The 72089-nt window shown below is 39.3% G+C and overlaps 1 protein-coding gene across 4 annotated transcripts; it reads left to right on the forward strand.

Annotated features, from left to right (window-relative positions):
* Nucleotides 1–2168: 2168 nt before the first annotated feature.
* On the forward strand, nucleotides 2169–48782 carry axin1 (axin 1). 4 transcript variants are annotated; one of them, XM_052139835.1, is made up of 11 exons: nucleotides 2169–2329; nucleotides 6220–7176; nucleotides 30097–30237; nucleotides 33320–33416; nucleotides 36514–36651; nucleotides 40523–41070; nucleotides 41394–41564; nucleotides 42682–42930; nucleotides 43241–43342; nucleotides 44598–44747; nucleotides 45950–48782. In XM_052139835.1, exons 2-11 carry the CDS (start codon nucleotides 6299–6301, stop codon nucleotides 46074–46076), a joined length of 2601 nt encoding a protein of 866 aa, XP_051995795.1. In that variant the 5' UTR covers nucleotides 2169–2329; nucleotides 6220–6298; the 3' UTR covers nucleotides 46077–48782. The 4 variants fall into 4 exon arrangements, with proteins under 4 accessions (XP_051995795.1, XP_051995797.1, XP_051995798.1 ...); XM_052139837.1 differs by having other exon boundaries at nucleotides 41397–41564; XM_052139836.1 differs by lacking the exon at nucleotides 2169–2329 and adding an exon at nucleotides 3414–3514.
* The last annotated feature ends 23307 nt before the right edge of the window (nucleotides 48783–72089 follow it).

A 72089-nucleotide genomic window follows, 5' to 3' on the forward strand; every position in this document is an offset into this window, starting at 1 on the left:
AATCATTAGGAATGCTCTTTTGCTGTGTGAAAAATACATAATGTACATCACACAAAAATAAAATTTGCCAAGATATTTTTGATGTCTCAAATTCAAAGATGAAGTCAGATTGAAAGCTTGACTACACCCGTCTTGATTTCCCCATGAACAATTTGTAATATGTCATTAAATTCATGGTTCCCCTCAAACTGCTCTTTCATTTTCAGATGAGCTTATCAAATAAAGCCATAAAAAGGAGGAACGGGACTCCACATTCCAAAGGCCTTTGATCTTTTCACAATGAATCCATGAGATTACATGCCTGATTATATCCAGGTGTTGAGTCATAACTTCAGAAGTTCAGAGCATACAAATTAATCAACAACTTTTAGGCCTGCTAATTTTTTCAAAGGCAGGTCCACTATATGGCCTGCACTAAGCCATAAGACATGAGTGCCCTTGCACAACTTTCTCATAAATCCAGAAATACCTTCTGCATATCATCTGCAAAGGCTTTTGACTGTCTAACACATATGGCTATCTGCGTGCAGTCAGATGACTTATTTCTTACTCTTAACACGAGTTTAGATTTTTGTCTTTGGTGAAGAAAAGAGATGAAGAAATGGGTGAGATTTGCATGCTTTGCAAGACTTCAGAAACTATATAAGTTTAAAAGGATAAAAGGATTCAAAAGGTGAATAACTCCTTCTGCCTGCTTTTTCATGATTGAAAGAAAAGAACTAAGTGTAAATCTCCTGCTTTCTTTTATAAGTTGCTTTCATTTTCTGTCAGATGGAGAGAAATGATACCTTGATTCCAATTTCTTCTCTCATTGGGAGAGTTGTAAAGGGTTTTTTTATTGTTAAGATTGTCATGTTTTTCTGTGTTAAAGGGATAATTCACCCAAAAATGAAAATTCTCTCATCATTTACTTACCCTCATGCCATCCCAGATATTAATGGCTTTGTTTCTTCTGCTGAACACAAACAAAATTTTTTAGAAGAATATTTCAGCTCTGTAGGTCAATACAATGCAAGTGAATGGTGACCAGAACTTTGAAGGTCCAAAAAAATCACAAAAAGGCAGCATAAAAGTAATCCATACGACTCAAATGGATTAATCAATGTCTTCTGAAGCGATCCATTCGAATTTGGGAGAGAACAAATCAAAATCTAACTATAAATATCAACATTTCAGTCTCTAGGCACTATCATGATTTCAAGCTCGATTAAACTTCTTATTGCTTAATGCATGCGTGGAGCACTAGATGGTGCTAGGAAGTGTAATTAAGCTTGAAATCATGATCGCAGAGGAGAGTGCTGATGTCAAGATTTATATTAAACAAGTTATATTTTGGTCTGTTCTCACCAAAAACCTATTGGATTGCTTTAGAAGACATGGATTAAACCACTAGAGTCTTACGGATTACTTTTATGCTGCCTTTATGTGTTTTTTGGACCTTCAAAGTTCTGGCCACCATTCACTTGCTTTATTTGAACCTACAGAGCTGAAGTATTTTTCTAAAAATCTTTGTGTTCAGCAGATGAAAGAAAATCATCTGGGATGGCACAAGGGTGAGTAAATGATGAGAGAGTTTCCATTTTCGGGTGAACTAACCCTTTAAATTAAAGCATGGGCTAAACAGTGTTGTAGAGGATATTGCATTGTTTTTTTTATGTTTAAGTAAAATTGTAACAATCATTTTGCATGTTAAAGTCAATTGCACCTACAGGTTTAATATACCACTTTGCACCTTAAGCTTAAAGTATACTTCGGGTTTTACTTTCCTTACACATTGCACATTCTGAAAAACTCAAGATGGAACTCGATAGCGTACAATTAAAACCAGATTGCATGACAATTAAGGCTGGCACAGCATAGGTATGATACAACAGATGGAAAAATGTGATCATTTCTTCAAGGTTATAGTCCTGCACAAACCAAAATACATGCAGCTGTGCACAGATGTAGCCTCCTCTGATTAAGTCATACATAATTAAGCATACAGACTGGCACATCAGCAGGCAGATTATAACATAGCTTTATTGCTAAAATAGAAGTGGATTGAAGGCACTGTTCGCACCCCCAGGGTTTCCTCGCCTTTATTTTTTTCTCCAGGCGGCAGTGTGATTTCTGGCCGTGTGCGGCGCTGCACATCTCCTGTTCCTCTCTCACTCACTCACTCGCACACGGGCACAGGAGTGTGTGAGACAGCCATGGAGAGGTGGAGAACCGACTGTTTTCTTTGTTATTTTTAAACTCCGAGATCCGCATCGATGACACGATTCACATCTAGCCGCGTACAACGCTATTCCCGATGCGCTCGAAAACGGAAAGTAGGTTCTCACAGGTACAGTACGGAGCACTTTTTTCCTCCTGGCTTGGGTGTAATGGGGGTTTGCTTTGCGGTAGCTGAGAGAGGGAGAGAGATGAAATGTGCCGTAGCTTTTTTCGTTTCCCGTGTTTGAATCCTATTCGAGGTCGCGGATGCGCTGATAAATCTCTCGCACTCGGTTTTCGATGTCGGATTATCTGCGCGCGAGGTCAGGCGCGTGAGCATTGATCGGGATGCGCGTGTTGGAGTGTGAAAATCAGTGTTGCAAAGTTGCATACTAGTCGCTGGGCTGCGGAAGGGCCTGGCTTATGTGTGTGTATGTATGGAGTTTGTTTCTTACCTTCCCCTCCCCCATCCGCTGCTGAGGCCGAGACATGAATGCGATGAATGTGGGGCTCACTTCAAAGCAGATCGCGAGGGCAGCGAAAGGGGTGTTGTAATGTCGTCAGGGAAGGAAAAAACGCACCGAGAGCGAACGCGACCTGTTTGTAGAGTTCTGTTTTTTCATGCTCTAGTAGTGCATAAGTACGATGATCGGATATATTGGTGTTTATAGTGGTTAAAGATGGCTAAACGTGCTATGACAACGTGTTCTCACACTAGTTGAGTCGGATCAGTTCAGTGTATCAGCAGGGCAAGCTAACTAGCTATGTCGGCTAATGCACTTGAAGATGGTGGAAGTCTTTTTCTCTCCATATATTTCACTTATTGGGGAAGGTTTTGCACCGCACGTACTTCCTTCTCTCGCTCGTTGTTGTCTTTGCATTAGATGTGTATTGTCTTTTAAACTCGTCCTTGCTTGTTTTGATTCGTATCTAGTTAGAAGCCTCTGACTAGCCGCAGAAGTTTACTGATGTAACGGTTAGCAAACCTTTGCTTTAAAAAAAAAAGAAAAAAGGCGTAGTTGTGGTGAATAATGGCGATAAATCAACTTGGAATGTGCATAGAGGTAATGTTTATAATTTTGTGTCGTGTGTATTTTTGTGCTGGGTTAGCCAGCTAACTATTGTAGCTTCCTTTGAAGTTCAGAGCGTGTTACGTTATTGTTTGGCTCAGACAAGGATAGCGCATTGTTTCTTTTACCCCTTAGCTCGATTATCAAGAACATCAGACGAAATGTAGTTGGCAGACACTCACAGGTTTAAGGTCTGAACTTGAAAGTGTTCAGATTTATGGTTGGTGTCATAAAGCTTGTCACAGGTGAGTTAAAGTGTGTTTGTGCCATGATAGGATGCCATTTTTGCCCTCTTTTCATGATAGATACTTCAGTCATCTGTAATATTTGATGGGAATGTTGAGCTTTGCAATGCTAAAACTACACGTGTAACACTTGAAAATATTTTAAAAAGCGAACTGAGATCCTAATCACCATTTTAGCCATTATTAGACATTATCAGTGTAACTGACTCTTGAGTAGCTCTTGACAATATTACAATTCCTTTACTTTTCTAATCTTTTAATATAATAAGAAATGCCTAGAATTTATGGCTGGAATACAATTCTTTCTTTTTAAAACTTATGGACTCTAGGCTGAAAGTGATAGAGAAACAATAAAAATTTTGCTTGATATTTATAATCTTGCAGATGGTAACTGGTCACAGATTTACACTTCTTTTGAATTTATCACATTAGGGCAAGCTCAGGGTGACTAGTGGCATTTCTGTTCAAAATCTTATGATGGCAGTTTAATCATAGTATGTACTGGGAATACATTTAGATCAGTTAAAGACTCCATTTACTCATGTATTAATGCTGCCATCATGTGCTATCAGAATTATCCTACTTCCACCTTCTGAAGTGATTCACGAGTATATCACGTTCAGATGCTTTGTTGTCAGAAAGGGCAGGAGACGTAGACGATGCCAGGTTCACTCATACATATTTCTTTAAGGTGCACTCTGTGTTTTTTTTTTCCCTTATTAAAAGTGATTTTGTACTAAATAAATCAATTGCAATTTTGAAACATATGTATAAAATAATGAGCACTCAAATGAGATGAATATTCCAGTCATATCAGTAACCTTATAAAAGCTGTTTTATTCTACATGGAGAAGGTCCGCACATGGGGGCTGCCATGTTACAATCACATGACCAGCAGATTACTACTCGCTTTATCTCAGTAACCGTCCTGTTATTGGACATTTTCAATAGAGGATTAAGTTAGTCATGACTAACTGTGAATAGTAAATTTCTACAAGGGCATCTGAAACTAAAAGCTATTGATTTTAAATTATGCTACAACCATGTCACTAAGTCCAAGATGACATGAATTAAAAAGTTACTGAGTGCACCTTTTAAGGAACTTTATTTAGATAGCATAATGCATATTACTTGCTTGCTGACTATAATGGAATTTTGGTCTATTTTCATGGTGTAAAAATATACATGCATCAAATGGTTGCTGATAAAGATAAATTAATATGACCGAAACAGCAAGTTCTAACAATTAGCTGTATTTAGAACAATTAATAACCTTTTATTCACTACAGAAACTGTACTCTCCTCCGCCATGTAGCAAGTTTACGTCTCCTCCCATCTTGGAAATTGGAGTATCGAAATTATCTCAGTTTCCCCAGTCGTAATTGCGAATTGAGGGGTCGTTCATGTACAACTGCTGAACGGGAAACTCGTAATTCCAATAGCACGTGAAGGCAGTATAAGATGCATCTCAGGTGATACGTTCACCTGTGGTCAGGCGAGACGCATCCCTGTTTACACTTGGTCATTTGAATGTGTCTACTCTGACCACTTGTTTTCGGATTTCAAGGGGCGGGTCTCCGATTTCATACATACAAGACATACATCATTTTGTTATTGCATGATAATAAGCTGTGAATAAGTCAAAATTTGATCTTGGCACAAACACAACATTTAAAGGAAAAATCATCCATTATTTCAAAGAAGTACATATGTTAGCGGCGCTTCAGATGTGTGTACTTCTCATCAGTTTTACTGCATGTTGATATAAGACATACTTAAGACAATCCGTGAAGTTCTATTGCTTGTGTATGCATCCAATTTCTCAAATGTTCCTATCTGACATTTTTTCCTTTTTAAAGAGTGCATAACATGCAAAGTTAAAACACTTGTAATACCAGGTGGAAACAAGGTCATAGTGTCTTTGTAGCTATGCAGATTAAATTTCTTAAATGTGTTGTCTTATTCATAACTTTACTCTCTTTTTATTATGTTTAATCATGTGTTTTTTTTAAATAGGCATGGTCATGTAGACATTTAAAATGTGTAATTCCCAAGTTCAGTTTTGGATGGCTTTTCATCTTAAACCATGAGTTGTCGCCTCTGCTTAGGGCTGCACAATTACGACAAAAATAATAACTGATGATTATTTCACTTGATATTGTAATTGCGATTATTCATTTAGATGAAAATATGTGTTGTGGGGCAACTGCATGCCATATTCTTTATGTAGGCTACACATTTAAAACTAGCTGAGAATTGTTCCTGAAATGCTTTGTTGCATAAAAAACAAGTGTTTTTAAATTTTGTTTACATTTTGAATAAATTATACTCAAAGTGTGCAACACAACAATACTAGAACACTAGGTTGTCATTTTTTATATAATAATTGACTAAACAGATTTACAGATTTTCTGACAATTGCTTTCATGCACTCAACAGACCAAACATGTTTCTAAATACAAAATCTTGACACTTCAGGAATAGATCTCAATTTGAAAGGTGTAATTAACACTTCGCGATTGTCTCGATTAATTGTGCAGTCCTACCTCTGCCTATCAATTATCTGTTTCTTGGAATTAGCATTACTATTTTACACAATGTTCAGATGGTTTTGGAAATGTTTTCTGCAAAGAATGACCCACTCCTTTGATAGTGCCAAGCCTTTATATATGTTTATTTTCTTCTCTTATCTACCTTTCTTACAGGAGGGATTCTTTTGCTGTGGCATTAATAGAAGTGTGGATATAAACTTTCTGCCTTGTGGGCTGTACTGGGACGGGGTGCATGGACGCTGTGATCATGAGTGTAAAAGAGAAGGGATGCTATCTGACACACCTGGGTGGCAACTTCACTGAGGATGCCCCCAGACCTCCAGTCCCTGGAGAAGAGGGCGATCTGGTGTCCAGTGATGGACGGCATTATGGCCACAGTTTTTACTCCTCCAAGAACGAGGCCTCCATAGCTACGCCCAGAAGACCTGACCTGGATTTGGGCTATGAGCCTGAGGGTAGTGCTTCCCCAACGCCACCCTACCTGAAGTGGGCAGAGTCTTTACACTCTCTCCTTGATGATCAAGATGGCATTCTCTTGTTCAGGACTTTCCTCAAACAGGAGGACTGTGCCGACTTGCTGGACTTCTGGTTTGCCTGCAGTGGCTTCCGGAAGCAGGAGACCAACGAAGGCACTGAGAAGATGCTGAAACTAGCAAAAGCCATTTACAAAAAGTATATCTTGGATAACAATGGAATTGTCTCCAGACAGATCAAACCAGCCACAAAAAGCTTCATCAAGGACTGTGTGATGAAGCTTCATATTGACCCTGCCATGTTTGACCAAGCTCAAACTGAGATTCAGACTATGATGGAGGAGAACACCTACCCTTTGTTTTTGAAATCTGACATATATTTGGAATACACCAGGACAGGTGGGGAGAGTCCCAAACTGTTCAGTGACCAGAGCTCAATGTCAGGGAATGGCAAGATCTTGCCAGGGTACTTACCAACTCTGAATGAAGACGAGGAGTGGAGGTGTGACCAGGAACAGGAGCAGCACCCAGAAAGTGACCCCACCCATAGCAACAGGCTGACCCAGAAGCTGCTCATGGAAACTGTGCCTCAGCGGGTGGCCAGCAGTAAAAGATATCAGGACAACCGTGAGTACAGGTAAATCCCTGCAGCTTTGAAAAACCTCTCTCCCCTTCCCCTCTCCCTCCTTCTTTTTCCCCCTCTCCTGGTGCAATGGCAGTCAGAAGAAAGGAGAATCTGAGTTAAGCACAGCCTTCCACAGGAGATGAGAGGAATGCAGTAAAGGCAGAAAACTCTTGAGTACCTGTGACTGTGGTAGCAAGACAGCTAGTGGGTTGCAGCGGTGCCTTAACCTACTGCGAGTTGGTGCAAGTGGGTACCCTTTGTGTTCTCCATGCAGGTGTCTTTTAAATGGCAGGCCTTTGCAGTAGAATAAAGGTTTCTTCAGGAAAACCACAACATGAATTCTCTTTATAATGTGCACAAAGGAGAAACTGGATTGAATATTTGCAAGAAACTATGCACACTGAAAAAATGTAAGTAAAGATTTTACAGATGCATTCAGATACACTTTGTTTTCATAGATCTATATCTCTGTCTCATACCACCCATAGTTTGCCTGAAGAACGAGCATATTGGAATATTTATTTAAAGGGTTGTACTTTGTAATGAATTTTTGTGCTCAGATTATCCTAAGGCATTCCTTGCCACCAGTTGTGATGGCCCTTTGTGCTCTTTTAGTGCAGAGATTGCTTGTTCGCATTGTGCACCATACCAACATCATTTAATCTGCATAGACAGATTTTTAATCCATGCTGTGAAATTTACAGCAAATCACTTGATGCATCAGAGCCTCAAGTTCCTCCATATGAGCAAAATGGGATTTATAGATGTGACTGCTAAATACTTTAATCCTTGTCCTGCTGGAATAGAAAGCTGTGCATGTGGGCTTTTGAACAGTCTCTGCAGAAGATTACAAAGCTTTCCACTTGTGATTTAAAAGCAAATATCGACAGGTGCATTCACAATGACTTTTTAAAGCAATAAGCCACTTGATGCTGTGTGTCACAGAGATTTTAGCACAGGTAAAGGGCGTTCTTGGTACGAAACATCAACCATAGTAAAGTGTGGTACAATCAGTGTAACGCATAACCTAGTTGCCGATCATTATAGCAATAGCAACCAATTGTTATATTAAATCTTAATAAGCTATTTTTCCAGGAATGAACATTAGCTAATGACCACACCCACACAGAATTGTTGTGTACAGAAATTGCAGTATTGGAATGCCAGTTGTTCATAAAATTCTTCACATATGTGACCCCTAGCATGTTTGTTCGTTAAATATTTTGGGTACTTTGAAAATTCTTTCAGCTCTCACTAGAAGTGTAATATTATCAGCCCAATTTACACACTTTTACATGTTTAAATCTATTCCGCAGAATTTCACAGATTTTGCCCAATTAACAGCACAGAAAATGCTGAAAAATTGGAAGAGTCCGTCTGGGCCTGCAAATGACCTATAAGGTCATTAGCTTAACTTTAGGCTGTTTATGGTTGCCAGTAGGGATGTGCTATTGTGGTGTTCTAGTCATCCAACAACTCATTAGTTGGTTTATGGGTTGACTACTTTCATATTTAACGTTATAATATTTAAGTGTTGGTGATTTTAATGGGAGATGCGATTCTCATCTCCCATTTTCCCCCCAATTGAGATACAACTTCTAAGGGAGCGTTTTTGCGTGATTATAGCTTGCTATGCTTAAAAGCAAATAATTGTCGGTACAGTTAAGCCTGTTAATAATATATTTTCTTCTCTTAATGCTTTTGTATAGTCAATTTATGTACCGCTGCTGTTACAGCCATCAAATGCTGCATCAACAACACATCACAAGTAGAGGTTGACCGATATATCGGATTTACATATTAATTGGGACTTGTAGTGTTTATGTATCGGCTATTGGAAAAAAATCAACTCTTAATTGTTTCCAATAGTTATTTTTAGTTTTATTCCTCCATGGCTGGCACTGGAGTGTTCTACAGTCTGAACTCCTTGATTCAACAAAATAACGGCGCACTAGAGGTTAAATAAAAACTATCAGTGACTCCGCATGGAGTTTGTTTTGCAATGTGACTAGGCTATTTATAGAGAGGGACATAGTTAAAAACATTAAAAAGCCAAAGTATACAATACACGTTGTTATAATTGTTGTTATAATTATTGTCATGATGCAATTAATCAGTCATTTAATATAACCGAAGGTGGTTTGATCATTTGTTACAACTTATAGCTGCACTGGAGAATTGCATTGCTGACAAGGTGGAGAGAGAGGATAACTTTAGAGCTAACATTAGCTGTTTGGTTGGTTAGAACAATGTTACAAGTCAAGGATGGAAACCGTTTTCCTTCTTATTATGCTGTTTTGAATAATAATAAAAAAGTCACTTACGAATTTGTGCATATTCATTGAGTTTTTTTCCTGGGTGTCCAATATGTTCCAATCATGTTGTAAACATGGGCTGTCCGAAGAGGTTTTGATTCAAAGCAGATTTATAAGTTAATTATCAGTAGTAAATCAATCATTAATGCCAACCTTGTATGAATATGTTGCTTGCGCTTTTGCTCGTCCATTCGCTTGTTTTAGAAGACTAAGCACCAGCAAATTATATTGTGTGAATGAGATGCGCACAGGAACAATTTTATAGTTTTACATTTTATAGCTTGACTATAAAGTTTCACAAACTTTTCTCCATTCTGACAAAATTAACTACTGTCCAAGCTTCCTAAGTTAATGATGTTGTTGTGTAAAAAAAAAACCAAACAAACAAACATAAGAGCATGGTAAAATATTTAAGTCTGAAATATAAATTTGATATTCATGAGAGGGCACATTATTATATAATACTGTACAATGTGTTCATGTGAGGCTATATAAAAAATATACAATGCCATTCTAAATGTACCTTTTAAAAAGACTTGTTTTGATTTCGATCCCCTTTCCTCTCATTCACGCAGTTGAATTTAGAAGTTAACATACACTTAGGTTGAAGTCATTAAAACAGATTTTGTTTTAACCACTTCACAGATTTAATATTCAAATGGTAGTTTTGGCAAGTCATTTAGGACATCTACTTCGTGCATGACATGAGTAAATTTTCAAAAACCAAATTAGAGACAGATTGTTTCACTTTTAATTGACTTCTCACAATTCCAGTGGGTTAGGAATTTACATACACTAGGTTAACTGTGCCTTTAAGCAGCTTGTAAAATTCCAGAAAATGATGTCAAGTCTAATTTAGCTTCTGGTTAATTTGGAGGTGTACCTGTGGATGTATTTTAAATCTTACCTTCAAACTCTGTGCCTCTGCTTGACATCATGGTAAAATCAAAAGTAATCAGTCAAGAGCTCAGAAAAAATATTGTGGACCTCCACAAGTCTGGTTCATCCTTGGGAGCAATTTCCAAACTTCTGAAAGAACCATGTTCATCTGTACAAACCATCGTATGCATGTGTAAACCCCATGGGACCACACAGCCATCATACCGCTCAGGAAGGAGACACATTCTGTCTCCTAGAGTTGAACGTAGATTGGTGCAAAAAGTGCAAATCAATCCCAGAAGAACAGCAAAGGACCTTGTGAAGATGCTGGAGGAAACAGGTAGACAAGTATCTATGTCCACAGTAAAACAAGTCCTACAGTTGAAGTGAGAAGTTAACATACACTTAGGTTGCAGTCATTAAAACTAATTTTTTTTAACAACTCCAGAAATTTTGTAGTAGCAAACTATAGTTGGGCAAGTCTTTTAGGACATCTACTTTGTGCATGACATGAGTAATTTTTCAAAAACAAAATTACAGACAGATTGTTTCACTTTTAATTGACTTTAAAACAATTCCAGTGGGTCAGAAGTTTACATACACTAGGTTAACTGTTCCTTTAAGCAGCTTGTAAAATTCCAGAAAATGACATCAAGCCTTAAGACAATTAGCTTCTGATAGGAGGTTAACCTGTGGAAGTATTTTAAGGCCTATTTTCAAACTCTGTGCCTCTTTGCTTGACATCATGGGAAAATGAAATGAAATCTGCCAAGACCTCAGAAATCCTTTTGAACCACAAGCCTGTTTCATCCATGTTTGTCTGTAAAAACAATAGTATGCAAGTATAAACACAATTGGACCATGCATACTTCATACCGCTCAGGAAAGAGACTCATTCTGTTTCCTTGAAATTAACGTATTTTTGTGTGAAAAGTGCAAATCAATCCCAGAAAAACAGCAAAGGACCTTTTGAAGATGCTGGAGGAAACCGGTAGACTAGAATCTATATCCACCGTAAAACGAGTCCTACGTTGGCATGACCTGAAAGGCTGCTCAGCAAGGAAGAAGTCACTGCTCCAAAACTGCCATAAAAAGCCAGACTATAGTTTGCAAGTGCACATGGGGTCAAAGATCTTACTTTTTGGAGAAATGTCCTCTGGTCTAATGAAACCGAAATTGAACTGTTTAGCCATAATTTCCATCGTTATGTTTGGAGGAAAAAGGGTGAGGCTCAACCATGAAGCAATGGGGTGCTTTGCTGCAGGAAGGACTGGTGCACTTCATAAAATATATGGCATCATGAGGAAGGAAAATTATGTGGATATATTGAAGCAACATCTCAAGACATCAGCCAGGAAGCTAAAGCTTGGTCGCAAATGGACAATGATCCTGAGCATACCTCAAGTTGTTTCAAAATGGCATATGGACAACAAAGTCAAGGTATTGGGAGTGGCCATCACAAAGCCCTGACCTGAAAAAGCATCTGCGAGCAAGGAAGCCTACAAACCTGACTCCCGTTACACCAGTTCTGTCTGGAGAGATGGGCCAAAATTCCAGCAACTTATTGTGAGAAGTTTGTGGAATGCTACCCAAAACATTTGACCCAAGTTAAACAATTTTTAAACTGGATTTAAAAATGCAATGTTACCAAATACTAACAAAGTGAATGTAAACTTCTGACCCACTTGCAATCTGATGAAAGAAATAAAAGCTAAATTAAATAATTCTCTACTATTTTTCTGACATTTCTCATTCTTAATATAAAGTAGTGATCTTAGCTGACTAAAGACAGGGAATGCTTTCTATGATTAAATGTCAGAGAAGTTTAAATGTATTTGGTTAAGGTGTATTTAAACTTCTGAATTCAACTGTATATTTAAAATGACAATACAATAATAGATATTGTCAGTAGTGATGAAGCATGCAGTCATTATTTGGCTTTGTAAGGCAATGTTTTATGTAACTGCTGAACAACAAACACATTTGACCCGTGATATTTTAATTAAAGAGCCCCTATTATGCTTTTTCAGATATTACCATTCATGTAGTGTGCAATATAGCTGTTTGTGAATGTAAAAAGTCTGCAAAGTTTTAAATATCAAATTGTATGACAAATGGAGTTTCTTTTCTCCCAGTAATTCTATACTTTCTGGACAAACCTACATAGGATTGTACAAAATCCTGCCTCTTGTCTTCATTGGCTGCTTGCGAACAACATGTACTTTGATCGACAACATTATTACTTCGCTGATATTCAGATATGGTTATGAACGTTTAGTTTCCGACACGCGCTGTAAGCGGTAGACAAATAGGAGGGGCTTAGAGTGAACTGATCCTTGAACGAATCATTTGTGACAATGTGAAAACAGAGGTTGTGCTGCAATGTATTTTATGAGAAAATTAAAGTGTTTTTAGACCTTTGATGCATGTAAATCTATTGTATTGGGCTCTAAAACAAAAATAGGCACTTTTAATAAAGCATAATAGGGGCACTTTAATATTTTAATATATTTCAGATTAAAAATTCTCTGAAGAAGCTACCAGTGTTAGAGAAATGTATAAAGTATTGCCATTGAAAGTGATGCTTACTAAAGTTCAGCACTATTTACATTGAGTGGAAAGTTTTCATTCACATTATACATTTTAAAAACTATTGGCCGTTTAATCCGCTTTCTGCCTGTTTTTCCACCTTAGTTATCGATATCGGCATAACCCACTATCTGATGACCTCTAATTAAAAGACGATCACTGTCGGACATTTAATACTCTGCTGTAAGTACTGTTCCTGAATTTGTGAGGAGCTTTGGAAAGAGTATTTTGCTGATTCTGTCTGACACTGCATACATAAATAGTTGCAGTTAGAAAGGTTAAAATGCTCGATGTCATGAACTCGATGTGTACCTGCATCATTATCTTGCAGTTCTGCGCTTTTGAATGAGCAGCAAGAATCGCTTCGAGACTCTCAAGCTCTGATTACATTGAAAAGCATAAGAGGTTTTGTGCTTCTTTATTGTAGCCTTTTTTTATTTCTTACTTTGATAGTTTTGTGCAATAAGATGTTATAGTTATGGAGCCTATTTATTCGTTGAAACTTAGCTTCCGTGTATCCCTCGTAAACGGGTCTGATCGGGGTCATGAGACCATAATGGAGCTTAATTATACATTATTATCCTTAACACTGAATAGTCATTAAAACAACCGACTGAATAGTCAATTATGAGAATTGGTAGTTTTGCACATACCTAGTTGTCAAGCAACATAGTAACATGGGGCATTAATTTTAAATGTGGTCAAAGGTGTGTGTTATGGACTGTTAACAAAGGCTTCGAACGCAGCTCATCCAGTCAGAAATTAGAGTTCGAACTGTGTTTTATAATACGAATTTCTGAATTTGTGCAAGGTTTTTTTTTTCTTTTTCTCAAAGCTAAAGCTTAAATTCTAAGCAGGCATGGAGGAGCAGGAGGATTTACACTGCCTGATTTAGCCTCTGTAAAATGCTCAAGCATACATTGCGTTTTGCTGCACTGATGTGCTCAACTGCACTTTGTTCACTGCCTGGCACTCCTCCTGCGAAAAGATTGAAAATTGCGTAGATGTACCCCTAGAAGTTGACCCAGTTTTCTCTCAACTGTCTCAGAAAAACCTTGACATCAGTTGATGATGCAGTAACCCTGTTCTGTCCAAAATCTCATCTCTTTATACGCTCTATCAGGTGAGGTATAAAGATGAGAAACATCCCCAGGAGGTTTACAAAAGGAAATGCTTCTGTCTTTTTGAGATTGTTTTCCAGTATCTTCTCCCTTTGCTCCTTTGACTTGTGTCTTGTCCCGACAGTTGTTTAGCATTTGGAGGGCTTTGCATTTCATTAAAATTTTTTAAAGATGTTAAATGGTACCTCTTAACAAGCCATAACATGACAAAATGAAAGACTTTATGAAAGACTGGCTATTGTTAAACCTCAGAAACACCCTCCAAATTCCACGCAGCTGAACGTATGTTCCATTGCCCCTGGACCTGCTGTGTTTTTAATAAGTGGGAGCAATGTATTTGTGTGGTTGTTTTCATATGATTTTTTCATTAGGCCTACATAAATTGTTTGGCTGGAATCATAAAGACACCACTTTTATTTTTTTAAATAGCCTTTTAGGCCTATGCTTTAGGGTTTCAAGCATTTAAATTTTGCAGAAGTCATATGTCTTTTGGTTTTCTGGAAAATAATAGGAAGTGAGGGAATTCAAAATTTGCTCACAATGGAAAGATACAACCAATTCGTTTTCTAATCGGACTGCAGTGATTTTCTTGAATGTGCATCGTTCACCACGTCTTAGTCCAATAATAAAATCAAATGAACTACATTCACCTAAAGGATTATTAGGAACACCTGTTCAATTTCTCATTAATGCAATTATCTAATCAACCAATCACATGGCAGTTGCTTCAATGCATTTAGGGGTGTGGTCCTGGTCAAGACAATCTCCTGAACTCCAAACTGAATGTCAGAATGGGAAAGAAAGGTGATTTAAGCAATTTTGAGCGTGGCATGGTTGTTGGTGCCAGACGGGCCGGTCTGAGTATTTCACAATCTGCTCAGTTACTGGGATTTTCACGCACAACCATTTCTAGGGTTTACAAAGAATGGTGTGAAAAGGGAAAAACATCCAGTATCGCGGCAGTCCTGTGGGCGAAAATGCCATGTTGATGCTAGAGGTCAGAGGAGAATGGGCCGACTGATTCAAGCTTATAGAAGAGCAACTTTGTCTGAAATAACCACTCGTTACAACCGAGGTATGCAGCAAAGCATTTGTGAAGCCACAACACGCACGACCTTGAGGCGGATGGGCTACAACAGCAGAAGACCCCACCGGGTACCACTCATCTCCACTACAAATAGGAAAGAGGCTACAATTTGCAAGAGCTCACCAAAATTGGACAGTTGAAGACTGGAAAAATGTTGCCTGGTCTGATGAGTCTCGATTTCTGTTGAGACATTCAGATGGTAGAGTCAGAATTTGGCATAAACAGAATGAGAACATGGATCCATCATGCCTTGTTACCACTCTGCAGGCTGGTGGTGGTGTAATGGTGTGGGGGATGTTTTCTTGGCACACTTTAGGCCCCTTAGTGCCAATTGGGCATCGTTTAAATGCCACGGCCTACCTGAGCATTGTTTCTGACCATGTCCATCCCTTTATGGCCACCATGTACCCATCCTCTGATGGCTACTTCCAGCAGGATAATGCACCATGTCACAAAGCTCGAATCATTTCAAATTGGTTTCTTGAACATGACAATGAGTTCACTGTACTAAAATGGCCCCCACAGTCACCAGATCTCAACCCAATAGAGCATCTTTGGGATGTGGTGGAACGGGAGCTTCGTGCCCTGGATGTGCATCCCACAAATCTCCATCAACTGCAAGATGCTATCCTATCAATATGGGCCAACATTGCTAAAGAATGCTTTCAGCACCTTGTTGAATCAATGCCACGTAGAATTAAGGCAGTTCTGAAGGCGAAAGGGGGTCAAACACAGTATGGTATGTGTTGGTGTTAGTATGGTGTTCCTAATAATCCTTTAGGTGAGTGTATATACCAAGAGCAGTGGACAAAATATGAACCATTTTAATCTAATCCTATCACTTTTGTGGAAAGGAATTTGTTCTAGGAGGGATCAATATGAAAAGATATTTAAAAATTTCTGTTGGAACAGGGATTGTGATTTTGATCTTTTGCAGGTTTCCCGCGGGTCCCTGCAAGAGTTATCTAAAGGTCATAAAAAGTCTTAAATATAGAGCTGTTGGAAAAAATCATTTCAGCGACGTGTTGGAATTCATACTCCTTAACCATTCTGATTCTATTCTCAAAAGAATCCGAATCGATTCTGAATTCAGTTTAAATCACGGCAGAGCAGTGGTGCGTGCTAAAGACAAATGTGGAAACAAAGATGCGAGTTAAGTGCATGCACTAAATTCAAGTGCACAAACCTGACCGTTTGCAGACCAACTGTATCAAACACATGACCATGAAACTACAATCCCGAATTTCTTTCACAAACCCACGCACATGGAAGAGTTCATTCTTGATAAGATGCCAACAAACAACATGAAAGATGAGCTTGCACCCATAATTGCACTGATTTTCACACAATGGGGGAAAACGTAGAAGAATATAATGATGAGGCAGCAGTTCCGGAGATTTTGGGGATGTTTTCAACAAATTAATTAAAAAAAAATTTAAGAGATTTTTTTTATAAGGTTTTAAAGAAACTGAAAAACTGAGATACTCTTAAACTATTGAACCATTTATTTTATCTTGTGGATGTTTCATGTTTTGTTCACAGCTCATACTGAATGTAAAAGGCCATTTTATGTGACTCTTTCAGATTTTTAAAACGGCTGTTAAATAAAAATCTGAAACTGAAAAAATAGAGTAAAAATACATTTTGAAGAAACTTGAAAAAGATATTGAAGAACAAGATGCATTGTGATGCACCGAGAATCGTTTTATAATCAAATCGTTACCTTTTGAATCGTAATCGAATCGTGAGGCCAGTGAAGATTCACACCTCTACTTAAATATCTTAATTGGTATAAGAAAAGTGTTAATTATCATTTAAAGAGTCTTTAATTTGGAGACTTACAGACCTGAATTGTGATATGTCCTAATGTGATTATTAAACTTGAAAATGCTATGATTTAATTTAATTAGCGTATCATATGTGTGCACTGCGGGCATCAAAGTGAAACGCACGCGGAGTACTCGAGATTCAGTGTTTCCAGCGGCTTCAGAGCATTTCGCAATCAATGAATATCAGACATTTATGCCAAGCAATCGCTGATGATCTACTCTTGATTATTTATGACTGTTTATATTGTAATACCTTGTAGATGAACGTAAGGGTGCATATTTTATTTCCCTTATCTGTGTGAATGAGCAGCTGGAAGCAGTGAAGCTTTTAGTTTTACATTTCAAAATAAGAGTTCCTGATGTATTTTGGGCTTGTTTATTGTTAAATGTCCTGCGTTATGCACCAAATCTTTTTTTCTATTTAGTTATTATTGGAATTTTGTTTGCACAATAATCTTTTGGGATTGAATTCAATTGGGACTCTTAGCCTCTGTGCCCGATTCTGTTACAGGAACACATTAAATACAGATTTAAAACCTTTAGTCTTAAGTCATTTTATTGTCATTTGCACAGATCACACATGGTAGAAACTGAGCTTTGAAATTGGTAATAGACAAAATAATCTGTTATTGCTTTCCTTTCAACACATTATTATCGTATCCGCAAAATCTAATATCGGTCAACCTCTAATATGTTTTGATATATTGGTACATAAACAAATAATATGATGTATGTATCAGTATATGTGTGGGAAACACGTCTTCAGTATTTTAAACGTACAGATACACTGTTTTGCTGATAATTGTGTTACAAGTTCTTAGACTTTGTTGAATGTGTGCTTGAGCCCGTTTACACAAAATAGTCATTTATACGTTCTTTATTTGGAGATTTTGTGGGTTTGTTCTGTATGGACATACGGTACTAATTTAATTTGTTCACGTTTTTAAAAAAGGCTTACATTTTGATTGTAAAACTATTCAGCAACCCTGTCTTGCACTAAAGCAATACCAAGAATAAAAGATACTCTGTTTCCACCTTAAGATTGAACCAAACAATCTTAAATAAATGTATCAAATAATATTTGTACTTTTCTGGCTTAAGTGTTTTTCAGTATACCTTTTATATTTTGTATTTATGGTCAAAGAGCCATTGGATCCATTTGGCCAAGACATGTTAATAGATTCCCAATGATAATTCTGTTATAATTAGGAGTTTATGGCCGTTATTGCTAATTTTAGTCCTGTAGACAAGTAATGTAATATATATAAAATGGTTTGTTCTTCTAAATACTAATGTAATACAGCAAGAAAAAAAGAAAAACACATTGGAATGTCACAATCACAGTGTATAGGTATATATTTATGCATGCATTTTTACTAATGACATATTATTCATGTTAGGCATGAAACCGCAACTGATAGTGGCTTGTAACCAGGTGAGCATCTGTTTCGAGGGTGGCAGTCACTCAGAAACCAGTATGTACTCATGTGTTTTGGGTGGTACTGTATGTGGCTCTATTAGAGTTAATGTAAATTGTAATCTGAAAGCTAGTCTCTTACCTGTGCTCAAGTACAGAGCTGCCTTTGAAGATTTATTCTGTAGGAGTCTGGAGTCAGTGGTGATCAAATGTAAAATGGGATGACAAAGAGCTCATAATTATTCTGTGTGTGGGGAGGTGCACAAATCTTGGGAGCAGCAATGCAGCCTGTATCTAGGTAATGGTTCTTTTCAAATGCACATTCTGCTTTTGTCCCAGTGGAGTTGCTTTAGATGCTGGGTTTTTAAAGTGGTAATGGGCTGCAAGGGGAGTTGGTTAAATCCTAATGTGCCTATTTTAAATTAAAAAAATGTAACCTAGCAAGGGCTTTCTTTATTTTTGATGGGAGATGTCCCCTAGTTAATGTGGTAGCTCAGTTGGATTGAGGCATGTGTATGTTACTGAGGGAAAAGAAACCGATCGATTCATTTTGAAAAGCAGTAATGATTCAGAGATTCCAAATGCCCCTGCCTGTTTTGGAGCCTTTTGTATTGTAAAGAATCAAATGGAATGGGAAATTCTGGGCATGTGTAGAGAGCTGGTGAGTGTCTCTGAAGGCTCCTGGCTATCTCTAATACTGTGAATATTGACATGGCTGCTGCTTGAATCATTAGAAGACCGTGGATGGGTTGAGAGTGAGTGGTCACTGGAGACTGCCGAGAACCTGAATCTCTCTCTCTTTCTCTGTATTTGCCTCTCAATTTCTTTTAGTCCCTCTGTTTAGACTGGTCACAAAGAGATGTTTCTGTCTCAGTTTCAGTTGGTTCAAACTGTGCCTGGATGGTTCTAAGTGACGCACAATAAATAGTCAGGGTTTCCGCAGGGTCTTAAAAAGTCTAAAAAAAGTCTAACATTTCAAAATCACAATTTAAGGCCTTAAAAAGTCTTAAATTTGCTGAAGTATTGTGTTCTAGGTCTTAAATAATTTTAAACAGGTCTTAATTTTCCTACGTCCATGTAAATCTCATTTAAATGCTCCCGCAGCGCTTTGGAATGTTTTTTTTTTTTATTCCGTGGTGGTGTAGTTTCTTATTTCGCTAGTCCAAATCAGAGCCATATAGAGAGAGAGTTGCGACAACTCCATTGACTCCAATGGAACGTTTTTTTTTTTTACAGCAATGGCGGCTCGTGGAGCCTCTCAATAGTTCCCGGAAGTAGCAGCAAACACATGCCGCGCCGTAGAGATGCAGCAGAACAAACTGTTTGCGACGCACTTTTAAAAGGTGAGACGTTTAAAGAATAATATTATCTTATTCTGTATATTATCAGTACATCTAAATAAAAATAACTTGTAAATTAAAACCTTATAGTTGAGTGTTACTCATTAAATTAGGAGATAAGGGATGTTATCGGATAACTAACAGATTAGGCAAGGATTGGAGCTGGATAAAGTTAGTAACGAACACCCTATTAATTGTAAAATCTGTTCTCTTGATTCAGTTTCATCCATCGTTTTTTAAAAAAAAAGTAATATCGTAATATATTATTACAATATAAAATAACTGTTTTCTATTTTAATGTATTTTAAAATGTAATTTACTCCTGTGATGCCAAGCTGAATTTTCAGCCTCATTACTTTTGAACGGCAGTTTATATACGAGTATGCTTAAGTTGTTTTAAAGCTGAATATATTGTTTATATGAATAAGTATTGTAAGAATTATACATTAGATATATAATATTTAGAATACATAAATAATTATATTACTATATATAGTAAGAATTGTAAACAATAAGATTCATTTCACTAAATTTTACATTTACGTAACTGCTGCTAATAGTTCATAGTTCATTGACCCATTGTGCGGTGCGAGCTGGAAATCACCTGTCACCAGCCTGTCTCTGTACTATCTGAAAAGTCATAAATATGACATTAGTTACCATGAGATTAGTGAAAACAATGAACATGAGGTAACATAAAAAGGCAACAGAAACCCTAGCCTGAAATAAGTTGAGGCAAATAATGGTAAGCGAACACTAATCCTCAAATATTAGCTGATTTGATCTTTAAAAAAACAACATCGCTGTAACAACATACTCATGCTACATACATATGTCGGTGTGTTACATAAATATATAAAATAAATGCATTTATTGACTACTAATTACCAGAAATTGCAGTTCTGTCACTCTACTCTAACAGTTTGAAATGCCCGCCAAAGCACTTCCTGGAACTATCTGAAGTCTACGTGAGTCTTCCGTTGTAGCAACTCTCTCTCTATATGGCTCTGGTCCAAATATAATTCGCTGTATTACGACTACAAAATAGACCAACATGCAACAGCCAATCAGCTTTGATTTTTATTCAGCTATGGGGAAGTGCAAGTTTAGCGATACTTGGCTTGAAAAATCTGAATTTCGTGCTTGGTTAAAGCCAGTTGCAAATAACGCATTTGAAGCCTACTGCTTCTTATGCAAGAAAACTATTAAATTGGGAACGTTGGGTGTACGGGCGCTGGAGTCTCATTCAAAAAGTGAAAAACATCTAACTGCTGTGAAGGGTCTCCAGCAAACGACAGCCATCAGCCAGTTCTTGCAAGTATCTGGCGGCTCCAGCACTACTTCTACACTGCCTAGGCTAGGCCCACACAGTAGCTCTGCATCTCCCGCAATCGACCTCCGTGTTGCTTTTGGATCAGAGCCAACACTAAAAGCGGAGGTGTTCTGGGTTCTCCACACGGTGACAAGACACCAGTCCTACAGTGCGAATGAGGAAATCGGGGAATTGTTTCAAACAATGTTTCCGGACTCTGATATAGCTAAATCCTTCAGATCCGGGAAAGATAAAACGTCCTACATTACGCGCTTTGGAATAGCGGATTTTATAAAAAGAGAACTAATTTCCAAAATCACGGGACCGTTCGTGCTGATGTTCGACGAAAGTCCATATCGCACCACCAAAATGAAACAGCTGGACCTGCACGTTTTTGGGAGGGCGGGCAGGTGCAGTCAAGATACCTGGGATCCCAGTTCATGGGTCATGCAATTGCCGAGGACTTAATGAAACATGTGAAAGTAAGTAAATGTTTTATTTTAGCAAATAAATAAATTTGAGCTAAAATTATTTTAGCTGTTACGACTTTGTTTATAGATTATTATTTTTTTCATTAGCAAAAGGGTGATTAGAGTGGTATTAGGAGAACTCCGGTCAATTTTAACATTGAGCTCATTTTTTTTGTAAATTTGGAGTGCTGTCGGTACAGAGAACAACGACAAAAATCGGTGTTGCCTACACAGTGTTATCCTCTTTTTAAAATTTGCACCCTGTTGACTTAAATGGGGCGCGTTCTTTTGAATTGCTTAGTTACCAATGATCGCGCGCGTGAACTCGACTTATCGACTACTGTGGACTTTGACCGAAAACAGGAAGGCCCTGTCCCAATATGCACACTACGCCTTAAGGTCTTCCTCGAAGTGGACACTTGTTGAAAGTGCACTTAGTGGAGTAAGTGCGCAAGGGCCCGAAGCTGTGAAAAGCCGGATTGGGACAGTTTTGCACATGTCACTATCTACGTCACTTCTGTTGTGATCAGGAGAGCAAACACCGTTCATTTGGCTGATGCGTGTGCTGCTTATAATAGCTGTAACATGACACAATCCTTTGGATGAAAAAATTTATATATTTTTTTATGTTGTGATATAGGTCTTAAATTTCATTCATAATGGTCTTAAAAAGTCTTAAATTTGACTTGTGAAACCTGCAGAAACCCTGAATAGGCTTTTTATCACACTTCTAACCAGAGTGAGAATACTACACAGCTGAAATCTACTGAAAGAAATATTCATATTCAATGAATATTGAATATGCCATATTATTTACTGTACGTGGACTAATAATTTAAGCAGTAATTTAGCAATAATTCAATTTATTCTATACCATAGATATCAATTTGCAATAATTTTAATTTGCCTTAACAAACATTATTACAATATATATATGTATACACACTCACCTAAAGGATTATCAGGAACACCATACTAATACTGTGTTTGACCCCCTTTCGCCTTCAGAACTGCCTTAATTCTACGTGGCATTGATTCAACAAGGTGCTGAAAGCATTCTTTAGAAATGTTGGCCCATATTGATAGGATAGCATCATGCAGTTGATGGAGATTTGTGGGATGCACATCCAGGGCACGAAGCTCCCATTCCACCACATCCCAAAGATGCTCTATTGGGTTGAGATCTGGTGACTGTGGGGGCCATTTTAGTACAGTGAACTCATTGTCATGTTCAAGAAACCAATTTGATATGATTCAAGCTTTGTGACATGGTGCATTATCCTGCTGGAAGTAGCCATCAGAGGATGGGTACATGGTGGCCATAAAGGGATGGACATGGTCAGAAACAATGCTCAGGTAGGCCGTGGCATTTAAACGATGCCCAATTGGCACTAAGGGGCCTAAAGTGTGCCAAGAAAACATCCCCCACACCATTACACCACCACCAGCCTGCACAGTGGTAACAAGGCATGATGGATCCATGTTCTCATTCTGTTTACGCCAAATTCTGACTCTACCATCTGAATGTCTCAACAGAAATCGAGACTCATCAGACCAGGCAACATTTTTCCAGTCTTCAACTGTCCAATTTTGGTGAGCTCTTGCAAATTGTAGCCTCTTTTTCCTATTTGTAGTGGAGATGAGTGGTACCCGGTGGGGTCTTCTGCCCATCCGCCTCAAGGTTGTGCGTGTTGTGGCTTCACAAATGCTTTGCTGCATACCTCGGTTGTAACGAGTGGTTATTTCAGGCAAAGTTGCTCTTCTATCAGCTTGAATCAGTCGGCCCATTCTCCTCTGACCTCTAGAATCAACAAGGCATTTTCGCCCACAGGACTGCCGCATACTGGATGTTTTTCCTTTTCACACCATTCTTTGTAAACCCTAGAAATGGTTGTGCATGAAAATCCCAGTAACTGAGCAGATTGTGAAATACTCAGACCGGCCCGTCTGGCACCAACAACCATGCCACGCTCAAAATTGCTTAAATCACCTTTCTTTCCCATTCTGACATTCAGTTTGGAGTTCAGGAGATTGTCTTGACCAGGACCACACCCCTAAATGCATTGAAGCAACTGCCATGTGATTGGTTGATTAGATAATTGCATTAATGAGAAATTGAACAGGTGTTCCTAATAATCCTTTAGGTGATTGTGTGTATATATATATATATATATATATCACAATGCTTAAAAGATGCTTAAAAGGAACTGCAGCGCAGGTCATATGCACCATTGAAATCTGCTACTCTGAAGAACCACACGGTTGCTTGCTTTGTGACTTCACAGTAATTAAAGTTTTTTTTTATCGACATTAATAATTGTGATTACAACATCAAGAGCAATAATTGACTATTATGATTTTTGCTATAATCGTGCAGCCCTAACAATACATGTACATTTTTGTCATTATCAGACTTTAAATTGCCTGCTTATAGGCAATGCTCTTGTTATTATGCATAGTCCACAGGTTTATTTGTAAGGTGTTGTGGACAGTATTTTTATGGAGTTCTATGGTGTCTGACAGACTTCGGATTGCTTTAATAAATTGTTATAGATTTAAAAAAAACTATTGGATGCTGTGAACTAGGCTACATATTGCGCACTCACAGTAATCTTACATTTACACACTTTTGAAGCACTGCGGTTACATTGAAGCACATCACTGAGCTAGGGATGCGCATAAGCAGTGTTGTGCCCTAGATTGGAGTGTTTCTTATTATATGCAGTGAGGGAAAAAAGTATTTGATCCCCTGCTGATATTGTACTTTGCCCACTGACAAACAAATCATCAGGCTATAATTTTAATGGTAGGTTAATTTGAACTGTGAGAGACAGAATAACAACAAAAAAATCAAAATGCATGTCAAACATTTTATACATTGAATTGCATTTTTATGAGGAAATAAGTATTCAACCCCTCTGCAAAACATGACTTCGTACTTGGTGGCAAAACCCTTGTTGGCAATCACAGAGGTCAGAAATTTCTTGTAGTTGGCCACCAGGTTTGCACGCATCTCAGGAGGGATTTTGTCCCACTCCTCTTTGCAGATCTTCTCGAAGTCATTAACGTTTCGAGGCTGATGTATGGCAACTCGAACCTTCAGCTCCCTCCACAGATTTTCTTTGGGATTAAGGTCTGGAGACTGGCTAGGCCACTCCAGGACCTTAATGTGCTTCTTCTTGAGCCACTCCTTTGTTGCCTTGGCCGTGTGTTTTGGGTCATTGTCATGCTGGAATACCCATTTTCAATGCCTTGGCTGAGGGAAAGAGGTTCTCATCCAAGATTTGCATGCCCCGTCCATCGTCCCTTTAATGCGGTGAAGTTGTCCTGTCCTCTTAGCAGAAAAACACCCCCAAAGCATAATGTTTCCACCTCCATGATTGATGTTGGGGATGGTGTTCTTGGGGTCATAAGCAGCATTCCTCCTCCTCCAAACACGTTGAGTTGAGTTGATGCCAAAGAGCTCGAGTTTGGTCTCATCTGACCACAACACTTTCACCCAGATCTCCTCTGAATCATTCAGATGTTCATTGGCAAACTTCAGACGGGCCTGTACAGGTGCTTTCTTGAGCAGGGGGACCTTGCGGGCGCTGCAGGTTTTCAGTCCTTCACGGCGTAATGTGTTACCAATTGTTTTCTTGGTGACTAAGGTCCCAGCTGCCTTGAGATCATTGACAAGATCCTCCCGTGTAGTTCTGGGCTGATTCCTCACTGTTCTCGTGATCATTGCAACTCCACATGGTGAGATCTTGCATGGAGCACCAGACCAAGGGAGATTGACTGTTCTTTTGTGTTTCTTCCATTTGCCAATAATCCTACCAATTGTTGTCACCTTTTCACCAAGCTGGTTGGCGATGGTCTTGTAGCCCATTCCAGCCTTGTGTAGATCTACAATCTTGTCCCTGACAGACTTGGACAGCTCTTTGGTCTTGGCCATGGTGGAGAGTTTGGAATCTGATTGATTAATTGCTTTTGTGAACAGGTGTATTTTATACAGGTAACAAACTTGAGAGTTGAACTGATAATCCATTGGTGTATTTAAATTTAAAGTGAACATTTTGGTTAGTTTGTCACCATTTCATTTAATTATTTTTATTCATTATTTTATAATATTTAATTTAGAAATGCATTTTATTATAGTAACTCAATATGTGATATAGATTTATTATATGCATGTTCCTTCCTTTTCATTTGGTTGGATGTTGGTAATATTAGTTCCGCTTTCACTTGTTTCGCGGGGAGTGTAATAAATGTGACACGCTCTCGTGAGAAACAAATGACAGGAGAATGAAGAGATGTTTCTGGACTCTACAAGTGTTACTGTTAATGCTGTTTGCTCAGCAATCATAGCAATAAAGATGTTTGAATTATACCCCATCATGTATTATACGTTATTATTATGATACCTGTGCCTTGCGGAGACTGAAATGCTGCTACCGCAGATAATAATAAAAAAACGCTTCACGCAGGACGCGCCAGTTTAGTGTAAATAAAGCATTTAGCGCACGTAAGCAAACGGAACTGAACTCCGATCACTTCTGTTACTCGAGGGAGTTGTGGAGCACAGAACCACTCTGATAACACTGTAACAATGATACAGACTGGACAGAGCAGAGCAAATAAACTTTGAACTTTGAAATGTAATAATCGCACAAGGTCATATCGCGGTTTCGATTTAATTTCGATTAATTGTGCAGCCCTAGTGCTGTGAAAAATGGCGAATAATCGTAAAACCGGTTAACCTCAACTTTGTTTCTCAGACAGTAATCTAACCATCAAAAAACTCACAGCATCCCTACTTGATGATAAAACCTGTTGTTATGAGGTTACTTTAGATTTGGATAATAACTTTTAGGGACCAAGGATATTTGGAATTACACAAATATGCAATTAATTTATGTAGAGCGCTGTAGATTTAGTGCAGTTTGAAAATCGCACTGCCATATAGCGGTTTCGATTTTAAATAAATTGTTAAGCTCTATGTGTAGTGTCCAAAACTCTGCCAAGTGCCAAATGCTGGTTATTTGCCCCATTCAGCCTGGAATATTCCTATTCACCTTATGCACCAGAGAATCTATCTTCTAGTCTAGTGTTTACTATAAAGATAGTGGAGATTTTAAATGAAGAGTACTTCTCTCATAAATCCACAAGTCCTTACCTTCACGCTGTGGACGTACTGATGTGCCTCTCTGCATATGAAACTCCAAGAGACAATACAAAGTCATAAAAATGTATCTGAGTGACACCTTTGGCCATCTCATGTCATTCACCAATCGCGTTATAGTTAAGGTGAGCACATTTTTTGAGTGTTAAACCGGGACTGGGTAAGGGGTGCAACTAAATATACTTAATATATATAACCCAAATATACTTGTGAAAGTGTAAGTTTTATATTGTAATCTGTTAACAAGTACAAATGTAATTTCCTTTAAAGTCATGAACTTTGTGTGAAATAAAATGAACGGTCACTTTTGGGAAATCTCATTTCAACTACATATTTTAACACAAGTTATTAAGTTGAGAATTACATGTATAACATTTAAACGCATGTATCATGAAAAAGTGTAGTGTCATAGCTGTCCGAATGTGATCTGTCTGGTCCAGTTTACCTCCACTCCAATCGGAAAATGAACTTTTACAGCAAAACACCTCACTAGCATTTTTACATTTTTCACCATGAACTCTTGGTGAAAAATTATTTGAGCTCCCACACATAATCCAATTTAATCGAATCTTCTCAGTATCTTAAATGCAAACCAGAGGTTAAGAGACAGAACACAGAATCGTGGAGCACTGAAAAGGGTTGGGGCTTAAGATGTATAACTTGTGTCTTAAGGCTATCAAAGAGATCAGCTAAATTTGAAACATTCACCTGGTTAGATTTTAAGAACAGAGTTTTATACTAGGGATGGGCATTTTGTCTACTCGAGTACTCAGACTAATTACACTTTCTCGTCGAGTACTTGAGGGGCAATGCCATGTGCATAACGGTATATACTGTATAATAACATGTCTGACAAATGTTTTTGGCTGCTGCATTGCATCTTGTTGTTCCAGTATATAGTCTATTAATTATTATTGGCTGTTATAAAATAATCTGTTACAAAATGTACAAAACATTGCATAATCAAAATATAATACATCATATTTTGTCATTATGTGAAGAATGTGCACAACGTGCATCTGTCTGTTCTTCCTTCAGGTTACTGTAATAATCTTAGTAAGTTTTTTTAGTGACTGTCTGAACAGTCGATTTTCAAATCACGGTTGGCTTAAAGAGCAACATGCAGGTTGGCCACCCCTATATAGCATAGTGTATGTTGATGATAAAACAACTAGATTTTCTGAACTGGAGTAATATATATTTAGCCATTAACGATATTTTGAGATAAATTGTGATAAAATAACTTCCGCGTCTATAAAGCACTAACCGGAAGTGACGATGGGCGAGGGAGTCTGGTCAGTTCAAGCTCAGGTTTACAATGGATGCGAATGAAGAAACCGAGTTCTCCGGTGTGGACGAACATGCCTATGATGGCCCACAGGCCTATAATTATGAGCAAATTAAGAGTTAAAATAATTAAAAGTAAGACTTACTCTGCTAAGACCTCGTTTTCGTTGCACAGAATGTCTGCTAACGTTAGCACTTTGTCCTCCAGTCCAACCCGCGCCAAAATCCGGTGTACACTTTGACGGTGGACTTGATTCCATCGAGTGCACCGAGGGAACAGCATCAGTAATCAGCCTCACGTGGTCCTTACTCCGAAATCCCATCCGAGACTCCAACAAATCTCCAGGTCGATAATTCTCCGGAGTGAAATGTGCGCCACAAATGACCGAGTGTGTGGTAACAGACGCGGCAGTGAAGTCTGCTCTCTTCACCTGCACAAAACGCACTCTAGACCGAAAAGCCTTGTTTTTTCTAGAAGGAAAATGATGGACACGATGTCCTGACATGCTGGAATTCGTGCAACCAGCACAAACACAATAATTTACCATTATGGCTTCTCTAAAACTTTCTGTCTCTCACTACTGCTCTAACTACATCAACACCCACAATGAGAGCTAACCGCGAGCTCTTTTGTTTGCCTCGCCCTACGTCATATGACGCATTGATAGCGGGAAAGGCGTATTCCAGAGCCTAGCACATTTTCATCAAAATCTCTACATCAAATGAGATTTCATTAGTAATTTCTACATATGTGTTTTTAAAAGACCTCTGCAGACAATATAAAGTATTAATTCAGTTATAAATTCAACCTGCATGTTGCTCTTTAACATGAGATGCCATAACATACCATTTTTAATATGCTTGTTAAGTTGAAGTTCAGTTTTGAAGCTGCGCTCTGTCTAGCTGTTAAAACACTCGCCTGCTGTATATGCGTTGCTTCATTGCGGTGCATCCACTGCCACATGCCTGGTGTGTGTTCTTCCCAAGTGTTCGCTCCTGTGGGGAAAGTCGCGATGCTCTGTATTGTTGTTGCTTTGTTGATTCATGAAGCGTTCCATTCAACTCGGAGAGTCAGAGTTTCCACCTTTCAACTGGGGGAAAGTGCAATGGAATGACACCATGTTCGACTTCTTGGTTAAACTTGGAAATTTAATTGAGTTGCAGTTGTTACATCACGCAAACATTTGGACACCTAGGGCAGGGAGGTTTACAGTGAGTGACAAACGTTCACTTTTATTAAATAATATCCATTAATGAGTCAAAGTTCTTTCATTAAATGATAATAAAACGTGTTTAACAAATGTTTTGTAGAGACAGGTGTTCAAAACATGGTTAATTACACTCTCTTTTGATTATCGTAACGATAGCATTGTAGCGTCGTATATCAGTTTAGTTGCTATGAGATGTCTCTGACAATCAATGTACCCCTCAAAATCACAAAGCAATCAATCTCAAAATTAAAAATATGCACAATCTTTGATACGTTTGTGTTTAGTTTTCAGGTAATTGTCACTGACTTTTGAATTAAGTGAAAATTCACATCATGCGTGATCATCGTTCATCGTTTTCATGACCGATCATTGCTGCCATGTCCGAGTACTCAGTTACTCATGGTCATCCCTACTTTATACAAGGGATTAATTAGACAATTAACAGTTTCATGCAGCCATTCTCACATTAGAAATTGAAGTCTTCAGCTGTTTGGTATGTTATTTTCTTTGTCTGCATTAACTAACTGCAGATTTTGTTTTCTGAGAATGCAACTGTTGCCTCTGTTCATCCTAAAGGTAATTTTGGAAATGCTTAGTTAATTAATTGAGGAAGCTCTTGATCAGTTGTTTGCCATAATTATTGCTCTCTATTAGTCGTTTGCCATCATTAATGGCACTTGATTTACAGGTTAAGACCTAAAATTCCTTTTGTACCACAGATCAGGTAGAGAACAGAACAATAAATCAAACCTGTTGGAGACTTTGGTCATAACGGTATGGCGTTATCTTCTCTGATACTTATGAATGAATGTAAGCTAATGTAGTATGCACATTTCACTCAAATGTCCAATATTGTTTTCTTAAATCATGTCTATTAACTGAGTCTCCTCTGTCCCATTCTTCATCAACAGACATTCATCATGGAGGGAGCCTGTCAATCCATACTACGTGAACAGCGGCTACGCGCTGGCTCCCGCTACCAGCGCCAACGATAGCGAGCAACAGAGCATGTCCAGTGATGCAGACACTCTCTCCCTCACCGACAGCAGTGTGTAAGTATATATCTATAGAACGAAAAATACACAACTCCTCACAAGAAACCAATCCATCCTCACTACCCAAGCTGGCGGAACATTCCATCTCAGAGCTTACAGCGATTCAATTTCACTACAGTGTCCTCAAGTCAAATTGGCAGGATATTCCTGCTCAAAGAAAAATTGCTGCCAGTTCAGCAGGAGCCTAGATAATCCAGCAATCGAACAGAAGACATGCAGACAAAGTTTAATATTACTTGTCATTGGAGTATCTTAAGCGGAGGCTGGCAGCCATTAGCCGAGGCTGGTCTCAGAACAGTGGCTCTTGCATACAGAATTGGTGCCATTTTCCCCCAGCTCTGCTCTGGGAACAGAAACAAATCTGCTCTCCTCCTCCGAGGACCATCTGGTCATTATCCACACCAATGAAAGCCTCTAAATGTCATTACTTATGCTAATTATAGAGCTTCAAATTGGGAGGTATGAGGTGCTGCAGGCTGTAATTTGAAGGCATTGACTTGTTCCCTTTAAATTAACTTTCCCTGAAAACAAAGGAAATGGCCTTCACATTGTACAGTGCTTGTAGACAAACAGGTTATTGGAAGAAGAGGACATGAAATATTAAAAGCAAACAATGTGTTTTGGCATTAGGTGTAATCAAATTTGTCCACTCACTTCATAGCTACAAAATAACATTTCGCCCTTATGCAATTATTTTGAATGGTTGCTTTGAGGCAGCATGAGAGGACATGTGTGGATGGACAAAATTATTGCAATATGCAATGATTGTCTGGTACTATCAAAGACCATTAGGGCTGGGTAAAAATACTGATTTTCTGATGCATCGTGGTCTTCGTTTGATCAATCTCAATATCGATTCTTAAATCCTAATAGTAATCTTTCTTTCTGTGTGGTAACCCTCCATAGTGCAAGTAAATCACTTGCATGTGCAATCAGATATCACGCTGTGTGACTAAAATGTCTGACTAACCACTGGCTAGTAAATGTTCTGATTTCGCTCACCAGTGATTGAGTAGTATAATAGAGAAGTAATTAGCACATAGGTCTTTTCACTGTGTGTTGAGACTAAAAGTTTGGTTTAACTTGTTCTGTGTGTCCAAAGACATCCTCTTGATATGCACATCACTGAATTATGTCTCTTTTTAATACCCTTTCTGTTCATTTAATCATTTAATTGCCTAGAAGGTTTGGGTTATGTATACTGTATTAGGTTATATGTAAGCAAACTGGACATTGCTACAGAAATTTACCCATATGAATTTATATTGAATCGAATCGAGAGCGTTTCAATCGGAATTGAATCGAACTGGGAAATATTTATGAATTCGCACCCCTACTATCCATATTTATAATTTTAAAGCCTTTAAGAATAATTATTTTTTAAAATAGCTAATGCAGCCAACTCTCATTTGCCATCATCCATTATTTAGCAAGAGTACTTTATTCCTACACAGGAAGCGAAGTCCTGCTTTTGAAGTGTTTTGGGAGGATTTGTTGGACTGGAGAACTAGAACAGTTTAAGGAAGAGAGACAGCAACAGGGAGTGTGCTACATTAAAGGTACATCAGGGCAAAAACATGTGTCTGAATTGGGCTAGATTAGAGGCCATTATCAGCTGTTTGCCAGGTGGAGATGCAGGGGGAGCCCGCAGCAGGACCCAAGGGGATTAAAGACCCCCTATGTCCATGTCAGTGAGGGACCCCAAATACGCTCTGCTCTGAAGCTGCTTTTGCAGCCGCTGCCCCAGGGATTCAGTCAGACAGGGGGAGGACATGCTCCCATTTTCAGTTCAACAACAAAAACTTGAGGGCCTGGAATCACTTTAAGCTTTGCAGCCTGAGCATGTTGATTAAAAGTGTCCTGTTTTTTTACACAAGGACTGCCTTGTATGCACACAATCAATGGTATGAAGTGACAGCGCCATTTTGTTCCCTGTAGAGCCAACATTTCTTTTAAACCTATACAGGCTAAAGAGGTAACAACTTTTGTCAGCAAGTCTTTTGCATTTAGCAAGCTCAGTTCAAACCCTCATGTTTAGCACACATTATTCATCACAATTTTACTTGGAATCAAAAAGGACCAAATATGAACATTTCCATGATGATGCAACGGCCAGATATGAAAGCTGATATCTAATGGAAAATAAGACATATGATACTATGGCCAAAGTTTTAGTTCACCCAAAAGTACAAATTCTGTCATTGAGTCTTTCAAAACTTAGTGAGCTGCCTTTCTGTCCCCTGCCTACATAGGCAGCTGTCTTCTATTGCAGCATCCTAACTGAAATTAATCCTCACATGAGATCGATTTTGAATGCTCTATAAAGGTGGCAGCTTCACGCATCATTCTAATAGCTCTCCTCATGTGCAGCGCACATTAAACCCAACTCCCAACTGATTTCAATACAGGTGACGTGAGAGGAATGATTCAATACACTTATGAGCATAAATAATATATGACACACACATTTTGGGTATTTCTCCTTCATCTTAGATTTATCTTTCACTGAGCTCATCTCTGTGCATTCTGGGACTGCCTACCATGGAAATTATACATATATATGCTACCTTAGAATTGGCCAAAACAAGATATCTTATGTGGCAGCATAAATAAGATGCCTGCTTAAGATCGGGAGCATGCTTATTGTGCCTTAAAATGCAGCTTCCGAAGGAATTGCACCAGATTTCGGAAAAAACCCATTATGTAGTCACCATCATGTCTTTCCAAATATCAATTACTTTCTTTCGTGGAACTTAAAAGATATCAGGGCCAAAGTATATTTTGATTTCTGCAACCTGGTACTGCATGAGATGCCAATTTTGACTGACAGCATTTCATTTTCATTTTATGTGAGAGAGCAGTACCTCTTAAAAATGTCCCCCTTGTACTCCATGGACGAAAGAATATCTATGGGTGTGCAATGACATGATGATGAGTAAATGACAGAATTTAGATTTTTGAGTGAATATAACCTGTAACCTGTAATGAATTATCAATGTGTTATTGAATAGATAAACTTTGTTTTTCATATATTGATACCAATTGAGAATTAAAATCCCTTTTTGCTTCTCCCCATCAGAGATGGAGTCCCACCATATAGATATCGTAAACCACATCGACGTGAGATACACGAAAGTGCCAAAGTTAATGGGCGAGTGCCACTACCTCATATTCCTGTAAGTATGATTTGGATTTCCAAAACACCTTGTTGACTTAACAACACTTTTTCTCTGTACCTTTCTTTCCATCACTCCCTCCCTCTCTCTCTCTATCTCACACACTCCCCACGTTTTTATTTTATTCCCTGTGCCTTGTCTCCGTCCATCATCTTAGGGTCTTTCCATGTCATTCTCACTCTCTCTTTTCTTCCCCCTGCCTTGTCGCTCCCATCGGCCCTAAAATGAATGTGCATTCTTAAGATGCACAGCGGTGGCTGTGGGGCTTTGATCATGTGCCGGTGAATAGCTGATGGAGAGTGAGCAAGCGTGAGTGTGCTGTCTAAAGCGTTCCTGATGCTCTCGTCAGCTCTGCCAGTTCTGCCCCAGCAGATGTGAAGCCTCCCCTCTGATAGCTCGGCTTTCCCTCTGCACCAGCTCCAGCATAATTGGAGCCTCTGAGATGGAGCCCAATTTAACAGAGCAAACGTACACTTCCTCTCACCGGGGCCTTTCACTCATCCTATAGAGACTGAGAGCTGTGGAGGCAGTGATATGCATGTGATGTCCCAAAGCCGCTTTGCCTATTTTTTGTGTGCACACCTAAATCTGATTACCAAAACGGCAAGTCGCAGATGTACAAACTTTGCCAACTCGAATCGACCTTTAATTCTAATGTCTGTCAGTGTTTTTCTGTCTTTTTCTTCCTTTATCATTTCATCAACATTATGTTTATAGTTCTAAAATGTTATTCCCTCTCGCCTGGATTTTTTTTCCAATGCTTGCATTCCCCCATTCTGTTTTAATTACGTTTAAAAGGGTCTCTTATATTCTGTAAGCGTGGTCTGCAGCAGGTAGGCAGTGTTAGTGACCAAAATGCCTTGTTAAGACTTGACAGATTCTGCAGTTCCACTGGGCATGTAACCATGTGGGCTGTGGTGAAGACTGATGAATCTTAAGGAAACCGTAGGCCAAAACAAAGAGAGCTGAAACAGACTGTAGATCAGATATGGCACTGTAATCAAAATTTTAACAGCTCCTGTAAGGTTTTATTGAATCTTATCCAAGCCCTGCCTGCAACTATATTTCTTTGTGTCTGCCCTCCTCCCCCACCTCTCTTGTTCTCTTTTCAGACTTCTGGAATAATACATTTCCTGGTTTGAGAGCAGAAAATGATACAAGATAGTCCTTTATGTAGAGGTTAACCAATTGCTGATAGCGATAACTAAGGTGGTGGAAAAAGCAGATAAACTGATTATTTGGCCATTTGTTTTTTAAATCAATTCATAGAACTTTACAACATTTTCCTAGTTGTTAGACTAGATGTATGTTAGATCAACACAGACATAAAGGCATGAGTACAAAATGAATACAATCCCAAATGTATTTTATTTTTCAACCAAAATCACAATAATAATCAGAAAATAAGAAGAGTCAGACTCAAACAATATTTCATCTTTTTAAAATGTAATTTAAATTTAGTCCAACCGAAATACAACAGATACTGTGATTTGTAGCTCTGTTCTGTCATCAACCATGTAAACACGTTAATCGGATCGCAATTGACTTCGGCTTTGAACACATGCTCTGAAAGACAGAGATCACATACATTGTTTATTACCGTAATTTCCGGACTATAAGCCGCAACTTTTTTCCCACGCTTTGAACCTCGCGGCTTATACAATGACGCGGCTAATATATGGATTTTTCCCGCTTTCAAATTTTATAAAAAAAAAACATTCTGTGACGTGCTCAGTTTTTTGGCGGGTGAAGCTTTCATTAGACCAATGAAATTGCCGAACGGGTAAAGGTCAAAACAACTTTTTTTGTTTACTGTTTAGATTAAATTGAGCACGCTCAAACTTCCCATCATTCTGATTACGGTAGTAATTTTGTCACCCTCACCATGGCAAAGACATGGAGAAACGCATATGATGCTGCTTTCAAGTTGAAGGTGATTGATCTGGCTGCTGCACGGGAGCTTGGTCTTAATGAGTCGATGATAAGACGCTGGAAACAGCAGCGTGAGGAATTGATTCAGTGCAAAAAGACAACTAAATCTGAGGCTATTCAACTCCGACACCGAAGGAGATGACTTCAGTGGTTTCATGTGCACAAGAGGAAGATAGTGACCAATGTCTTTCTTGGTAGGCTACTGTTTACTGCAAATGTTTTATTACAAGCCGTGTGTGGCAGCGGGGGCGTGGTCAAGCGCCTGTCCGGGAGAGAAAAGCTGTAAGGGCGCTTACACCTGCGCTAAATTATGTCTAACACCGGTGTCTAATTTCAAGTGCCCTGCTTCACATGTCCTTCTTGGGAAAACTGTCACACGGGCACCAGAGTGACAGTTTCAGCAGGGCACTTGACGTTCCAGGTAAGGCTTTTAATGGCCACAGCAATGTTTACAATCAATTTTATAAAGTTTCTCAATTCTTCTATGCGCCAACACTAGACTGACGTGTCACTTTCTCAGCTCTGTGGCTGCTGCCTTTTTATGCCGCTCTCCCCATGCTTACTGAAATTAGACACCGGTGTTAGAAATAATTTAGCTCAGGTGTAAGCGCCCTTACCGCTTTTCTCTCCCGGACGGGCGCTTGACCACGCCCCCACTGCCACACCGTGTTTCGTTAAAGCCTATTTATTTTTGTTACAAGCCGTGTTTCGTTAAAGCCTGAGTAAAGTTCATTTGTTTCAATGTACCGGTAGGCACCTGCGGCTTATAGACAGGTGCGGCTTTTTTATGTTCAAAATAATATTTTATTTAAAAATCAGTGGGTGCGGCTTATATTCAGGTGCACTCAATAGTCCGGAAATTACGGTACCGGCACTTCCTCAGCTGATGTCCTTCCTTTAAATATTCGATTACACATTGTCATGTATACTTGGACTGTAGCTTGACTATGCAAAAAACAGCTGTGTATTATTTCAGTGCATTCAGTCTCAATGGAAAATGGTCCATTATTGCTTTTCTGCTTTCACTATTGTGTTTTACACTGTCATGCAATACTGTTTTTTGTTAAAAGTCATCTTCACATACATGTGCAATAGGCAGCTATAGTGTCAAACATTAAATGGGAATGGTGACCTTGATCACTGACTTGCATTCTCCTTCCTTCAGCGCACAAACCGGATACCAAAGGATATTCACGTTGAGCCTGAGAAGTTTGCAGCGGAGCTAATCAGCAGGCTCGAGGGGGTGCTGAGGGAACGCGAGGCACAAGAAAAACTGGAGGAGAGGCTCAAGAGGGTTAGATTGGTACGTGCATCCGAACACGCCAAGGAATCATCCTCTTACTACTATAAATTGTGCTAGAGTAGATACATTTGATCTTTTGTGCTACTGTTTCTTTAAATCAAAAAGCTACTTTTATTTGAATTAGTGTCAAACAGTAAAGCTATTTATTTTACTGTACTTCTGGGCAATCAGATGTCTTTTGAAGACTTCCCAACTTATCAAGGGTACTCATTTATATAGTCTTTCTTGTCAGTGTCGGGTGAATCACCTGCCGAGATTGAGCTACTTGCTAGTTTGCCTTAGTGTAATGACTTTGTTTTAAGTCAATCGGGGCATGAAGAAATGCTTGCACACACCGCAAATGGGAATCTTTTTCCTGACTCAAAGCCAGGTGTTAAGTCAAGGCAGATTATTTATATAGTTTGGCCTCCTGTAAGAGGAACTTCTGTCACGGAACAGTGACTGAGTTATTAAATGCTCGAAGGAGGAATGTCATTGTCTCCTAATTGATATTCTCATTGGTGCCTCACTTTTTGAGATTATCTCTCTCTCTTCTGCATTTAGCAAATGTATTTTACGTTTTTTTTCCCCCCATCAGCTAACTGTCCTTTATATCCAACCCACCTTCCACTGGTTCTTCTCCACTGAGCAGGGATTCTGACAGTTAAATATGCCTTTGACAGCAAAGGTGCCTTGACAAGGCTGAATTAACTAATAACATGATTTGTTGTTGATGTTACACAGTCATTTATTATTGTAGCATAATTACATTTAGATTCAGAGCAAGACACAGTGTCCAGTTTTTAGAGGTCAAATAAGTCACAAAGGGCCATCATAAATTGGCTGGTTTGCTCATTGCGGTTGGATTGGGATTTGTTTTTCCACCTCCACTCCTGGTTTTTGGGCATGATTTGTGTCAAAGATCGTCCAGAGCCCTGACCTGCACAGATGCTCAGTAAAAATAAAAATATGCATGTGCCAAATCTTCAGAATCTCCTTGGGATTCACTACCTGTGGAGAGGATCAAAGTATTGCAAACAAATTACCCACTATGGCTTCAGTGTTCAAATGAGATGACAACTAAATGAAAATGCACATTTAGTGGAAATAAAATGGCTAAATAGTTTTGCATTGTTGACTAACAAAATTGACATGACCCGAACTGACAGATTGTCAAGAAGAGTGCAATACCATGCGAAATTGTGTAATGTGGGCTGCCTAAATCATCTATTTATTATTTGGCAGCAAAGAGATTTGGAAGGGAACAGCGTGTACTAGGACTGTAAAATTAAAATGAGAATTTTGAATATTTGTCGAATTTAAGAAGGAAAAAAAAGGACTTTGAATGCTAAACCTGTGTTTTCGAATTTTGGATTTTGTGGGAAGCACTGACGACTTGTGATCGATCACAAGAAAGGCTAGACACAACACAACAAATACAGTTTAACAGAAAGAAAAGATGCTTTTTAAACTTCTTTTTAATTCGACACAGCATCTAAAACAGCGCTCCTGCATGAGACACTGAATAAACAAAAACAAAGCAAAACAAGACATTTCGTCTAGCACGCGTTTACAAAGAAGAAGAAATGGATGGTTGCAAAAGTGTTTGGTGTGAACAGCCCTTACAGTTGGTGGAGGTCTTTGGCCATTGCGTCTTGCTCTCTTATAAGCATTTCTCAGATGAATCAACAAGTTTTTTAAATGCTTTGTCAGGAAAGATATTCAACTTGGAGATGTGTGTCTCGAGATTCTCGTGTTCTGTTCTTGTCTGTTGTGTTCTGTCTGTTGTGCTCATAGTCTGTGCCACTTCATCACCGAATTCAGCCAAATACCACTGCTATCTGTGAATATTGCTACCCTACGTACACCGTAATGAATACATTTTTTTTTTTTTTTTTTTTTATATATTATTTGGTATTTCACTTTATTATGAAGTTTGAGTCGGGGGTAAGTATACTGTGGCATCAGTAAGTGTAACACAATGTGGACTGTCTATTGAAGCCGGACCGGCTAAAACGTTTTATTTATTTTATGCACATTAGTTGAAAATGGAATGCTCTTTTTAATTGTTTTTTTTTTTAACAGCCAGGAATGTTCTTTGCAATAATATAATGTTGATGTATGGTTTATGTATTTAATGCGCCCTCATGTGGACTAAGGAAACAACGTCAATTTAAAAAAATCAGCTGACTTTAAAATTAGAATATTATTTATTAGAATTTGAATTATTTAAGGTAAAAATGTAAACTTAGTTTATCTGCCTAGTTGACAGCCTTCTGTGTACGGTTAATCCCACATCAGCATAAAACACATTAACACGTGATACTGCATTAAAACTAAAACAATGCAGTACATTTGAAATAATTTAAAACACAGTTACAGATTAACATTACATTTTAACATTAAGGAATAGTCCTGGTTCAATACATGTTAAGCTCAATTGACATTATATTTATTACTACAAAAATAATTTTTACCTTACCCTCCTTTGTAAAAAAAAAGAAAGTGATTGGGTCCAATACGTAAACATTTCTCACCGTTTCAAAAGTATAGCCACAAGATGTAAACAATAGGTGTGTTGATATGATTTTAGTGTGATAAAATCACTTGCTAATTTTTTCTCCATAAAGTTATTTCCAAATTTAAGATGCAATGTCAATAAACTAAAATCATGAAATGACTGTAAAAATGTTGATTTAAACAACTTTATAGCTCAAATAATACACAAGTTTTAACAGAAGGATTAATATAAGTGCTTTTATAAAATTATTATTATTATACAAAGTTTATTATAATTATTCACATTCCTGTTTTTAAACCCCATTCACTTTCATTGTAAGAGCCTCACTGTTAACTTGATTGTTGCTTTTTTTTTTTTTTTTTTTTAAGAAAAAGAGGGACGAGTCAAAAATTGAGCTTAACTTGTATTGTACTAGGAATATTCCTTTAAAAGTACCCATAGAACACACCTTTCTGGAGTGACCTGACCTATGGCCAAAACTACAGTATGTTGATTACTATTCACATTACAGATATTATATTCAGTTATTAATATGCATACAACAAGGCGAGATTGCAATGTGCCAGAGTACGACAAGGCTGTCAAGTAAATTTAAACATTGTGAAGTTCAATTAGAATTAGGTTTTCATTTACAAAAACAAATTATAAAATTTTCATTGGTCACATCTTAATGGCAGAATGTTACTAAAGCAGTATTAATTTGAAAGACTGACTTTAGTTGAAATTAGTCAAAATTAATTCTACGACTTTAAAATCAGATTGCCAAAAAACAACAGCTAAGGCAAGTCTGATCTTGAAAGCCAGAACTAATCAGTGACTCTTAATGGGCAAGTAGTTATTATATCTTAAGAAAATACTTTGGGGGCCTGGGTAGCTCAGCAATTAAAGACACTGACTGCCACACCTGGAGTCGCAAGTTCGAATCCAGGGTATGCTGAGTGAATCCAGTCAGTTAGAAAAGAAAACACTGATCCCTTCTAATGTGATGAGAAGATATCTGTGATTTTCATGATTTCCTTGAATGTGAAAGTCATGTTTTTTGCTACAAAGAAATTCTGCCATGGCTCCTTTTCAGGTCATTGTCTGTTTTGAATGTGACCATAACAAAGGCATATCAATGGAAGCCGTATCTGGTTAAGCCTATGTAAGGAGGACATCTGCTGGTTTAGAACAGTTACTGCACAGTGATTATTTACAGCTCATTGTTCTCTGCATTAGGCTGGTTCAGGTCTATCAGATGGCATTCCCATTGGCATAATAACTGTCACAATATTTCTTTATTGAATGAGATGGTTTCAGACTCTGTTCAAACTGAATGGCTGATTTTTCTTAAAATGTATTTTTTCATCATTGTAAATCTCTGTCCTGTAGGAAGAGGAAGGCGATGATGCGGACATCTCCACTGCCCCCTCTCTGGTCAGTCACCGAATGCCTCTGGCTGGCCATGTTCAGCATTATGGCGGTCGCTACTCTGAAATGAGCTACAATGGGCTGCAGCTACGGGACGCACACGAGGAGAACCCTGAGAGCATCCTGGATGAGCATGTACAACGTGTTATGAAAACCCCTGGCTGTCAATCTCCCGGCACAGGCCGCCACTCTCCGAAATCACGCTCGCCAGATGGGCTTCCCGCGGGCAAGATGTCTGGGCTGGTGATGCCGCTATCTGGTGGACAAAGCAAGCACCAGGTTCGGCTGGGGCCAAAGGGCGAGGCAGCACACATGCACCATCACAAACATGTTCACCATACACACTATGCGACTGGGGGAAAGCCCAAAGAGCAAATGGAGGCGGAAGCCGTAAGGATGCACGGCGGCTTCGCCTTGAACATGGAGCAACACCACTATGGATCCAAGCCCCGCAACTACGCAGACGGAATGAGCATCGGTCCCATCACCACAGACCCCATGGGTTACGGGTATGCTCCTTGATGTTGTCTTGTTATTCCTTTATATTGTAGATAGTTAAAAATTAAACTACTGTCATCATTCTCTCGTAAATTCATGTATGAATTTATTCCTTCCTTGGGACACAAAAGGAGATGTTGGGCAGAATGTTAGCCTAAGTCAACAGTCACTTTCTTTTTCTTTGCAATGAAAGTGAATAAAGTAGCGAGGCATTCTTCCGAACAACACGAGGATGAATAAATGTTTGAATTTGCATTTTTGGACAACTCCAATTTAATTAAGCCATTTCACTTAACAGCTTAAATGATTGTGGTGTCATGGTCTCTTATTGTAGCAGTAAAGGCAGCACGCTGTCAAAGCGACCTGCCAGAAAAGGAGATGATGCACGAAACTATGAGCTACGAGAGCCCTTGCCACCTGATGATATGGAGAGGAACCAGAAGATTTTGCAGTGGATGATGGAGGGAGAGAAGGAGACTGGACGCTCCAAGAGAAGTCCTTATGGGTGAGTACCCTTAATGCCAATAACCCTCTTAGTACATTAATCACTATTCTTAAGAATTTTGTAAGACTGCTCAGTAGATTGTCACACTTTATTTTACAGTGATCATGTTTCTCAGTAATTACTAAGCATGTCATAAAATAACGATTATTTGTTCAGCACGTTATTTTATTGCTGAAATTTAAATTAGAAGCCTTATTTGTGTGCTTCCCAATTCACTGTCAGTTTGCCTTCTATTTAATGTAGTCTAGTCTAATCACTCTTGGAGACCACAAGGGGGTTATATAACATTTATTGTACTTAATATGTCAATGCAGTGCAGGTGACAGTCCAAAGTTGTGAATCTATTCATCATGCATACAAAAGTATCTTATGATTTTGTACTTAAAGAATGAACAGTGACGTTGATGCGTTTGCAGGTTAGTGTATGAAACTGGTTTAACTGCACAAACTGTGCAACCAGATCAAAAGTGTTGGGTTGAGAAATATGTTTGAAGTGACGAGCAGCCCTATTTATATCTTAAGAAATGCTGATATAACTCAATAATCATTGGGATTTCTGATTATACCAAGCCTAGTAATTACCCATTTGTACTGTAATAATTTTATTGAGCTGCTTGTACTTGTATATTATAATCATTAATACTATATATAAAAAAAATGATAACATGTATTATGTTGTAACAGGAAAACTGTAAAAAATGTGTCACCGTAGTATCAAATATAGCTGGACCTACATTGCTGTGACACCGTGTCCTAACTAGACAGAACGCATTAGATTTACATAGAAGAGATCAATTTTATGGCTTATCAATTTACCAGCAGTGACAAATGATGAGCAACAGGGCAGTTTGTTGATCACTTGGTTTCTGTTTCTGTGGCGTTGAGTTGGGTAGCCTCACTCACTGTGAAATCTAGTTTTTCCAAAATCCTGCTCCTCATAACTGTAGATTAAGCATCAGAAATCTTCTGAGTGGCATCACGCTGCAGTTTCACATTGTGTGGGCAAACTGCTTATTGCTGCTTTTTCTTTTAGCATCACGTCTGGTCATGGTGTTGAACACATTACTGGACTTTACTGATGGTGATAAAGCTAATTTTGGTCATGCTTATACCATAGAAGCATCTCAGGCTCCAAGAAGGCGCAAGGTCACGAAGTCACGAGGCCCAGTTCGGTGGAAAGGCCTGGGGCAGTTCACCCTTGGGTTACCGCTCAACTCCGCAACAATGTGCAGCCCTCCCATCCCTTTATCCAGGATCCAACCATGCCCCCCAACCCGGCCCCCAACCCTCTCACACAACTGGAGGAGGCGCGAAGGCGGCTTGAAGAGGAGAGGAAGAAGTCTGGAACTTTGCAGGCCAAGCAAAGGTGAGAAGTCACGTCCACTAAAGATGAGAGCGCTCAAACAGTATTGAATCTGCATGATGATAGTTTGTATGTGATACGTGGTTGCCTGTTTTGTTATTGTATAGCATAGATCGCAGGCTATTTGCTTCCATCAAAGTGTAACTTAATCAATAGCAGCTGAACAATGCAAGACTGTCACCTATTTGCCCCTCTTCCCCGTTCTAGTCAGCATGTTTCCACACACATTATGGCTAGCATAGGTGCATGTGTTATTGAGGCATTTTGAGGCTGCAATAGCAGCCGGTGTGTCTAACACTAGGTTGTTCCTCAGGTATGTGATGGAGGTAATCCAGAGGGGTCGCGCCGCTGTCAGGCCCACACTGTTTCCCCCGCTCAGTGTGGTGCCCGCCGTCTCCGACACGGAGCTGTCAGAGTATGTGCCACTGTCCTAGCATTCCAATTACCCATTCATACTTCCCCATAGATCATAGCATTTCCCTTCACCATCCCATGCTACCAGTACATGCACCGCATGTGTACGGCAAGCCTGCAGCAGGGCTGTTGAGCATGTGCCTTCATGTAGTTCACTAACACTTTTTTTTAGTAATCCGTGTAGAGCTATCCTCCCTCCTTTCCCGTGCTTAGCTTAAGGAAAAGTTCACCAAAAACTGAATTCTGAATAATGAATTCTGTAATTATCTACTCGCCATTGTGGTGTATCAAACCCTTATGCTTTTATTTTCTCCATGAAACACTATATAAATAAATAAATAGATTAAATCTCTTGTGTACTATATTCTAAGCCTTCTGAAGCCATACGATAGATTTGCAATGAAGGGACTGTAAATCAAATCATTGATGCTACTCCATATGTAGCAAATGAAATATTGTACCAACATGTTTTATGTTATGATGTTTGGTCATGAGACACTCAAAAACCAATGAGATTTGTGCCATATTTGATTTGAGAGCTCCATACTGAGTTGCATCAGTGATTTGATTTTTAGAGTGAGTAATGATTAAAATTTCAGTCCGTTCATCACACAAAGCTATTGTATGGTTTCAAAAGACTTCGGAATATAATGAATGAGTCTATGGAGCACATTTATCATGCTTTTTTGTCCTTTTTGGAGCTTGACAGCAAATGGTCATCTTCACTGTCAAAGTATTAAAAAACAAAAGCTGTGAAAATTCTTCAAAGTTCTCCTTTTGTGCCTCATGTGGGGAAAAAAAAATGGAGTATGAGATTGGAATGACATGAGGATGAGTAAATAATCACAGAATCTTTTTAAATGGTATAGATTCACCGGTATGGGCAAGTAGTTCCTCAAGCAGCCATTAACACATACTGTTATAGCATTGTTATGGTTGCAATGAAGTGTCAAGTGACAATATTGTATAGACTCTTGATACATCCAAAAGCACCCTTATTTGTGTAAAATGCTGATCAGTGGAGGAGAGCGAGAGCGATTCATTGATGTGTACTCTCTGCCTGCTCCTCATGCAGATATGCAGTTTAGTCACATCAAAGCTTTAGTATGGAGGAGATGAAAGCGGCACTGCCAGACTGTGCCAACTTTTTTTTTCTTCTTTTAAGGAGTGGGCAGCATTTGTCAGGCATCTAGAGTGTGGAGGAACAGCTTCGTTGTAGTTGGCAATATTTTTAATTACCTTTTGGTTGATTGCAGGCACAAGAATATGAAGAAGCAGCCCTGTGAGAACATCACTGTGGCCTATTACTTCTGCGGAGAGCCCATCCCATACAGGACGTCCGTCAAAGGGAGGATTGTCACGCTAGGACAGTTCAAAGAGCTGCTAACCAAGAAAGGGAGCTACAGGTAAACCCCTGCCATCACTTTCTACATCCTTATTTTCAGCATTAATAGGTTATTGGGACCGTAGTCTTCAATTTAGATGGTCAAATCCTTAAACGTATTATTTCCAGCATCAGATAACTGTATTTAATGTTAGGTTATATATTAAAGACTAGGGTGTAACTGTTCAAATTCTCACTGTTCGGTTTGTATCACGGTTTAAATGTCAAGGTTTCTGTATGGTTCGGTATTTACTGTTTGGAAAAAATATACATTACTGCCAAATTCAACAGGTTTGCCCTTACTAAAAATCGCTATGGTTTTACTACAGTAAACGTAGTTTAACCATGGTATTTTTGTAAAATCATAGTAACCACAAAATCAACATGATTACTTTATGGAAACTACAGTATTGAAGTTGTAAAACCATGGTTAATTGTATCAAAACTATGACTTCTGCTTAGAAAACCATGGTGACAGCAGTCGTTGTTATTACAATAATGGTTACTACAATATTGCTCTAGTAAAACCATGGTTCATTTTCATTGGGGTCCTTTTCCTTTTCTCTTATTACTTAATCAACATCTGGAATTAAAACCTGCACTATTACATACATTTACATTTATGCATTTGGCAGACGCTTTTATCCAAAGCGACTTACATTGCACTTATTACAGGGACAATCCCCCCGGAGCAACCTGGAGTTAAGTGCCTTGCTCAAGGGCCCAACAGTGGCATCTTGGTGGTGCTGGGCCTTGAACCCCCGACCTTCTGGTCAGTAACCCTGAGCCTCAACCACTGAGCTGCCCCCAATAAGCATAAAGTGCATTTTAAACTCAAATATATTCAACATTCGGAAACTGTTGCCTACATCACTATTGCAGGAACCTTGCTGTTTAAATGGATACAAGAAGGGATTTTGTGATGCAGCTTGAGTGTTATAAATATATGCTGAAATACCACATCTTAAACAACAGAGTAGGGCAACATATCCTTGGCAACGAACAGCCCAAGCGCTTTAGACATTGTTTCATCTGTCCAAATTAGCATTAGCATTTTCAACTACACACAACACATGCTGAACTGGGACGTCATCAATTGATCATTTCATGTTGCAATTTAGATTATACAGTATGTCTCGGTATAACTGAACAGAATTACTTGACTTCGCTTTGGTGAGTTGATTCTTAAGTACCATTCACTGTCTCTCCCTCACCAAACCTCAGGTATTATTTCAAGAAAGTGAGCGACGAGTTTGACTGCGGAGTGGTGTTCGAGGAGGTTCGCGAGGATGATGCCATCCTGCCCATCTTCGAGGAGAAGATCATAGGAAAAGTCGAGAAGATTGACTGAGACTGTGGGGATGGATACAAGAATGGGGTGAAAGGAGGTGCACTGGGAGACGTGGTTTGCAGAGGAGCTGCAGGATGTGGATAATGGGAGGGTGTGATGTGCAGGTGTTCAAAGTGGTACAGGGTATGTGGCTGTGCAGGAGAAAGAGGTCCAGAAAAGAGAAGGCTGTGGCAAGTACACTATTTACTCTTGAGGCTTCTACCTCTGCACAACGGCTTTTAAAGTCAAACAGCTGCTCAGTGCTGAAGATCACTGCATTGTGCAGAATCCACAGAACCCTTGGACTCACCGAGAAATAAAGCGTGAGGTGGTGTTCTCTCACTTTTGGTATAGTTCTAGCTCTGAAAATGTAATGTAGCAATGTAAAGTTAGACTATAAAAAGTACTATGAATATGTTTACTAAAGCTGCATATTTTTGATATGATGTATCAGAAGGAACGTATCCTTTCTAATTTAACAACTCTTGTAATTTTATATGTACTGGTACCAGATGTGTACAGACTGTCTGTTTAAAAGCAAAAAGATAAAGTTTTATATCTATTTAAATATTTAAAAATAGGGCGAAAAAAAGAGAAATCGGTTCACCCATATCACAGCTGCAACATTGACCTAACTTGAGAAGGTTTTCATTTTCACAAGGCTCTGGTTGTAAGAAGCAGAAACCATAGCCCACGTTTTACAGAGTGCTTATAACTCTTATAAACAGTTTTTATTTTATCAGTTCTACTTGTAGAGGGGAGTCAGCCATGGCTGCACTTTTCACAGCATTATGCATTGATGTCAAAGGAGATGGAGAATAGCTTTGATCAGAGGTCCTATACAGCGATGCCTTCACATTGTGGATAGATGTATGATTGCTCTGTGCTTTTGAATGCAACAAAATCCAGTGTCTTGGGTCTTCTCATTTAGTCAGCGATGCCATGACATGCATAATAATCCCTCCCATCTTCACACACACTGCATGACTAAAGGGCCCACACAGGTAAAATGGACAAAGGACAAACACAAAGGGCAGACATCTTGGCAGAACTATGGGTTTGTCGTTTATATCCAAAATCGACAGAGCCCCTTGAGAACAGGGAGGGAATTTATTTTCTAAAATAGTTTTGGGTTCCCTCGCAATTATATTCCTTTGAAATGCCTTTATCCATCCCCTTATGAAAAGTAAACAAGGTTTAACTACAGTGGCCAAAGTTGAACTATGTTTTTTATAGTAAAACCATAGTAGCCACAATATTTACTATGGAAACCATATTTTAACCATGATTTTCTGTAGTATTAATACAGGAAATCCAAAACTAGGGTAATCATAATCATTCTGCCAAAAAACACTGTTCATTTTACTATAGTAACACCATGGTTAATTTGTACTACATGTACCATGGTTGATAAAACCATTTGTTTCTATAGTAAAACCATGGTTAATTTATGTAAGGTGTGGATAAAGGTGTTACGAGGGAACCCAAAATAATTGCGAGAGAATGCACAATGTATTAACAGAAAAAACACAAAATATTGTTAGAGAATGCAAAACTATTTCAGAAAGTAAATTCCCTCCATGTCCTCTAAGGGGCTCCATAAAATCTGAAACGGGGAATTGCAGGAAGGGTTATCTCCCACTTTCCAGGTGTTTGCATACGTTTAACCCCTGTGTTTAAGAGGTGTTCCACAGCAGTAGAGGGGGGCTACATTCTGGTTGTATGAATGCACATGCATGTGATCCTGGGGTCCATTGTGTACCGAGTGCCATTGGACAATATAACGATCATGTTTACACTTACCTTAATGTATTACAGAGAAGAAACAAATAGAGAATTGTAGCTTTTTAGCTTAACACAGCTAAATTTGGTGCCTGGCAAGAATGAATTGTTTTAAAAATGTAGTTTTAGCCTAATGTGGTCTGCCTTGATGAGCTCATGAAACACCAAAGAGATCAACATATTAAAGGAGTTAAATAAAGTCCAATTGATTTGTTTGTTTTTAGCAACAAATGTGAAGCTGGTGAAATAACAAAAGCTGGTGCTGATCTTCAAAGCGTACTAACTGTTAGGATGTGGCTGGCAAGACAGAACCAGACGTGGTGCTGTTATAATGTTAGAATGCTTATTGTTGTACTTGCATCCCATCTTCCCCAGTGTTAATGTTAGTGCTTATTCTAAATTCCCAGCATAAATTGATTTAAGCATTTTTTTTCTTCCCTATTTCAATTGGAATGATTTTAATTCTCTATCATATTAAACAATATGGGTACTTAATATGGAACATTTCTCATGTTTGTTTTAAATCAGTTTAATTATGGCATAATTGTCGCAGTTCTTTTTTCAATGGAGATGTAAAAAGTTAACTACTGTGAAAAGCCTGGATGTGAGCTCCACTCACTGAATGATGGATTATCTGTACATAGACATCACAGAGTGCCTTTTCTGATCCACTATCTGCTCCCCTCACTCCATGTGTCCAGTACCAGGGACCTGCATTATGTTTTTAAGTTTAAGTTTTTTTTTATTTTATTTTTTTACGTTAGTTTTCAATACGAAGCGCATCACCACACTATAAGTCTTTCTTTGTAAATATGTACATTTTTAAGTGTCTTCAACTACAACCAGCAACCCAATTTGGATATTTAGTGCCCTGGTTCTGCTTAAGTGTGCCGAGTTGTACAATTATCATTTTATGGTACTTTGGACAATAAAGACTTGTAATAAATGAAATGTGGAGGTCTCTTGTTCTTTTTTATGAGACAAGACTGAAAGCATTTGATGTATTTTACATAATTTCTATTTTTTTGGTTATATTAAATCAAAAGTATGTGAATCTTGCCTTATTCTTCAACAAAGACAAAACAGATGATAACACTCTTGTTCCCTTGCAACTAGTTCCATTGAAATACTAATTATGACTTATAACAGAAACTATTAATTAAAGTAATAGTTCACCCAAAATGAAAATTGTCTCATCATTTACCCTCATGCCATCCCAGATGTGTATGACTTTATTTAATCTGCTGAACACAAAGATTTTTAGAAGAATATTTCAGCTCTGTAGGTCCTTACAATGCAATGAATGGTAACCAGAACTCCAAAAGCTCCAATAAGGTGATAACGTCAGCATAAAAGTAATCCTTAAGACTCCAGTGGATTAATCCATGTCCTCTGAAGCAATCCAGTTAGTTTTGGGTGAGAACAGACTAAAATATAACTCATAACTTTTCACTACATCTTGTCATTGCAGTCTCAAGGCAAGGTCATGATTTGAAGCTCGACTCCACTTCCTAGTGTATAATGCATGTGCAGAGCGCTAGATGACGCTATAGGAAGAGTAATTGAGCTTGAAATCATGATCACCAAGGAGACTGATGTCAAGTATGCAGTGAAAAAGGAGTTATATTTTGGTCTGTTCTCACCCAAAAACCAATTGGATCACTTCAGAAGACGTGGATTAAACCACTGGAGCCTTATGGATTCCTTTTATGCTGACTATCTCATTTTTAGAGTTCTTGCCACTATTCACTTGCATTGTATGGACCTACACAGCTGAGATATTCTTAAAAAAAAATCTTTATTTGTGTCCTGCAGAAGAAATAAAGTCCTACACCTCTAAGATGGCAGGAGGGTGAGTAAATGATAAACGATTAAAATATTTTAGGTGAACTAACCCTTTAAATTGTGAGTCTATCTTACTTCAACCACCAGAACTCTTTGTAATATTATGTGTGTAAATACATACATATATATATATATATATATATATATATATATATATATATATATATATATATATGGATATGTTCTTTGTAGCTGTCCAATAAGTCCAGACACTGTAGGGATTCTGAGCTGAGAGCTTTGAGTGTTTTCTGACAATGGCTTAAGAGTGCCCCTTTTGTAGACGGCACTTCTAAGTCTTAATGGGTCCTTATGAGGAAAGAAGCCACAAAAATGCTTTGCTGGATGGACTCCTTTTTCATTCAAAAACTTCTCTCTTACAGCTGTAGTATGTGAAAAATGAAGGTGCCATTGATTTGATCGGTTCCCATTTAAATCCAAGTAAATAAAAGGTGCATATTTTGTCCCCAAGGCTGGAAACCTTTTTGTTTTTGTCAGGATTTTTAGTGGTCCAAGCACCAAAGGTGCTGGAACAGTTTTATATTTGTTCCAATTTTTCCACATTTTCTCTTGGGGGTACACCTGAACCCCTATAATGTATCTTTAGTCACAAGGCCTGCTGTGCCACTTAGGTCTCTAAAATATTCAAACTAGGGCTGTCTATTTAACGTGTCAATAACGTGCGATTCATTTTACCAAAAATAACGCATTAAAAAAAATTAACGCATTTAATCGCAATGCTTTCCTGAGAAATTCCTGAGAAATGCAAGCTTGTAGTACCACCTGTTTACTCCAGAGGGCAGTAAGTGAAATTTCAGCTGTGTGAGCAACGCACAGTTTATTAGTCAACAAAACATTAACAACTCTTCAGCAGACAAACAACACAAACTTGCGTTACGTTCTTGCGTTCAAAACACTTGAAGGAGCGCAAATGCGAACTAAAGGATTCTCAAGATGTGTTTAAAGATTGAGTATTAAACTATAATTAACTTGACACTGTGACCTAAACATTTTACTTTTATGACGCAACACACCCGAGACGTGACACTAAGCATGTCTGACGCAGGTCGTATGGTCTTTACCTCACAAATATTTAATTCCCAACAATGTTAAGGAGGTGTCCTTTAAACTGTTACACCGTTTTTACCCAGTCAGTCTTTATTTAAGAAACATGCTCCCTGAAATAGATCCACTTTGCTCCTGTAATGCTGTAGATGAAACTGCCCCCTCACCTTTTTTGGGAATGTGTCCACGCTGTAATATTTTGGAGAAAATTTTGATTGTACGTACCTCTATTTTAACTAGTTTTTCTTTGCTTTATTAAGACGTTTTATTTGGTTTTCACAGTTTTGATAACTTAAGTTAATATTTTCTGATTAATCTGTTTATTTTTGTAAGTGTAAATTTATGTCTATAAAGCCCCTATTTGCACTTTTTTGTAAAGACTTGAAATATTATTTAAATACTCTTTGTTCCTCCAACAACTCCAAAGCATTGAAAACCATTGCACTATGTAATGAATATAATGTCTTGGCATTATTGTAAAATATATCTGTAGTATTGTGTACTATGTATACCCCTGGCTTGTTTCTAAAAAAAAAAAATTAAAATAAATCTGACAGTACATTGACGGGCCCTTAAACAAGCCCTCATAATAAATCTCCAACTGATTGACAAATTCACTTGTGAAATGGATTGCTGTGAACTGTTTGCCAATGACTGACTTAAGATCAATAATATGGTAGTAAACAATACATTGTATTCTAAAGCTGCTTTTTGTATGGCCTTATCAATGATGAACTCTTCTGCCACAAGAATGTAATACATTTTAATTATCTGAATATTTGTCTAGTTTATATATATATAATTTTTTAATATTTAAAGATAACTATGTATAATTATTTCATCATTATATGTTGAATTATTGTTATATGAGGGGCTTTCTCAGCAAATATTTGTATATGTGCTTAATCGTGATTAATTAATCAGTACACCATTTAATTAATTCGATTAAAAAATGTAATCGATTGACAACCCTAATTCAAACACAAATACTGGACTGCTGTCATTCAGCTTCAAAACAAACAGTTGATTTTATCTTTTAATATTCATATTAAAGTGCACTCTAATATTGAAATATTTTAATCGTTGGGTAGAATATTCCCTAAACCCCACTACTTTGGCTATGTCTCTGGGGCTGTAATGTCATAATCCTTGCCTAATTTTAAAGAGACTGTTTTGAAATTATAATTTTTTTTTCTTTTACAAAGTACTGTTGCTGCCAACTTGTACATTTATTATATCTATTTCATAAAAGTGATTAAGCATTCATAATGTCATTTCATAGCTACAGTATACTGACTACTGACAAAGGTATTGTCAGGACCTTTGCTTGGAACGAAATCCCCCCTACTATTCACACACACACACACACACACACTAGGTGGTGATATAATAAGATCGTTTGCGTTTGTGTTCATATCTCTGCAACCTACTTAACTAGAATCAAGAATATTTTTCCCTTTGATTCCTTGAGTCAAGCTAGTGTGCCGTGAAAGATTATCAAATTCCACAAAATAAATAAATGCATGAAAATAATAATAATTTCAGGGATCCAAACTCCTCACCTTTCAGAGAAATTTACTGTTTTGAAACCATAATCAGTCACTTTTGTGACTGTGAAGAGCAATGATTAATTTGCAAAAGCAAGTGATATTTATATGTATTAAGGGTCTTTCACATGAGTCACATTAGCGTTGTATAATACATTGAAGTCTATGAAGTGATGTCACTTTACACCAAAGTGTTTTTCACGTACATGTATTTGAGAGTACTAAGTGTGACGCTCATGTTCTACCCGCTCCGTACGGGACTCAAACCTTGGTCTCCGGCGTGGGAGGCGGATGCTCTAACAAGGAGGCTAAAGGCTACAGCCTCTAGCGTCAGTCGCTAGGGCACCTCTTGAGGTCACTGCACAGCTATCTACCAGCTGGCTCCCGTTGCATAAGCAACAAGAAATATTTAAAAACTGTCCAAATTTGTGAAGAGACATTAAGTGTCATAATTTCCTTTATTTAAATATGACCTTATCATTTACGAATATGACCCCAGTTATTGAACTAATTTAAATTCACCAAGAAAACTCTAAGACCTAAATATAAACAAGTCCTTTTATTACTTTCTGCTATGCAACTGCCAGTTTTTTCTCTCTCTTCCAAATACATGTTTTAATACATGAGATTAATGTTAATCTCTGTGACGCTTTCTGCAAATCTTGTCATGTGGAGGGCAATGCGGCGCTTGACGCTGGGTTCAGCCTCCAGAACCAAATTAAAACTGCCACAAAAAGTCGTCTGTCCCAGGCAAAGACACAAAATCTAATGACAATTGCCTCAGCATCAGTCGCCACTCTTTTGGATGCTCCAGTGTCTCCAGCCGGCCTTTTTGGCGGCTCTCTGAATACGTTTGTTGGGCGTTTTGTCGTGATTCAGCAGCAGTCACAGGCTATGAGACACTTTATGCCCAAACGGAGTATATCACAGCCAGTTCGCCCTCACTTAATTTTCTGTCTTCCACAGTTTCGTCCAATGACGCCCCAGAGTTATGAGCCGAAATACACAGTCTCATCGTGAAAAACGCGATGGAGATTGTGCCAAATTTTCAAGCACAAAAATGTTTTTACAGCCGTTATTTTCTTGTTCCAAAGAAAGACGGCGGACTTCGGCCAATCCTGGATCTGAGACATTTAAATCACATGCTTATAAAGCACCTATTCAAAATGATTACTCAGAAAAGGGCGTTATCACATGTACGCCCACACGTTTGGTTTGCGTTGATAGATCTGAAGGATGCATACTTTCATATCCAAATTGTACGACATCACAGGATGTTTTTGAGATTCGCGTTTAGGGAACAGCATATCAATTCAAAGTCCTGCCCTTCGGACTGTCTTTGGCTCCTCGCACATTCACAAAGCACATCAGTGTGATTCTCGACCCTATGAGACAGAGCGGCATGCGCATCTTGAACAACCTTGCCAATTGGCTGTTACTGCCGCAGTCAGTGGCTTTGTTATGCCAGCACAGACTTACTGCTTCAGCCATTCTACAGTGTCCATCTCAGTTCAAACTGGTTCATTTCCACTGAAACTTGTTTCAGAAAGCATTGGGATTTGTGGCAGCGGCATCCATTAGGTCTCTTACACATGAGACCTCTTCAGTGCTGGCTGAAGCGCAGTGTGCCGTGACGTGCTTGGTGCCAAGGACGCATGCACATAACTATATCCCGCCGCTGTATAGCTGCTTTAGCACCATGGACAGCTCCTGCATTTTACCAGCAAGGTGTCGCGCTGGGGCAAGTGTCACGCAGTGCCTAAAGCCATTGGGTGTATTTCTAGCTTTAAAGGCTTTTCAGTCAGAAATATCAAACTGTCATGTCCTGGTTCGCTCAGACAACATGACAGTTGTGGCATATTTAAAGCGCCAAGATGGAATTCAGGAGACTTCACCATTAACTGTAAATAACTGGGAAATATATGGCAAAGCAGAAATCGATATATTTGCCTCAGTGGAGAATACCCACTGTCCCCTCTAGTACTCGAAGTCCCATGTGGTGACCACGGATGCTTCCAGTACAGGCTGGGGCGGTATTGGATGGATAACCAACATTTTGCACCTAGACAGGTGCGAGGAGGCCGTGGCACATCAACCGTTTAGAGCTATTGGCTGTAATTCTAGCCTTAAATGCTTTCAGTCAAAATAGTGAGCTGTCATGTCCTGGTTTGCTCAGTCAACATGACATCATCCTATTGAGCAAGCATCATCTCTCCCTGAGGGTGACATATCCCAGGCCTGAATTACTGTCACGCTAAAGGGTGATACAGGGCGAATGGAGACCTCCTCCTCAAACTATACTGAGTATTTTAGAAATATTCGGCAAAGCAGAAATCAATCTATTTGCCTCAGTGGAGAATGCCCACTGTCCCCTCAGTTATTCGAAGTCCCAAGACCCTCTGGGAAGGGACACAATGGCACATAAATGGCCGGCGAAACGCAAATATGCGTTTCCTCCGGCATGCCTGATCCACTCTGTCATATGCAAAGTCCGAGAGGACAAGGAAATGGTTCTATTGTTTGCACCGAAATGGCCAACCAGCCATGGTTTACAGAAATGATGCAGATGCTGTACAGCTCAACATGGGAAATACCACTGAGGAGGGATCTCCTCTCTCAGGCGCAACACCATTTTTCAAGCCAGAGCACTATCCACAAGACGCTTCTATGCACTAAAATGGAAGGTGTTCACTGATTGGTGTCTCACACAGCAAGGACACAGTAAACTGCCCCATACATGAAATTCTAATATTTCTTAAAGAGCGATTAGATGCAGGACCCCGTCAAACCTCAAAGTGCATGATTTCATCATAAAGTTCCTTAAAGGAGCAAGATGATTAAACCCAGCTCGGCCGGCTACAGTCCCAATTTAGGACTTAACTTTAGTCCTAAAAGCTCTCGCAGGGCCCCCCTTTGAGCCTTTGATTTGCGCATGCTCTCCATTAAGACTACACTACTGCTGGCTCTGGCCTCAGTAAAACTGGTATGTGACATGCATGCATTATCAGTCGACACTTCATGTCGAGTTTGGCTCTGGTCTTTAAAGAGCCACTATGTATACAAGGTCCTGACCACACCCTTCAAAGCGCAGGTGGTTCACTTTCAGACCTTCTTCCCTCCTCCATTTAATCCAGATGAGGAACAATCATTGCATTAGTCATGCCCTGTGCGGGCGCTACACGCATACGTTGAGTGCACCCGTCATTTCAGACTGTCTGATCAGCTCTTTATATGGTATGGAGGACGCACAAAAGGAATATCTGTCTCCAAGCAAAGACTTCTCACTGGATTGTCAATGAATTTACCCTGGCTTATGAGTCGCAGGGTCAGACTTGCCCAATTGGTGTTAAAGCACATTCAGCTAGAGGCATGGCCTCATGGGCATGGATGAATTGTGTCTCCTTGCAAGATATATGTTTTGCAGCAGGATGGTCCTCTCAAAACACATTCCCAAGGTTTTACAACCTAGCCGTAACGTCTCCTTCACAAGTCCTCTCTGTTTAGAGCACTTGCTCTTCATTGGCCATATATATATATATATATATATATATATATATATATATATATATATATATATACATCTTTATGCCCTGTCCTTGAAGTACGGGCTCCCCATCATTTACACAACCACTTGCATTATAATTCCATCAAGTCACAAGCACTTTATTATAAATAAACTCCCTTCCCGACTGGGTTCATAGGGAGTTAATTCATACTATATGACTTTAGTTTTATTCGTTATGAGTTCTCTTCTCCTGGCCATCACAAGGATCACTCACTGTGCTATGCGCTTGTCAGTCGCTGTCCCATAAGACTGCGCCGCCATGGGATTCTGTTCCCCATATGCATTAATAAACGCAATGTCAAGTGGACTGAGTTGTAAGGGAATGTCTCGTTTATGTACGTAACCTCGGTTCCCTGAGACGAAGGGAACGAGACATTACGAACGCTAGCAGCACTACAAGACTCAGATTTTTTAAGGCACGAACGATGCGCTCCTTGTTCTCAGTCAGAAATTCTGGTGTCTGTGCAGCTGTTTTTATAGCAGTTTGTGCCAAAACAGGCGGGGCTCAAACACAATAGCCAATATATTGAATATATTGGCGTTATTCTAGAGAGGTTTCAAATAGGTTGTGTTTGAAGGCACTCCCCATATGCGTTAATAAACGCAATGTCTCATTCCTTTCGTCTCAGGGAACCAAGGTTACGTACGGAATATAGTTCAGTTTTGTGAATGTGGCAGTGGGGGCGTGGTCAAGCGCCCGTCCGGGAGAGAAAAGCAGTAAGGGCGCTCACACCTGAGCTAAATTATGTCTAACACCTGTCTCTAATTGCAGTAGTGTGAGGAGAGCGGATAAAAAGCCGGCAGCCACAGAGCATGGGGAGAGAGCCTGACACAAGGCAGAGAATAGTTGTGTGTGACAAAAGGAAAATTAAGTGTAAAAACAAAGCTTACCCCTTAAGCTGACGTCTGTTTCCGTCCCTTCCTTGGTCCGCTTCACACTGGTGCCAAAACCCAGGAATAGAAGGAACATCTTTTTTTGTTCCAAGTTATGGAACAGAGTCACCCCATAGAGTCCTCCCAGCTGGCGGAAGTCCTCTAGTCCCTCGCTACTCTCCATCAGAGCCACCAACACTCTCTGCTGGAGCTCCGACAGGACCAGGATCGTCGGTTCTTTGAGATAATGCGGGCTCAAGCAGAGGACCGGCTTGCTATCCGGAGCCTCCTCAGCCAGGAGGCCGCCCCAGACGCAGCCGCGACCCCGGACACCCGCACCACACTGCCCCCACCCGCGCTACAGAAGATGAGGCCGGGCATTGGCAGCGACGTCCGCAGGTGGTGTGCGGCGTGCCGCGAATGTCAGCTCGTAAACCCACCGGCCACCCCAAAAGTGCCTTTGCGCCCCTTCCATTGATCGAGGTTCCCTTCGAAAGAATTGGAATGGACCTCGTCGGGCCATTAGAACGGACAGCACGCGGATATCGCTTTGTGTTAGTCCTGATGGATTACGCAACGCGATATCCGGAAGCAGTGCCTTTGAACAACATCTCAGCACGTAGTGTTGCAGGGGCACTCTTCAAAATAATCTACCGGGTGGGGATTCCGAAAGAAATCCTCACCGACCAAGGCACTACTTTTATGTCACGAACACTTCGCAAACTTTACGAACTCTTGGGCATTAAGTCGATTCGCACTAGCGTCTACCATCCTCAGACAGATGGACTGGTGGAACGATTTAATAAGACGCTCAAAAATATGATTCGTAAATTCATACACGAAGACGCTAGAAATTGGGATAAGTGGCTGGACCCTCTGTTATTCGCAGTACGAGAGGTCCCGCAAGCCTCCACGGGGTTCTCCCCATTTGAGCTGCTGTACAGGCGACCCCACGCGGGGTCCTCGACGTCATCCGCGAAGCTTGGGAGGAGGGACCTTCTAATAGTAAAAACGAAATTCAATACGTTCTTGATCTTAGAGCAAAACTCCACACACTGGGGAAATTAACACAGGAGAATTTGCTCCAGGCTCAAGAACGCCAACGCCGGCTGTATGACAGGGGTGCTCAGCTACGGGAATTCACACCGGGAGATAAAGTGCTTGTATTACTCCCAACATCGAGCTCTAAATTACTCACCAAGTGGCAAGGACCCTTTGAGGTCACACGACGAGTAGGGGATCTCAATTATGAGGTTAAACGTACCGATAGAGGGGGCGCGTGTCAAATATATCACCTCAACCTCCTGAAATTGTGGAGAGAAGAGGCGGCCTCTGTGACGTTGGCAACGGTAGTTCCGGAGAGGGCGGAGCTCGGACCGGAGGTAAACAAAGCCCGCAATCTCAACACCCCGGTTCCTTGTGGAGACCACCTCTCACCGCGCCAACTCGCAGAGGTTTCCGAATTACAAAAGGAGTTTGCAGACGTGTTTTCTCCGCTACCGGGCCGCACAGACATCATACATCACCATATAGAGACCGAGCCGGGCGTGGTGGTACGTTGCCGCCCCTATCGCTTGCCCGAACATAAAAAGAAAGTAGTTCGAGAAGAATTGGACGCGATGCTTGAGATGGGAGTAACAGAAGAGTCCCACAGCGATTGGTCCAGCCCGGTCGTCCTTGTTCCCAAGAGCGATGGGTCTGTACGATTCTGTGTGGATTATAGGAAAGTCAACGCGGTGTCTAAATTTGACGCGTACCCAATGCCCCGTGTTGATGAACTGCTCGATCGGTTAGGTACGGCTCGATTTTATTCGACCTTGGATCTAACGAAGGGTTATTGGCAGATCCCCTTGACACCAATATCCCGTGAAAAAACGGCCTTCACCACGCCGTTCGGATTACACCAATTCGTGACGCTTCCTTTCGGTTTGTTCGGGGCATCGGCCACGTTTCAGCGTCTCATGGATAGGATCCTCAGACCGCATACTGCGTACGCCGCTGCCTATCTAGACGATATCATCATTTATAGCAATGATTGGCAGCAGCACATGCAACATCTGAGGGCCGTCCTGAGATCGCTGCGGCGGGCGGGGCTCATGGCCAACCCGAAAAAGTGCGCGGTTGGGCGTGTGGAGGTACGGTATCTGGGGTTCCACTTGGGTCATGGCCAGGTGCGTCCCCAAATTGACAAGACCGCGGCGATTGCGACTTGCCCTAGACCCAAGACCAAAAAAGGGGTGAGGCAGTTCCTGGGGCTGGCTGGCTATTACAGAAGATTTGTGCCTAATTATTCGGATGTCACCAGCCCGCTGACTGACCTCACTAAAAAGGGGGCTCCAGATCTGGTCCAATGGTCAGAGCAGTGCCAACAGGCGTTTACACAGATTAAAGCTGCACTTTGTGGGGGGCCGCTTTTGCATACACCTGACTTCTCTCTCCCTTTTGTTTTACAGACGGACGCTTCAGACAGAGGGCTGGGGGCCGTACTCGCGAGGTGGTGGAGGGAGAGGCGCCCGGTGCTGTACATTAGCCGGAAGCTCTCCTTGAGGGAGACTAAGTACAGCACCGTAGAGAAGGAGTGTCTGGCCATCAAGTGGGCGGTCCTCACCCTCCGATACTACCTGCTGGGGCAGGCCTTCACCCTCTGCTCGGATCATGCCCCACTGCAGTGGCTCCACCGCATGAAAGATACTAACGCCCGGATCACCCGTTGGTATCTGGCCCTCCAGCCTTTTAAGTTCAAGGTGGTCCACAGACCGGAAAATTAAGTGTAAAATAAAGCTTACCCCTTAAGCTGACGTCTGTTTCCGTCCCTTCCTTGGTCTGCTTCACAGTGAACTATATTTAAAGGGGCCGCAAAACATCCAGACATGTCGATCAGTATCTTTTTGCCGACCTATCACATGTAGCGTACATCCTCATAAAACCTTTTAAATGTGAAAGAAATCGATCGATGATAGAAAGTAATTATAATTATGGTTGTTTGTTACCAAAATAAACTAAATTAAAAAAATGTGTAATAATAAGCAAACAGGGACAGATCGTATATTACAGGGACAGTGAAATCGTCCCGTATCAATTGTATCATAATCGTATCGTCAAAATATTAACGATACAATTCCATTGGTTTAACATGATTTGAGTAATTGATGAATATCTACTCAATGCAAACCCCAAACGTAACAAAATTTGGTACACATAGTCAACAGGATGTTTAGAAGATGTCAGCAAAGTCTCATACAATTCCACCTCTAAGGGGTGCTACAACAACAAAAAACTCTCTTTTGAATGAATTGTTTTAAAAATGTAGTTTTAGCCTAATGTGGTCTGCCTTGATGAGCTCATGAAACACCAAAGAGATCAACATATTAAAGGAGTTAAATAAAGTCCAATTGATTTGTTTGTTTTTAGCAACAAATGTGAAGCTGGTGAAATAACAAAAGCTGGTGCTGATCTTCAAAGCGTACTAACTGTTAGGATGTGGCTGGCAAGACAGAACCAGACGTGGTGCTGTTATAATGTTAGAATGCTTATTGTTGTACTTGCATCCCATCTTCCCCAGTGTTAATGTTAGTGCTTATTCTAAATTCCCAGCATAAATTGATTTAAGCATTTTTTTTCTTCCCTATTTCAATTGGAATGATTTTAATTCTCTATCATATTAAACAATATGGGTACTTAATATGGAACATTTCTCATGTTTGTTTTAAATCAGTTTAATTATGGCATAATTGTCGCAGTTCTTTTTCAATGGAGATGTAAAAAGTTAACTACTGTGAAAAGCCTGGATGTGAGCTCCACTCACTGAATGATGGATTATCTGTACATAGACATCACAGAGTGCCTTTTCTGATCCACTATCTGCTCCCCTCACTCCATGTGTCCAGTACCAGGGACCTGCATTATGTTTTTAAGTTTAAGTTTTTTTTATTTTATTTTTTTACGTTAGTTTTCAATACGAAGCGCATCACCACACCATAAGTCTTTCTTTGTAAATATGTACATTTTTAAGTGTCTTCAACTACAACCAGCAACCCAATTTGGATATTTAGTGCCCTGGTTCTGCTTAAGTGTGCCGAGTTGTACAATTATCATTTTATGGTACTTTGGACAATAAAGACTTGTAATAAATGAAATGTAGAGGTCTCTTGTTCTTTTTTATGAGACAAGACTGAAAGCATTTGATGTATTTTACATAATTTCTATTTTTTGGTTATATTAAATCAAAAGTATGTGAATCTTGCCTTATTCTTCAACAAAGACAAAACAGATGATAACACTCTTGTTCCCTTGCAACTAGTTCCATTGAAATACTAATTATGACTTATAACAGAAACTATTAATTAAAGTAATAGTTCACCCAAAATGAAAATTGTCTCATCATTTACCCTCATGCCATCCCAGATGTGTATGACTTTATTTAATCTGCTGAACACAAAGATTTTTAGAAGAATATTTCAGCTCTGTAGGTCCTTACAATGCAATGAATGGTGACCAGAACTCCAAAAGCTCCAATAAGGTGATAACGTCAGCATAAAAGTAATCTTTAAGACTCCAGTGGATTAATCCATGTCCTCTGAAGCAATCCAGTTGGTTTTGGGTGAGAACAGACCAAAATATAACTCATAACTTTTCACTACATCTTGTCATTGCAGTCTCAAGGCAAGGTCATGATTTGAAGCTCGACTCCACTTCCTAGTGTATAATGCATGTGCAGAGCGCTAGATGACGCTATAGGAAGAGTAATTGAGCTTGAAATCATGATCACCAAGGAGACTCATGTCAAGTATGCAGTGAAAAAGGAGTTATATTTTGGTCTGTTCTCACCCAAAAACCAATTGGATCACTTCAGAAGACGTGGATTAAACCACTGGAGCCTTATGGATATCTCATTTTTAGAGTTCTTGCCACTATTCACTTGCATTGTATGGACCTACACAGCTGAGATATTCATCAAAAATCTTCATTTGTGTCCTGCAGAAGAAATAAAGTCCTACACCTCTAAGATGGCAGGAGCGTGAGTAAATGATAAACGATTAAATTTTTTGGGGTGAAATAACCCTTTAAATTGTGAGTCTATCTTACTTCAACCACCAGAACTCTTTGTAATATTATGTGTGTAAATACATATATATATATATATATATATATATATATATATATATTTATATTTATAAATATTATATAAACATATAATCATATTTATTAATATGATGTGTACTGAGTTTGGTCTTTTAATATCACTGTCTTAGTGCAGTAAGCCACGTTAAGCGTTTTCTTATAACGTTTTTCTATGGGAAGAAAATGCTTAACGTGTAATTAAACGCGTTGCGTTCATATTTTGGACTCATCTTACTTTTTTATACATAGTATGGTTTATTAATATGATGTGTACTGAGTTTGGTCTTTCAATATCACTGTAGTAGTACAGTAAGCCACGTTAAGCGTTTTTCACGTTAAGCGTTTTAGAATGTCCCTTTTCGTTGGAGTCGTAAAGACAATGAGAAGAGAGGGTCGTGATAAAACGGAGCATCACACACCGATTTCTACTAAAGATTTCAGCACCATAAAACTGTCCGATGCGCTTAATCCTAATACACGGACTCGTAAACAAAGTCTGGTTTGACGTGCAGTTACACTTTGGACGTAGAGGAAAAGAGGGGAACCGAGAACTCATTCCAGACTCATTCCGCATTTTAACAAACGAAAATGGTCTAAAGTATGTCACAATGAGCTTCAATGAAGACACTAAAAACCATAAGGACCCACATGACAGAAATAAAGAGAGCAGGCGTGGCTTCATGTTCCAACAAAATGGGAACCCGCTTTGTCCCGTTGCCTCTCTAGAGAAGTACGTTTCTCTTCTGCCATCTAACCCCCCTGCTTTTTACCTTCACCCCAAAAAGCAAAACCTCTCTAAATGTGTTTGGTACGTAGATCACGCAGCGGCACATAAATCATATTAGCTATTTATAATTTGTGTTAAATCTTGTTGTGTTAAAGTTTTTTCTCGTGTTTGACTGTTGCAGGTACACAAGAGAGCCTATGGGTGTGAACTACCTCGCAACAATTTTGCAGAGAATTTGTAAAGCTGCAGGCACTTCCAAGGTTTACACAAATCACTGCCTTCGCAGCACGGTGCAGAGATTGTCCGATGCTGGTCTCGAATCGAAGGAAATTATGTCTGTGAGTGGACATAAGTGTGAAAGTTCACTACAGAGCTACTGGAGGCCAAACTTAAAACAAAGAAAGCACTGGAGCGACATTCTCGCTGCAACAGAAAACACTGCTGACAGTGCTGAGCCCCAACTAAAGAGAACCGCGTTAAATATCACCACAGTGGAGCCGATTGAAATGAGACAAATATTTAATGCGTGCACAATAAACGGAGATGTTCAAATAAATTTAAATAAACAACAATAAAAAAGTATCTCTTGTTAGGCAGCATTTTAGCAACTAAATTAATAACATTAATAAAATAGATTAAAGACCTAACAGTTATCTAAATATGTGCCCTTGTGTTTTTATTTATAGGCTATGTAAATATTTAGTTTAGTGCAGAGAGAAAATAACGAAATAAACCAAAAAAAAAAAAAAAACGTTTTCTCATGCTGAGAGATAAGCTATGCCTATTTGTGTGAGGAAATTTCACAAATATTGTGTTGTAAAAAATGAAACGAATGAGACAACATTTGAGAACGGTTTGTTGTTTTTATTTGAGCTTTCATGCATATTACATATTGGAACGTTGTTGTTCACGGTCAGGGTCTATTTTGTCTAGCGGAAGGAATGCTTTTATTGATTTAACTTCATGAAATTTCCACTAATACATTTTACATAGGCTACAGTAATACACTAATACTCCGCTTCGCGTCGTGCCTAACAACGCCCTTCAGCCGTTACTTATTCACGATACAGCACAGCCTCTCGTGCCTTATTGCTTACATATATAAATATATATATATATATATATATATATATATATATATATATATATATATATATATATATATATATATATATATATATATATATATATATATATAATAAGGATATATATAATAAGGATATGTTCTTTGTAGCTGTCCAATAAGTCCAGACACTGTAGGGATTCTGAGCTGAGAGCTTTGAGTGTTTTCTGACAATGGCTTAAGAGTGCCCCTTTTGTAGACGGCACTTCTAAGTCTTAATGGGTCCTTATGAGGAAAGAAGCCACAAAAATGCTTTGCTGGATGGACTCCTTTTTCATTCAAAAACTTCTCTCTTACAGCTGTAGTATGTGAAAAATGAAGGTGCCATTGATTTGATCGGTTCCCATTTAAATCCAAGTAAATGAAATGTGCATATTTTATCCTGAAGAGCTGGAACCCTCTTGTATTTGTTCCGATTTTTTTTTATTATTCTTACTCGTATAATTAGGGTTTCAAGCCAGTTGGACTGAAACCCTACTGTATTTGTCAGAAAAAACACGACAGACAACAAAGGCAAACGCGTTTTAGGCCATAACTCTGCAACCCTAAGGACTAGAACCAATTTTTTTTTTCCTCTTAATCATTGAGTCAAGCCCTACAAAACGTATATCTCTGGTTTCTTGATGTAGGCCTAATTATCACTTCCCTGTATGAACATGGGACTAAGACTTTTCTCTCGAGAAGAAATGAGAAAACAGCATTAATTCTGACCAATTCATTAAATAAACTGAAGATTAATACATTCTTGAACCAGACTTGTGTGTTTATCATTGCATGCACAGCTGTTGCAGATCGAACCAATGGAGCGGTGTGTAAATAATGAGAGAATTTAAGGTAATATTCCTTTGACCAATTGTGTTCAGATTTCAAGCAGAGGGTCTCTGATTTTTATATTTTGTTTTACTTTATACACCAATCATTACATAAGTGTGTCACTGCAAGATTATTGTGTTGCTTAAAGCTTCTCTGAATCCAACTGTGCCCTACTGTCACGATTCCCTGGTTGTCTGCCCCGTGTTTTCTGTGTCACTGTCACCATGTTTCTCTATCACGATTCCCTGGTTGTCTGCCCCGTGTCTTCCATGTCACCGTCACCATGGTTCCCGGTCTCCAACATTGTGTTATTGTTCGCACCTGTTTATCGTTTGTAATCATCCTGTCCTTGTGTATTTAAACCCTGTTTGTTCCTCCATTCCCTTGTCGGTCATTGTTTCATTGCATGTGTATGTTGCAGCGTTGCCAGCCTCTTCCATCCCAGAGCCTGCGCTGCCAACTTCGGCCTCCCGGAGTAGGAGGAGGAAAAAGACTTTTGTTTCCAAGTCTCTGCCCATGTACACAACCACGGAGGTCATTTCCAAGTTTATGCCCATGTACATGACCACGGAGGTCGTTTTCAAGTCTCTGTCTACGCCAATGACTACTGAGGTCGTTCCCGAGTCTCAGTCCATGCCCACGACCACAGAGTTCATTCCCGAGTCTCATTCATGCCCACGACCACAGAGGTCATTCCCAAGACTCAGTCCATGCCCACGACCACAGAGGTCACTCTCGAGATTCTGTTCATGTTCACGACCACTGAAGTCTTTTCCCAGTCATCCAGGACTCTTAGTTTCGAGCCATCCACGGCTCCGCCTTCCACGACTTTGCCCCAAGTCATGGCAGCCACGCCAGAGTCAGTTCCAGTCCATGTCACAGCCATGCCAGAGTCAGCACTAGACCATGTCACAGCCACATCTGAGTCTGCTCCATGACATGTAACAGCCACGTCTGAGTCTGCTCCATGCCATGTCATGCCTCAGCCTGCTCCATGCCTTGTCAAAGCCAAGCTTCAGTCTGCTCCATGCCATGTCTCAGCGCAACCTCATTCTGCTCCATGCCACGTCACAGCCAAGCCACTTTCCAAGTCCGCCTCTGCTCCACGGTCCAGGCCTGCATCTGCTCCGCGGTCCAGGCCCGCATCTGCTCCGCTGTCCAGGCCTGCCTCTGCTCCGTGGTCCAGGCCCGCCTCTGCTCCGTGATCCAGGCCCGCTTCTGTTCCACTGTTGACCTCCATCCCTGTAGCTCCGCCTTGGTACTCATACCCATCGGCTCCTCGAGCCTCTCAGGGCCCCAACTTTCCATTGGCTTTGCCCTGTTCCCATGCTCTACGCCCTGTTTCGCCAGGCCACGCCCTGTCTCGCCAGTCGACAACCCATGCCCTGTCTCCACTCTCCAGTTCCCTATTGACTTTATTATTTTGTTTATTTTGTTCTAGAGGGAGATATGTAATGTTTAATGTGTTGGCTCATGTATTCCATGTCTTTTATTTTTTAAAGTTTATTTCCTGTATCCCTAGTCATGTGATTCCTGTTTCTGCCACGTGTATGTTAAGTCAAGTTCATGTTTATGTTCACGTTGTTAGTTAAGGTTTTTGGATAATTAAGGCAGGATGAATTGTGAAAATTTGTATTATTTGGCATCCACTGGATCATTTCTGTCAATTCTGATTATTTTGGTCATCTCTCCACATGTGCTTGAACCCAGATGATTGCCGCTTATGGCTATATTTATTATTATTATTGTTATTATTCTGCTTTAAAACTGATCATGCAGACCGTACCGTAATGCTTAGAATTTTGAAACTTTCAGGAATGGTAGTACTCCAGCTGGCTAGCCATATACATGGAATCGTCCTGATCGGTTTATAGATAGTGCTATATTGAACAAAACAACAACAACAAAAAAATCATAATGGCTGAAACAAAATAATTGTTTTCAGTGATTCCTTGCATCATGGTGAATATTTTAGGCTCCAACCAATTTTGGCTCCACCCCCTCATTTTCCCGCTATTTTGGATTGTTTGGAAAAAATTCTAAATTAACTCATCCTTGTCTGTTTGCCCAATCAGAACCAGACCTGTTGAGTCACCCAACTTTCACCCCAATCACGTGCAAGATAGACCTCACACCACGTCCACGCATAGCACGAGCATCACCAGTAACAGTCAGGTACGCTCTCTGTGTAATTTAAACTACATTAATGGGCAACAGTCTCACCTGGATGGTTTTTTCTCTCCAACGAGCGTCGTGGAGACAGCGGTGCCTGATGGGGACGTGGCGGCTAGCTGGACGGAGGTCGGGTCCGGGCATGGCGTCTCGACCTGTGCGGAGCCGCGTGCACCATCTTTGCCGGGAGCGTTGTCGCCGTCGACTTGGAGTCGGGATGGCAGCGTGTTAAGCGCTCGGGAGGCATCGGACTATAGGAAAATACCATCTTTGTCAAGTACTGCAGGTGGAAGCTCACCATCTTTCACCCCAAAAGAACATAATGCTAATCAAACCAATAGCGAAATAATATCCGGAAGTCAAACTTGTCAACATAGGAAATTGTCTACAAATCCAGCTGTCCTAAAAAACAGGAAGTGGAATGTTTTTCAGACTGTTAACCACTCAAAAATAATATGGGATTCCAAATTAAAACCAAATGGATTATTTGGTGGGCACCTCAATATACGAAGCCTCGTATCTAAATTTGATCAAATTCAGTATATTCTAACAGAATCAAATTTAGACTATCTTTGCTTGTCAGAAACCTGGCTAAAGGCTAATTCACCATCAGCTGCAATCATTGTACCAGGTTACCAAATCTATAGACATGATAGAGTGAAATCTAAAGGAGGCGGAGTTATGGTGTATATAAAGAATAGTATTCAGCAGACATGGGGACTTGTGACTTGGTGACTTGGACTCGAGTCGACTCGAGTGGCTATTTTTATGACTTGTGACTTGACTTGACAAAAAATAAAATACTTGAGACTTGACTCGGACTTGGAAGTTAAAGACTCGGGACTTGACTTGACTTGAGACACGAAGACTTGAATGACTTGAGTGTTAATCACATCATGTTTTCAGTTTGAATATAAAATATGTACATTATTTTAAAAAATAAAGTTGATCCAGCTGGAGCGCAGGCTGAGAATAGTTTTGTCATGACTGGATCACGACACTATAGGCTATCATCAGCCATGCCCTCTCGTATCTTACGCACACCACGCCCACTTAGATCAGATAACACATCAACATGTCAGCCGGAGGGGTAACGTTACCGAGGGTCATCGCTTTTGGCTTCAAAAATTATTATCAAGATGGCAAAAGACGAACAGCGCTTTGCAAGACATGCAACGTTACGATCGCGGACAGCCAGACGACAACCTCCAATTTCGTCCGCCATTTGAAGAGCCATTCTGCCCAGTAAGTGCTTGTCAGTTTGTTAATTTTATCTGGTTAGTTGGTAGTTAGCTAATGTAATAATAGCAGGGTTCCCACGGGTCCTTGAAATCCTTGAAAGTTTGTGAATCTGAAAAATAAAATTCAAGGCCCTGGAAAGTTCTTGAAAATAAACATACATAGATACAGGTCCTTGAAAGTGCTTGAATTTATTTTGTGCAAGAAGTTTTCTGAAAAAAAAACAAATGTATTTTTTATTTCGCCAACACTTCGTGGCTTATGCTGCATACTAGCCTGCTTGATTTACGTTAGTTACGCGCATTTACGTTAAGTGTTTCCCGCGCGAGGTACTTTGTTTTGTATGTTGCCATGACGTTCACGCGCGCTGGTACCTCAAGGTGCAATACCTTGTAAAAGAGGTAATGGATATACTCTGAGTGTGTGTGTGAGTGAGTGAGTGAGTGTGGGTGTGGGAGTGTGAGAGCGCGAGAGTGAGTGAGTGTGGGTGTGGGAGTGTGGGAGAGAGAGTGTGTGTGAGAGTGGGTGTGGGAGTGTGGGAGAGAGAGAGTGTGTGAGAGAGAGTGTGTGAGAGAGAGAGTGTGTGTGTGAGAGTGAGTGTGTGTGTGAGAGAGAGAGGAGAAATGTAACAAAGTTTAATGTATGTAACTGTGTTTGAGAGAGAGAGAGAGAGAGAGAGAGAGAGAGAGAGAGAGGGAGGGAGGTGTTCAGAGAGGAGTCTGTTGGATGTTAAGCTGTTATTTGTTTTATGGACTCAATGTTGAAAATGTAAAACATTTCAAACAATGTTGGCAGAAGTGAAAAATAAATAATTTTGTAGTTACAATTTTGTTTGATTCCATGATGTATTTTACTGAACATGAGTATTGTAATTTACTGACAGTAACTTATATCTTGTCTTTTCACTTTATTATGATCAGATTCTGCAGGTAAAATTACAATAATAAGGTGACTTGACTTGGACTTGACTTGACATAGCCTGTGACTTGACTTGACTTGCCCTTGAACTTGACTTGAGACTTGAAGCTTAAGACTTGAGACTTACTTGAGACTTGCACATGTGTGACTTGGTCCCATCTCTGGTGATCAGTGTGAGGAGATAAACTTGGCAAACTGTGACCTAGAATGTATCGGGCTGAAAATTATTTTATCACCACAAATGTATTTTAGCCTCATTGTAATTTACCGACCACCCAGCTCAAATACTGATTTTTATGAAAAGTTGCAAAATATGCTGGCAAATTGCAATTTTGATAAAGAGATAATAATAATGGGGGATTTTAATGTAAATTGGGATGATAGATCAGTCAGGAAAAAACTCAAACAAATAACAGATCGCTTTGACCTTACACAGGTAATTAAGGGCCCAACAAGAGTAACTCAGTTAACCAAAACCCAGATTGATCTGGTATTCAGCAATAGACCAGAAAGAATCACAAAATCCCTCAACATGATCACAGGTCTATCTGACCACAATTTAGTACTTGTGGCGAGAAAATTAACAAAAAAGAGATTTGGTATCTCTACTGGTAAAGACCAGGAATCATTTAGAATACCAAATAAAGACCAAGAACATTTCAAAAACACGGTGAATAATTTTAATTGGGATTCTTTGTTAATTGGAAAAGATGTACATGAGGAAAGCAGGACACTTTCAAGTAAACTACAGTGCATTATAAAAAATGTCACTTGTAGGTATATACACAGGAAAAGAGGAAGTAGTCTCCCTTGGATTAATGCAGATATCCTGAAGAAAATGAAAGAGCGTGACCTTGCACTGATGAAAGGGCTATTAAAACAAATCTGTCACATGATAAACATAATTTTGCTATGCTAAGGAATGCTGTAACATCTATGTTGAGAAAGCCTAGGGCTAGAGGCAAGGGGTAACACAAAGTTAGTATGGGACCAGCTAAAAAAATTAATGGGCCAAGAACATAAAACAAGAAAACCTGTGGAACTAACGGTGGACGAAAAGCGTATTAGGAATCCAGCGGAAGTAGCTACGACATTTAATCATTATTTTGTTGACTCTGTTACAGCCATTGCCCAGAGCTTTCAACCTGTAAATGTTGCGGTGTGTACAACTCCTACAACAGAACCTAGCCTTGTTTTTACATGTGCCACAGAAGCAAATATTGAAGCAATTATTAGAAATCTTAAATCGTCTAAAGCGAAAGATGTCCAGGGAATGGACACTTCAATGCTCAAAAATTTCAGCTCATCACTAGCCAGTCCCATTACGAAAATTGTGAATCATTCCATATGTCAAGCAGAATTTCCAAATACATGGAAAACAGCTATTGTATCACCCATTTTTAAATCCCGTAAACCCACAATTCGTCTCTAACTATAGACCTATAAGTATTTTACCTGTAATGTCTAAAGTCCTTGAGAAATGGAAATCTGATCATATAAAAGACCATTTAAATAAAAGCTCTTTCCATCTTCACCCACTACAGTTTGGTTTCCGACTGAACCATTCAACTGAGTCAGCTAATTGCTATTTTATTGATAAAATCAAGTTATCACTTGACAGCAATAGCATTGTAGGAGCAGTCTTTCTTGACCTTAGAAAGCATTCGATACAGTAAACCATAGTATCCTATTGACTAAATTATCCTCTTTTAATCTCTCAGATAAGGCATTAAAATGGATAAATTCATATCTCAGTCAACGATTACAAACTGTTCGTATTGATAATAGTCAGTCTGAGCCCCTCCCTCTGTCGACTGGCCTGCCACAAGGTTCCATATTAGCCCCTGTCTTATTTTGTATGTACATTAACGATCTGCCACTGGTGTGTCCGGAGATTAACATTCAAATGTACGCGGATGACACAGTCTTGTACGTACATGGATCTTCAAAAACTGAGGTAGCTGACAAGCTTACAAATGTGATGATTAAAGTAACAACATGGTTGAATCAATCGTGTTTACAACTCAATGTGTCAAAAACTGTGGGTATGTTCTTCACAAAATCACATAAGATAACCAAAGATGCAGATATCTTAGTGTCAGGTGAATTAATACAAATTGTCCAAGAATACAAATATCTCGGCATTTATTTAGACACCAAATTACATTTTAGATCACATGTAAAGCAAACCTGTAAAAAAGTCAAATTTATTCAAGCGGCCAAAACTTTTTTGCACTCAATGATTCTATCTCATTTTACCTACTGTTTAACGAGCTGGTCCCAGTCTAACTCGACTACTTTGAAACCACTACAGTCTTTATACAAACAGACACTCAAAGTACTTGATAAGAAACCAAAGCATTTTCACCACTGCGCCATTTTATTAAAATACAATATTTTAAGTTGGGAAAATCGAATTAAGTTCACAAATTGCTGTCAGGTCTACAAAATCTTACATGGGATGGCACCGCCACCCCTTGGTGATTTTGTCAATCTTAGAACAACCACACACAGAATCACCAGAGGAGTGTCAAGAGGTGACTGTACTATCCCACTTAGAAAAAGTGCTTTTAGTCAGTCCGCCTTCTCCGTTAGGGCTTCTCTGGAGTGGAACACCATTCCAGCTTCAATCAGAGACATCAACACATATAGCCTTTTTCGATTACATCTGAAATGTTGGCTTATTAGTAATCAGACTTGTCAACACTGAAGTTTTACTGTTGACCGTTTGTGTTAGTCGTGAATCTTTCCTTGTTTATTATTTGTATGACCATGCCAATGATGTTGAAAATTATCTTTATATGCATCTAACAAATGTTTTAACCGGTTGCACTGACAGTGCATGCTATTTGCTGCTACTGCCTGTGCGTATAACTATGTTGTTCTTCAGAATTACATTTTTTTTATGAGATTTTACATTTTCATAATTATTGTCTACTGCAGCTACGCTGTAGCAGACAAACACAGCTGTACTTATATGTACTTACAAACTTTTAAAATTATATTTTCTCTAGGGTACCATTGTACAACTGGCAAACAGGACTACAGATGAAAATTAGCCTTTGGCTAACTCTGGCATGTTACAGGCATACTGTTGTTAATATGCATTGTCCTGGCAAATAAAATAAATAAATAAAATAAAATAAAAAATACCAGTGCAGAAAGATTGAGTCCCAATACGAAAAGTTATCAAGCCAAAACGTACGTATTGGGTGTGCCACTATTAGTAAAACGGTTATTATTCATG

The sequence above is a fragment of the Xyrauchen texanus genome, chromosome 12 (genome assembly GCF_025860055.1).
Source record: "Xyrauchen texanus isolate HMW12.3.18 chromosome 12, RBS_HiC_50CHRs, whole genome shotgun sequence".
NCBI lineage: Eukaryota > Metazoa > Chordata > Actinopteri > Cypriniformes > Catostomidae > Xyrauchen > Xyrauchen texanus.

Coding starts and splice junctions, on each gene's coding strand:
- axin1 (XM_052139835.1), top strand. CDS start 6,299: ATGGACGCTGTGATCATGAGTGTAAAAGAGAAGGGATGCTATCTGACA. Junction 41,565..42,681: donor TCCAAGAGAAGTCCTTATGG/GTGAGTACCCTT, acceptor CTTATACCATAG/AAGCATCTCAGGCTCCAAGA. Junction 44,748..45,949: donor ACCAAGAAAGGGAGCTACAG/GTAAACCCCTGC, acceptor ACCAAACCTCAG/GTATTATTTCAAGAAAGTGA.